The 72089-nt window shown below is 35.2% G+C and overlaps 1 pseudogene; it reads right to left on the bottom strand.

The window, feature by feature from the left end:
• Positions 1-34106: 34106 nt before the first annotated feature.
• Positions 34107-41253, bottom strand: LOC100052989 (polyadenylate-binding protein 4 pseudogene; annotated as a pseudogene).
• Between the last annotated feature and the right edge of the window lie 30836 nt (positions 41254-72089).

The following is a 72089-nucleotide window of genomic DNA, read 5'->3' as shown; positions in this document are numbered from 1 at the left end:
TAATCATAGGACCATAGAAAGCTTTCCTAGCACCAAACTCCACATTTTACCACCTATCAATAGGGCTGCAATATCATAATGGAGAAATACAACTGAAAGAATGTTCCATCTTAGATCTTATTTAAGAAGAAGACTCTGGGGAAATCCAAAGACAAAAAAGGAGAGAAAAACAAGGTAACCAGAGTAAATTTTAGCTTCTGACACCTACCAGTGCAGTAAACATTAAATATAGCTTAATTCTTGGCCACATCAACATAAAACCTCACATTAAAGGCTTGTTTTTCTCAGTTCCTTTTTGCTCACAACATCATGCATGGCTTTAAACAAAAAATTATAAGGCTCCACAAGTTTAAGAAACAGAGCAAGCATCAGAACCAGAATCAGATATGACAGGGAAGTTGAAATTATTTTGAACTAAATGAAAACAAAAATACAACTTAAAATTTGTAGGATGCAGCAAAAGTGCTGTTTACAGGGAATTTATAGCATTTATTGCATATATTAGAAAAAGATGAAGACCTAAAATCAATAATCTAAGCTTCTACATTAGGGAACTGAAAAAATAAGAGCAAATTAAATCCAAACTAAGTCAAAGAGGAGTAAAAATCCAAATATTAGAGCATAAATCAATGAAATTGAAAACAGGAAATCAATAGAAAAATCAACAAAAACCAAAAACTCTTTCTTAAAAAATATTAATGAAATTGGTAAACTTCTAGCTAGGTTTATTAAGAGAAACAGAGAGAAGACACAAAATACTAATATGTGAAATTTAAAAAGGGCCATAGAACTGATCTCATAGATATTAACAGGATAATAAAATATATTATGAACAGCTCTATGCTCACAAATTTGACAACCTAGATGAAATGAACCAATTCCTTGAAAGACACAATCCACTGAAACTCACACAATGAGAAATCGACATTTTCAATAGGCTTATTTCTATGAAAGAAATTGAATCGATAATTACTAATCTCCCAAAAAAGAAAGCACCAGGCTCAGATGGATTCAATGGTGGATTTTGCCAAACATTTAAGAAAGAAATTATACAATTCTTTATAATATCTTCCAGATAACAGAGCAGAGGTAATATTTGCTACCTTATTTCATGAGGCCAGCATCACCCTAATACCTGAGACATTACAGGCAAAAACATACTACAGACCTATATCTCCCATAAACATAGATGCAAAACTCATTCAGAAAATATTAGCAATTTGAATCTAACAATGTATGAAAAGGGTAAGACACTTCAGCCCAAGTGGCATTCTTTCCAGGGATGCAAGGGTGGTTCAAAATTGAAAAACAATAATGTAATCCATCCTACCAATAGGCTAAAGAAAAAAAATTATATGATCATATCAATAGATACAGAAAGAGCATTTGACAAAAACTAACGACCATTCATGATTGAAAAAAAAATCAGCCAAAAGGGGATAGAGGGGAGCTTCATCAATTGATAAAGAACATATACAAAATTCCTACAGCTGACATTATAGTTAATGTTGAGAAACTAGATTCATTCCCACTAAGGTCAGGAAGAAGACAAGGATGTTCCAGTCTCACTACTCCTATGCAACATTGTATTGGAAGTCCCAGCTAATGCAGTAAGACAAGTAATTGAATAAAAGGGATACAGACTGGGAAGGAAGAAATACATTTTTATTTTGGCAAAGGACGTGATTGTGTATGTAGAACATCCCAAAGAATCAACACATAAACTATTAAAACTAACAAGAGATTACAGCAAGGTTACAAACTACAAAGTTAATATACATAAGTCAATTGCTTTCTTACATTCCTGCATTGAACAAGTAGAATCTGAATGTAAAAAAGTACCATTTATATTAACACATAAGTATGTAACACCTAAGTATTAATCTAATGAAATATGTTTAAATCTATATGAGGAAAACTATAAGTTTCTGATGAAAGAAATCAAAGATCTAAACAAATGGAGAGTTATTCTATGCTTATGGATAGGAAGACTCAATGTTGCAAAGAAGTCAGTTTTCCCCAACTTAATCTATAGATTCAACACAATCCCAATCAAAATTTCAGTAAGTTATTTTGGGGATATTAGTAAACTGATTAATTTTTATTTGGAAAGGCAAATGACCAAGAATAATAAATATAATATTGAAGTTATCCTTCGATAGTTCCTATTCAACATCAGAGCATTGACACTATCTGACTTCCAGATTTACTACAAACCTTTGATAATAATGACACTGTGGTAATGACAAAATAATGGATAAATAGATTAACCAATGAAATGGAACAGAGAGCCCCAAAACAGACTCACACAAAAATAGTCAACAGACCATTGAAAAAGACAATTTAATGGAAAAAGGATCATCTTTTCCACAAATGATTCTGTAATACTGGATATCTACATATAAATAAATCAATCTAGGCACAGACCTTAAACTTTTCACATAAATTAACTCAAAATAGATCAATCAACTAAATGTAAAACGCAAAACTTTAAAACTCCTAGAAGATAGCATAGGAGAAAATCTAGATTTCCATGAGTTTGGTGATGACTTTTTAGACACAACACCAAAAGTACAGTCCATGAAAGAAATAATCAATAATTTGGACTTCATTAAAATTAAATTTAAAAAAAGATATGTGAATGACACTATTAAGAGAATGCAAAAACAAGCCGTAGACTGGGAGAAAGTATTTGCAAAACATGTATCTAACAAATGACTGATATTCTAAATAAACAATCAACTCTTAAAACTCAACAATAATGGGGAAAAAACCCAATTTACAAATGGGCAAAATAACTGAACAGATGTCTCACCAAAAAAGACATACAGATGGCTAATAAGTATATGAAAAACTTCCCAACATCATATACTATTAGGGAATTACAAATTAAAACAATAAGAAACTATGACTTCCTATTACAGTAGTTAAAATTCAAAACATTAAGAGAATCAAACCCTGGTGAGGAGGTGAAGGAACAGAAACTTTCATTCATTGCTTGTGGAAATTAAAACAGTTGTAGTCACTTTGGAAGACAGTTTGGCATTTTCTTAAAAAACTAAACGTTTTCTTACTATATGATCTAGCAGCCGTGCTCCTTGGTATTTACCAAAGTGAGTTGAAAACTTATGTCCACACAAAAACTTGCACATGAATGTTTATAGCAGACTTATTCACCAAGGTGTCCATCAATAAATGAATACATGTACATCATGCAAAGCAATGTTATTTACTAGTAAAGAGAAATGAACTATTGTACCATGAAAAGACCTGGAGAAACCTTAAATGCATATTGCTAAGTAAAAGAAGCCAATCTGAAGAGGCTATATACTATATTATTCCAAGTGCGTGACATTCTAGAGAAGGCAAAACTATGAACAGTAGAAAATCTGTGGTTTGCAGGGGTTCAGGGGCAGGAGGTAGAAATCAGTAGGTGAAGTGCAGAGGATTTACAGAGCATTGAAGTTATTCTCTATGATACTGTAATGGTGGATATATATCATTGTGCACTTATCAAAACCCATAGAATGCACAATACAATGATTGAACTCTAACGCAAACTATGGACTTCATTTATAACAAGGTATCAATGTGGCTCATCAATCACAACAAATCTACTACCGTAATGTTGAAATTAATGATATGTGAAACACTAGGAGGTGGGTAAGGTGGTATACAGGGAATTTTTGTAATCTCTGCTCAATTTTCCTGTGAATCTAAAATTGCTCTTTAAAAAAAAGTGTATTATTTTTTTTAATTTAAAAGTTAAAGGAAAAAACAAAGATAACATTACAATTACTTAAAGTTGCTATAAATTTTCCTAAGGGTACTGATAAAATAAAGAAAGATTTATTCCAAAACAAAGTTTTAAATCTCAGTTAGAACAATGAGAATCCGTAGCATTTGAGAAACTAGTTTTTCTCATCTCTCCTTAGCTAAGTGTGATAAAAGTTTTAATTCTCACTGATGCAACCAAGAACACAGTATTCTCTCTCCCACAGCTCCTGGCCTAGGGCTAAGTTTTCTCCCTGAGAGAAAAAAGGCCACCAGCATTTTCACCTTCCATCCCGGGTCCATTTGTATAAGCTCTACTGCAGACAAGAGTCACTGAGAAATCTAGGTCTCTCTTCCTGCACTCAGTTCCCACTAGTAAGATGGAATATTTGTACCAGCTGCAGAAGGCCAAGAATACTAGGCCACAATTGCCCCTGCCCCAGCTTACTTGTGGGGAAAAAGTTCCACATGGAGAGGCAAGTTGAGAAGACCAGAGGCTACCACACCAGCCCAGTGTCATGCTCATAAACAAGCGCTTTGCTCATAGGAAAACCAGCCTCCTATCCCCAACCTTAGGTCTGAAGCAGTAGAGGCAGGCCATAAGAACAGAGAGCTTAATAATTCTCCCCAAGAAAACTGACTTTCTTTGGAACAAAGCACAAGAAAATTTAAGCATAAGGGTGCTATTGAAAACAATAAAGATTTTGGGCTATAGACCAGCTGGTAGTTTAATAATAAAACCAGAGAAAGAGACAGCTACAAAGAGTCCTCCTGGAATAGAACAAGCCTCAGAGATGGAACCCAAAGACTAATCCTGCAAATGGTCTAATTTAATTTGGTGGAATGGTAGAGCAAGTTATAACCAAGGGCATTGTCAAAAACAATATACTGTAACTTAGCCATGACATCTAAGTGTGATACCAACCAAAGCAGAGCGCTTAACAAAGAGATAGGGAAAGAGAGTCAAAGAGAGCCCTGTAAAAACCAAGATCATCAAAAGGTGACTGTATACACAGGGCTTAAATTTCAATATAGCAACATCAGAGGCAGTACAGTTTGGGGTAAAATAGACTTTACTAAAATAGTCCAGCCAAGTACTAAAAAACAAAGAAAACAAGAGCAACAACAAGCCCCAGATTGAGTATGCGTGTCGGGGGGCAGGGATTGTCAATATCCATAGCTGCCATAATATATTTTCTAAAATGTCCAATATTCAACAAGAACAAAATTATAAGATATGCAAAGAAACAATGAAACATACACTTGGAGTGAGTGATGGGGAGGGGGGAAAGCAGGCAACAGAAACTGCCTTTGAGAGGATCCAGATATCATATTTAGCAGACAAAGATTTCAAAGCAGATATTATAAATATGTTCGAATAACTAAATATTACTGTTTAAAATATTACAGAAAGGGGTAATAATTTCTCATCAAATACAAATATCAATAGAGAGGTAGAAATTCTTTTTTAAAAAAGCACCAAATGGAAATTCTGGAATTAAAAATTACAATAACCAAAGAGAAAAATTCATAAGAGCTCAACAGTAGATTTGAGCTAACTGAATAAGAACCCATAAACTTTAAGAAGGATCAATAGATATTATTCGATTTGATGACAGAGAGAAGACACAATCAAAAAAGATAAAACAGAGACTCAGAGAATTGTGGACATCATTAATTATGTCATCAAACACATATGGGAATACCAGACGGTGAGAAGAGAGAAAAAGGAGAAAAGAAATATTCAAAGATGAAATGTCTGAAAACTTTCCAAATTTAAAACAGAAACTTTAAACGACACATGCATGAAGCTCAATGAACTGCAAATGGAATAAATGCAAAGATATCCACACTTAGATATGTTATGGTCAGAATGTTGAAAGATAAAGATCAAAAGAATTTAAAGAAATGAAAGCAAAATGGTTAGTCACATACAAGGAAAGCCAAATAAGATTAAATTCTTACATCTCAACAGAAACAATGGAGGCAAAAGATAGTGGGATGATGTATTCAAAGTACTAAAGGAAAAAAAAACTGTTAACCAAGAATATTATGTCCAGCAAAGCTATATTTCAAAAATAAAAGTGAAGTAAACCTATTGCCAGATAACAGAAAAACAGAACTTGTTGCTATAGACCCACCTTAAAACAAATGCCAAAGGAAATTCTGTGGCCTGAAGACAAGGGACACCAGATAGTATTTTGAGGATGCACAAAAGGCAAAGAGCCCCAGTAAATGTAACATGTAGGTCATTACAAAATATAGTATAATTATATATTTCTTCCCCTTATTCTATTTACTGATTTAAAAAGCAATTGCATGATGCAATGTACATATAATTGTATTGTTGGGTCTATAATATATAGAAAAGTAATACATTTGACAAAGCAGCACAAAGTAGATGAGTTGGAACAAAATCGTATTGAAGTAAGTAAATAACTAAAGAACGTAAGTTGAATCCACAGGAAGAAATGACTAGAACAAGAACTTGTAAATGGAAAAATAACATAACAAATACAATAAATGCATATTTAATCTTCTTTCTTCTCTCAGATTTTCAAAAATATAAAAATATATATTGCATATATAAAGTGACAATTATAACAATGTATTTTATAGTAATCTACATATACATATGTATAACAATAATAAAAAAGAGTAGGGAATGAAGCGATATAGGAATAAAGTCTCTATCTCTCACTTGAATTAGTTTAAAATAAATCTGAAGTCAATTTTGATAAGATATATATTGTAACCTCTAAGAGTAATAATTTAAAATATAATTAAATCAGAATTTAAAACAATTAAAAATCATTATATAAAGTAAAATATTGCATTCAAAAATATCTACTAAATTAAGAAAAAAGAGTAGAATGAAGAAATAAAAAATATACATATAGAAAACAAAAACAAAACAAAACAAAAAAAGCAGTTATGTATACATCTATATTAATAATAACATTAAATGTGAACAGTTAACCCAATCAAAAAGCAGAGATTGACAGACTAGCTAAAAAGAAATATGTTATCAATAAGAGACATACTTTAAATAAATAGGTTGAAAATAAAAGAATTTAAAATAATATACCACACAAACAACAAACATCATAAAGCTGAAGTGGTTTTATTGAGATCAGAGAAAATAGACTGTAAACAAATAAGTAGCAATAAGAGGGATATTTCATAATAATTAGAAAGTTAATCAGGAAGATATACCAATTACAAACATATGTGCACCAAACCAGAGCCCTGAAATACGTGATACAAAATGGATAGAACTGAGGGGAGACACAGACAACAGTATTACTTAGAATTTCTAATACTCCACTTTCAATAATGGATAAAACAACTAGGCAGAAGATTCATGAGAAATAAAAGACTTTAGCAGCACTATTTCCATGTTGACCTAATAAACAGACCATCCTAACAAATCACAGCAGAATACACACTCATTTGAAGTGCACATAGAACATTTTCCAGATAGGTTATATTCTAGTGCATAAAAGAAATCTCAATAGATTTAATATTGAAATCATACAAATTATGTTCTCCAGCCACAATGCAATTAAATTGGAAATCAATATGTGAAATTAACAAATATCTGTTACTTAAAAAAGCAAATCCTAAATAACCGATGGAATAAAGAAAAAAATCATAAGATGAAATAGAAAATACCTTGAGATGAATTTAAAAAACTGGTAGTACTAGTATTTTTTGTATTTTATGGCAATGAATGCAAGAAGAAAACATCTATAATTCTAAAGAAATATTAAACAATTTACGTTGGTTATGTACTCTTCACAACTGTGTGAAGATTTCTGAAGCCCTCTTATTTCTATTCTTCCCGCCTTGCTTTGATTGTCACTTCTTCTCAGGAATTGGTATTTGGCAGTGGTGTGAGAAAATACTACTTTCCCTCTGGTGATTTGGACAATGCCCCACTTTTGCACTTTTGCTGTTACTTTAAATCTCCATCAATTTAAATATTAGGAAACTTACCAAAGAGAATGTGAGTGAGTTGGAACAGAGAGGCATGCTGTTTTCATGTGTTATATCTACACTTTAATTTCTCAAAAGTCGGTGGTGGGATAATTGCCAAATAAAATTTGTTGGATATTCCGGTCTACTCTTCTTTGTCAATAAACGGGGCTTCTCATCTGTCTTAAATAAAGTTCAATGAGCAATGCATTTTCTCTGTGGCTTTATAATGCAAAATTACATTTAAATGAATGTCAGTATTCTTTATTTCCTGAGGCTAAAGAGTAAATAATAGGAATTCAAAGAATAAAAAAGAATCTGAAACAAGGATTTTTTAATCTAACGTTTTAGATTAAATGTTTTTAATCTAACATTTTAGGGCATGGCAAGTGCTATAAATTTATGTAGTAATCTTTGTTTGAATTCATAATTTTACCTCTCTAAACTCAAGCCCCACCAGAAATGAATTTTTAAATATATTTTTCAACTTTACTTGTTTCTAAAAAATGTTTACTGTGCATATACATATTGTTATACAAGAAGTAAGAATGTTGTAAGATGGATGACAGAGTAGTAGCTCAGTAGTTACTTGCTGAGTAAGTGGATTTAGGGTCTTATATTTATAAAACTTCATGAGATTAATATTTATAACAGGTTTTGCATTATCAATAGACTTCATTGACATATCACTATGCAGATTATTTATCATTCAATATCTATGTAAATGTCTATGCTGAACTTTTAAATAGTCTAATACTCATTCTCCTGCTAAATACTAAATCTCTGCAGAATTTCAAGAAGTCATTTGCTAGATCTTAGTCACATTTAGATGAATTTGTGTTAATAATAGCTTTTAGGATGCATTGAAAAAAAAACCTAGATCAATTTGACTATTTAACCTCAGTTATACTGGCTAGACATTATCATTTCTGTTACAGAGGAAATTTTAGAAAGAAATTGTAATTTATACTGTATTTTGCAAGTAATAAAATTAGTTTATGTTTGAGTTTCTTCAACCAGGACAAGTTCAAGTTCAAGACACTTCTCTTTCTCTGACGACCTTGTGATAAATAAATATTATATTTGATGGGATCAAAGTTATATAAGCAAGAATAACATATGAAAACAATGCCAAGCAAAAGATCTCAAACACTCACAAGTTTTCTATGGAAAGCATTTTTAAGATGGAGAAATGTAGGCACGATATATGTGTGTAATACGAAGCAGAGTGAAATAGCAGAATAATATTATCATTTTGGCTCTATTTCCCTGAAGATGAACCTAATCTAAGGGGGTTACCTCTAATAATGTGAAAAATAATTGTGAATGTTATCTCATAAATTGCCACAACTGTCGCCTAATGCACATTAATAAAGATCAGATTTGACTCTACATAATTATATATACGGAAAATAGCCCTTAGGAGGTATGATTAACTTCAAAGTATAGTACAACAAAAGGGGTGTTATAATAACAGTTGTGAACTAATTTAAATCATTACTTCTACCTTGAGAAGCTGGAAAAGATTTACATATAGGATATTCAAAGAGCAGTAGGATTTATACAACTTTAATAACCTTTGTAATTTTCCAAAGACATTTTTTATTTAGTTTCAAATAATATTCTTGCATTTCTTTTATCTATTTACGTATGGAATTAAAATTCCAAACACACACACACCTCTGTGTACATGTGTATGAAAGTCTCTTAAGTGTGTGAAAATACAACTTTATGAAAAATAACGTGTTCCAAAAAGTTAGTCCAAGGGGCTTAGCACATGGAATTCAATGACTGTGTCTCTCAAAACTTCTAACTGGCCATAGAATTTTACCAACAAATATAGTTATACGTACTATAATGGGAGACGAAATAACAACCTTAAAATTCAGTGTTGCATCCAGTGTTACTGATGGACATAGCTTAGAACCTAAAGAAGTAACCTGTAATTACTGCATTTCTTTATCTAATCTTTTAAAAAGAGCATTAAAGTAGCTCCTGAAAGTTAATTGTTCTCACATTGAAGACACTTGAGATAAGGTTTTCTGGGCACCAACCTGAAAAACATTTTTGTGATCTTAATTTAGTTACTCCTATGACTGTGGAAGCCATTGTTCTTGGGAGCGGGAGGGAGATAGTTATGGATAGATTGTGGATGTGCAAAGGAATTAAGAATTGCTGGACTGAGGATCTACAGAAGCGTTTTATAGAGTTCTCAGATCTGAGATGTTAACATCGTAGAGGCAATATTAACATCCGGGGGATGGGTGGTTTTCTGGGCTCACTATCTTTGGCTATTTACCCCTCAGTAATTTAATTTTATCATCTATGAGACAAAGACTTTGAATTCATCATCTCTTGTGTACTTCTTTTTTTTTACTGAGATATAATTAACTAACATATTAGTTTCATATGTATAACATAATGATTCTATATTTGTATACACTACAAAATGATCACCACAATAAAGTCTAGTTACCATGTCACCATACCTAGTTACAAAAATTTCTTCGTGTGATGAGACTTTTTAAGATTTACTGTTTTAGTAACTTGAAATATGTCATACAGTATTATTAACTATAGTCCCATGCTGTACATTACATCCACAAAATATTTATTTTATAACTGAGAGTTTGTACCTTTTGACCCCTCTCACCCATTTTGACCTTTCCCCACTTCCCCTCCCCTCTGGCAACCACCAAACTATTCTCTGTATCTATGAGCTTGGGGTTATTGTGCTGTTTTTTAGATTCCACTTATAAGTAAAATCGTAAGGTATTTGTCTTTCTCTGTCTGACTTATTTCACTTACTATAATGCCCTCAACGTACATCCATGTTGTCACTAGGGCAATATTCCATTCTTTTTTATGGATGAGTAGTATTCCATTGCATATTTATACACCATATATTCTTTAGCCATTCATCCATCAATGGACACTGAGATTGTTTCCATATCTTGGCTGTTGTAAATAATGCTGCAACCAACATAAGAGTGCATATATCTTTTCAAATTAGTGTTTTTGTTTTCTTTGGATAAATACCTAGAAGTGTAATTGCTGGGTCATATAGTAGTTCTATTTATAATTTTCTGAGGAATCTCCATACTGTTCTCCATTGTGACTGCACCAATTTACATTCCCACCAACAGTGCACAAGGGTTCCCTTTTCTTCTCATCCTCACCGGCACTTGTTATTTCTTGTCTTTTTTGATAGTCATTGTAACAGGTGTGAGGTGATATCTCATTGTGGTTTGATTTGCATTATCCTGATGATTAGCGATGTTGAGCATCTTTTCTTGTGTCTATTAGTCATCTGTACGTCTTCTTTTGGAAAATGTCTATTAAGGTCCTCTGCCCATTTTTCAATCTGATTTTTTTTTTTTTTTGCTATTGAGTTGTATGAGTTCTTTATATATTTTGAATATTAACTCCTTATTGAATATATGATTTTCAAATATTTTCTCCCATTTCATAAGTTACCTTTCATTTTGCTGAAGATTTTCTTTGCTGTACAGAAGCTTTTTAGTTTGATCTAGTCCTACTTGTTTATTTTTGTTTTTGTTGCCTGTGCTTTTGGAGTGAGATCCAAAAAAATCATTGCTGTGATTGATGTCAAGGAGCTTCCTGCCCATGTTTTCTTCTAGGAGTTTTATGGTTTCAGGTCTTACATTCAAGTCTGTAATCTACTTTGAGTTAATTTTTGTTTATGATGTAAGATAGTAGTCTAGTTTCATTCTTTTTCGTATGGCTATCCAGTTTTCTCAACACCATATATCAAAGTGACTGTCCTTTCTCCTTTGTCATAAATTAACTGGCCATGTAGGTATGGGATTATTTCTGGGCTTTCTATTGTTTCATTGATCTATGTGCCTGTTTTTATTCCAATACCATGCTGTTTTGATCACGATAGCTTTGTACTATAGTTTGAAGTCAGGGAGCATGATGCCTCTAGTTTTATTATTCTTTCTCAATATTGCTTTGGCTATTCGGAGCCTTTTGTGGTTTTATTCCTATTTTAGGATTGTTTGTTCTATTTATGTAAAAGTGTCATTGAAATTTTAATAGAGATTGCATTGAATCTGTACATTGTTTTGGGTAATATGGACATTTTAACAATATTAATTCTTCTAGTCTATGAGCATGGAATATCTTTCCATTATTTGTGTCTTCTTAAATTTCTTTCATCAATGTATTATACTTTTCAATAAGTTGGTCTTTTGTCTTTTTGATTAAATCTATTTCTAGGTATTTTATTTTTTGATGCTGTTGTAAATGGACTTGATTTTTAAATTTCTCTTTCTAATAGTTCATTTTTAGTGTATAGAGATGGAACAAACTTTTGCATATTGATTTTCTATCCTGCAACTTTACTGAATCCATTTGTTAGTTTTAACTGTTTTTTGGTAAAGTCTTTGGGGTTTTCCATACATAAAATCATGTCATCAGCAAATAGTGACAGTTTTACTTCTTCCTTTCCAATTTGGATGCCTTTGATAAATTTACTTTTCTTGCCTAGTTGCTCTTGCTGGAATGTCTTATACTATGTTGAATTAAAATGGCAAGAGTGGGCATTCTTGACTTGTTCCTGAACTTAGAGGAAAAAGTTTCAGCTTTTCACTGTTGAGCATGATGTTATCTGTGGGTTTGTCATATGTGGCCTTTATTATGTTGAGGTATGTTCCATCTATACTCATTTTGCCGAGAATTTTTATTGTAAGTGGATGTTGAATTTTGTCAAATGTTTTTTCTGCATCTATTGAGATGGTCATATGAATTTTTTTATCCTTCATTTTGTTATGTGATGTATCATGTCCTTCGATTTGTGGGTGTTAAACCATCCTTGCATCCCAGGAATAAATCCCACTTGATCATGTCATGTAAACCTTTCATCAAGTTCTTGAAGTTGATTTGCTAAGATTTTGTTGAAGATTGTTTCAGCTATGTTCATCAGGGTTATTGGCCTTTAATTTTCTTTTCTTGTGGAATCCTTGTCTGGTTTTGGTGTCAGGGTAATGTTGGCCTTATAAAATGGATTTGGAAGTGTTCCCTCCTCTTCCATTTTTTGGGAAAAGTGTGAAAAGGATTGATGTTAATTCTTAGAATTTTTGGAAGAATTCAACAGGGAAATCATTTGCTTCTGAGCTTTTGTTTGTTTGGAGGTTTTGATTACTGATTCAATCCCCTGACTAGCAATCACTCTATTCAGGTATTTAATTTCTTCATGGTTCTGTCTTGGAAGATTGTGTGTTTCTAGAAATGCATCTATTTCTTCTGAGTTGTCCAATTTCTTGATGTATAATTCTTCATAGTAGTCTCTTATGATCCTCTATAGTTTTGTGGTATCAGTTGTAGTGTCTTTTTCATTTCTGATTTTATTTGAGCCCTCTTTCTTATTTTCTTGGTGACTCTAAATGTTTGTCACTTTTGTTTATCTTTTCAAAGAACCAGCTCACAGCTTCATTGATCTTTTCTATTGTTATTTTAGTCTCTATTTCATTTATTTCTGCTCTGATCTTTGTTATTTCCTTCCTTCCACTAACTTTGGTCTTGTTCCTCTTCGTCTAGTTTCTTGAAGTATAAAGTTAGATTGTTTACTTGAGATTTTCTGGTTTCTTGAGGTAGGTCTGTATCACTATGAACTTTGTCTTAGAATAGTTTTTGATGCATTTCATAAATTTTGGTACATTGTGTTACTGCTTTCATTTGTTTCAAGGTATTTTCTTATTTCTTCTTTGATTTCCCTATTGACCAGTTGGTTCCTCAGTAGCATGTTGTTTAATCTCCACATATTTGTAACTATTCCATTTTTATTTTTGTAATTTATTTCCAGTTTCACACCATTCTGATCAGAAAAGATGCTTAACATGATTTGAACCTTCTTAAATTTAGTAAGCCTCATTTTGTGGCCCAACATATGATCCATCATGGAGAATACTCCATCCACACTTGAGAAGAATGTGTATTCTGCTGCTTTGGGATGGAATGTTCTATATATATCTAGTAAGCCCATGTAGTCTAATGTGTCAGTTAAGACTGATGTTTCTTTATTGATTTCATGTCTGGATGATCTATCCATTAATATAAGTGGGGTATTAAACTCTCCTAATAATATTGTATTGCTATCTCTCCACTTAGTTCTGTTAATATTTGCCTTATTTATTTAGGCACTTCTATCTTGGGTGCATAAATATTTACAAACTTTGTGTCCTCTTCATGGATTGACTACTTTATCATTATGCAATGCCCTTCTTTGTCTTTTATTACAGTCTTTGTTTTAAAATCTATTTTGGCTGGTATAAATATAGCTTTCTTTGGTTTTCCTTTGCATAGAATATCTTTTCTATCCCTTTACTTCCAATCTGTATGAGTTCTCATATCTGAAGTGAGTCCCTTGTAAGCAACATATAATTGTGTATTTTTTTAACCACTCAGCCATTCTACGTCTTTTGATTGGAGAATTTACTCCATTTAATTTTAAACTAATTACTGATAGGTACGTATTTACTGTCATTTTGTTAATTGTTTTCTGGCTGTTTTGAATTTCATCTCTGTTCTTTCTTCTTCTCATGCTCTCTTCTTTTAATTAGTGTCCTTTCCTTTTAGCTTAGGGAAGTCTCTTTAACATTTCTAGTAAGGCTGTTTTAGTGTTCATAAACTCCTTTAGCTTTTGCTTGTCTGGAAAATTCTTTGTTGCTCCTTTAATTCTAAATCATAACTTTGCCAGGTTGAGTATTCTGGTTGGAAGTTGTTTTTTTTGTCCCCCTTTCAGCCCTCTGAATATATTGCACCATTCCCTTCTGGCTTGCAAAGTTTCTGCTGAAAAATCTGCTGATAGTCTTATGGCATTTCCCCTTGTATGTAGCAAGTTGTTTTTCTCTCACTGCTTTTAAGATTCTTTTTATCCTTAAAGTTGGACATTTTAATTATTCTGTCTTCGTGTAGATCTCCTTGGGTTCATCTTATTTGGAACTTTCTGGGCTTCCTGGATCTGGATGTCTGTTTCTTTCCTCAGATTAGGGAAGTTTTCAGCCATTATTTCTTCAAATAATTTTTCTGCCCCTTTCTCTCTCACTTCTTTTTCTGGGACCCTTATAATGTGAATGCTATTCTGCTTGGTATTGTCCTATAAGTCCCTTAAGCTATCTTCATTTTTTTTTTCCTTTTTGCTGCTCTGAATGGCTGAGTTCCATAGCCTTGTCTTCAAGTTGACTGATCCTTTCTTCTGCTTCATCGACTTTGCTTTTGAGCCCCTCTAGTATATTTTTCAGTTTAGTAAGTGTATTCTTCAGCTCTGTGACTTCTGTTTGATACTTTATTATATTTTGCATATCTCTGTTGAAGTTCTCATTGTTCCATCTACTCTTCTCCCATGTTCCATGAGCATCTTTATAACCATTACTTTGAACTCTTTATCAGGTAAATCACTTGTCTTCATTTCATTCAGGTTTTTTTCCTGAGGTTTTTATCTTGTTTTCTCGTTTGGAACATATTCATCTTTTTCTTCATTTTGCTTGAATCTCTGTTTGTTTCAATGTATTAGGTGAGACTGCTACCTCTCTTAGCCTTCAAGGAGGGGCCTTCTGTAGGAGATGAATCTTATTTTTCAGTCTTGCACTAGCTCAAGACCTGTCAGTGTTCCAAAGGAAGGATCTTAGTTAGCATCTAGTCTTAGTCTGTTTGGAAGCCAGACTCTCAGGCAGAATCTTTTAAAGCATGCAAATATATGCAATCCTGTGGGATTGCAATCATAAACACTGCTGGCCTTCAGACCAAGTGATCTGGAGATGTCCCCTGTACAACAGTTGCATAAATCAGGGCTCCAGACTACTAAATAAACTTCTTTCTGGGAGGTACCAGCAAGCTGTAGTGAGGCAGAGGAAGAGCACAAGTACAATGTCTCCCAGCCTACATTCCCTGAGACCACCTTCATGTGGTAACCTGAAGCTTGTCCCTCAGGCTGAAGCTGAGGAAAGTAAATAGGCCTCTTTTCCAGAAAGACTAGGAGTGTATTTCATTCAGCTTCCTGTGCAGGCCCTGACAAGAATTGTGTCTCTGACTGTTACAGATCCATGGAACTTAGGAATGCAAGCCCCCTTGGCCTCCAGAGCCAGGCATTCAGGGGTGTCCTCTGGGCTGCCACCACAGAAACTGGAGCACCAAAGGTGAAAAAAAAAAAGAGAGAGAGAGAGACACCAGATAGAGTGAAAGCTCTCCTTCAGGAGATACAGACACTGTGCAGCATGGAATTGGGGGATCTCAAGGATGGTGTCCACCTGCCAGTTTTATCAAGGCAAAGGGAATGCACATGAATAGTGCATGCCCACCAGCTTTAATGAGGCAGAAGGAGAGTGCAGGGACTGTATTTCCTCAGCTTTAGTAAGGTAAAAGGAGAGTACAAAAATGGTGCCTATCAGTGTCTCTGTCCCCAGCGAGAATCCCATCAGGTCTCTACCTCTCCAAGGGATGCTTTAAGATTAACAAATAATTATCCTTCATATATAGCCAGGGTGCTTTTCAAACTGCTATTTCTGTGCTGGGTCCTGAGATTAATGGGTCTGCATACAATATCTTTAAGAGCAGTTTCTCAGTTTGCTACTATCCTTTGGGTCTCGTGGATGTAAGGCCCATTGGTTCCCAAAGACAAATGTTCTGGGAGCTCATCTCTCACGTGCAGGTTCTAAGAGTTGGTGTGTCTGATGTAGGGTACAAACTCTTTGCTCATCAGGGAGAAGCTCTGGATTTGTGAGATCCCTCCTGATTATGGGTCAACACACTAGGGGTGAAGATTTTTGTGAGACCAGGTCTCAACCTGTTCAACCCACCTTGACATGACCCTTTTATCACTTGATGTGAAGGAGCTGTCCAGCTAATTTTCAGGTCTTTCTCATAGGGAAATTTTCCATGTGTAGCTGTTGATTTGGTGTGTCTGTGGGAGGAGGTGAGGTCATGATCTATGCATGTTGCCATCTTAGACTGCCTTCTCAGGTTTGTCTTGTCTCTCCTATATTTCTAAGACGTAATATTCTAATCTTTTATATGAGGAGAATCAAGCCCAGAAGTCAAAAGAGTTTTTTCTAATAAAGAATTAATTTGAGCAAAACTATTTTTGAAACAGTACATGGGAAAACGGTATTCACATATCAGATATACTTGCCCAGGTTAAAACAGAATATTTGTTATAGGTGAGAAAAAGCTTTCCTCTACCCCCTTAGCTTCTGTCGCTGTCCTAAGAATTAAACTGAAATAAGATAAATAAACAGGAAAATAGCATATAAATTTATTTATGAGTTTTACATAGACATGGGCATTTTCAGAAGGAAAATGAAGACCTGAAAACGCTGTCAGCCCCAAATGCTTATATATCTTTTTAAACAAAGAATGACAAATTGTGGAGAGGTGACAAGACAAAGGCGCTGGGCCTAAAAGCAGTAAATTGAGGGACAGTGATTAGGAAATATTTAGGGAAAATTAATGGAAGATAAGGATTACTTTAGTAAGTCTGTATCTGTAGGTCCATTTCAGCAACAACTCTCAGTCTCTGATGATAAGAATTTTCTCCTCTTCCTGGTGCAGGGAAGGCATCTATCTTATGAGAAATTTTATGACCCGCTTTTGGGTAGAAATGGGGAGGTCAGAGAACCCTTTCTCATCTTCTTTTTCCCAAGTGTCTTCAGCTCAAAATAATCAATATGCCAAAGTGGAATATTTTAGGATGACATTTTCTGAAACTCTTCATTGCCTAAATGAATGTCTCCAGCACAATCTAGTCTAAATGAAAAACACATAGATTGCCAGGAATCGTAACTCTTACTTTAACTATTAAAATATTCAAATTTTGAAATTGAACTCAAATCTAGTGTACATGAAATAAAAGCATTAGGTCTCATCCACTGTGAAGAATACTTCTTTGATAATGTGAGACTGCTTTTGCTATATTTCTGGGAATTTAGTACTTCATTATTATATGAATTATTTTATGAGAAATTTGTCCTCTACTCGTGGTGTATAAATTTCTTTGTAATGAGATTGAACAATGTTACATTGTTCAATTAAGGATTCTAATTTTTAGAAAATAATATTAAATGTCACCATCAAGCATTAGCTCTTTTATTGTTTATGACAGATCAGTAAGAGGATTATTGATTGCATTTGCTTATAATAAAAACAAAAAGAATACTACTTTGGGTGTTAGATGAAGAAAGATGAGTCACTCATACCAGTAATTAATCCACAAAATTTGTATTGAGGAAGTTTTCCCTGTCATAATTATGCAAGAGAAAATATGTACATTTTAAAACCAGAATCCACTCATTTTTATATTTCTTCTCATCTAAATTTCATCTTCCAAGGTAGCATGTTTTAAAAAAAGTATTTTAATTGCAAGTCTTATTTGTTTATTTGTTATTTGTTTATGTGTTTGATATAGAGAACTAGTATAGAAAATGCACCTTTTCTGAAATTGTTCAATAAGACAAGAATGAAATGTCATGAGAGCAATTCTTTCTAGTCGTGCAACTGAAAAATAGTTCCTTGAGTTCCACAGTGGCCACATTTTTGCTTCAGTCATAAAATACATCTGGAGTTAAGTCTACTACAAGTACTTATGTTATGTGTACTTTACAACTTCACTTTCAAAGACAGTGAGGAAATGTATTACTTGTGAATTAGTAAGCAATTCATAAGTTGATAAATGGTATGACTTTGTAAGTAGTGTAACAGAAAGCTCTTCCACATAGAAGTACAAATTTGAGAAGTCAAAGGAAGCAATGTTAGAGCAAGCCAGTAGCTAATATTTTTTATTAATTTCCTATGGTTGATCTTATTTGAAAGGAGTTTTACATACTTTAGAATAGAAGAGACTATTCAAACAAATCTAATGACATTTGAGTCATAGGTTACAAATAAGAACAATTTTATATAAAATGCTTTGAACATTTAACTCATTTAGCTAATGAAATGTGATATGTATTCATTTCAGGCAATATTTTTTCTTTAAAAGTATTAATGAAGAATCCTTTTAAGATATATCTCTTGAACCAACTATACATTATTGTAGTCCTGACTTTATCTTTCTCTTTGATCTACTTTGATTTTTTTGATGTAGCATCACATTTAATTCATAGCTGTGTTGGTAAAATGAGCCCAGTGCCTAAAATAAAAATTGCGTTATTAAGCTGGGTACAGTGGCTAAACTTAAAATAAGCTGAACAAGTAACATCTGAATATTAACAAGTTTCAATAACTCGAAGGCCTTTTGTTAATTTTTAAACCCGATTTAACCAAAACTATTGCTCCATTTTAAATATCTTTGCAACTTATGCTATAATTTACACGCACATGTTTACTTCTGCACAATAATATTTGAAAGAAAACTAAAATAGTCCATCGGAGTGAGTAGAGAGATATTATTATTATTATTATTTTTTTTTTTTTTTTAAGATTTTATTTTTTCCTTTTTCTCCCCAAAGCCCCCCGGTACATAGTTGTGTATTCTTCGTTGTGGGTTCCTCTAGTTGTGGCATGTGGGACGCTGCCTCAGCGTGGTCTGACGAGCAGTGCCATGTCCGCGCCCAGGATTCGAACCGACGAAACACTGGGCCGCCTGCAGCGGAGCGCGCGAACTTAACCACTCGGCCACGGGGCCAGCCCCGAGAGATATTATTTTGAAACACCACTTGTTTTCAAATAATCTCTATGTTGTTGCTTTTAATAAAAAATAGTCACATTTTTTTCAATAAAGTTTATATTATCTATACCTCTAATTTACAAAAATTATAAATCAGTTTATTCATAATTTAAGGATTTAAGACAAAATGATTTTTTTAATGTTGATCTGTACCATAATTCTGAATCTGCACCAAATAACAAAAGCCTGATCTTATTGGTAGAAACATATTTTACATTATACTATATAAATCAAAATATAGTAAAAGACGCTATTTGGCTTCCAACTGTACAAAATGCCTTTGGCTTGAATTCTAGGAAGTAAACTTTCATTGTCCTAAATAATTAAGACATGCCTATAAACATAAGCCATGCCCATATACATAGCAGACACAGCAGCAGGCCTGTTGTCATTAGTTTTCCCTAGAGAATTCTTCTTTAAAAAGTGTGAGATGTGCAGTTCTTTTAATTATATTCCCCTTTTATTATACAGGAGTCTTACTGATGAGATGGTGAGGTGTGTAAGGAGGGCAAGACCTTTGGTTAGATCTCAGCCTTTTAAAGAGCCTGCGCCCCTGGACTGGGAACTTCACAAGTGCTTCTCAGCTTTTTCCCGGCTTAGGTGAAATAGAACTTCTAGATGAAGCTGGAATTTGGTGTTTTTCTTACCCTATGTGGAAGCCAGAAGGAGCTGGAATTGGGTATTTCCCTTCCTCCAGGTCGATTACGCTGTGATAAAACCTCAGCAGACTAGGCTCTGCTAGAATAAATTCTCCTGAGGGCAGACCTTGTCAAGGAGGAGAGAATGCTGCGGGTGGGTTTCACAATGGTTCCTTTTCTCTTCCCCTTGCTGGAACCTGGTAGAGCTCCAAGAGGTAGAACTCACTGAAGTCTGTACCACCCTCACCCGTAACTGGGTTCCATGAGTTTTTCTCTCTCAGACTTTCTACTCTGAGGCTCCAGAGGTTCTGAATTATAGTTCAGGTTTTCTTACTGTGGCACTGGCTCCCAGAAAGCTTTCTGCTCTTGGGCTTCTGCTTGTGTAAGTTGTGATTCTGTGCATCAACCTGTTTGTCTCTCCAATTTTGGGGTCAGTGGTTTGCTCTGTGATCTCAATTCTCTTACATAAAAGATGAATTATTGATATTCAGTTTGGTGACCTTTTTTTTTCTGTCATATTGTGAGGATGACAGTGACAAGTGCCAAGCTCCTTACATACTGGTCTGGAAACCAGACTTCTCCGCCTCCAATTTCTTTTGTATGTGTGAAGCAAGATCAGCCCTGAGTAATCTGTTACCAATCTTCCCTTTTTGCTTGAGAAAGATTGTCCTTGAGCCAACATCTGTGCCAATCTTCCCCTATTTTGTATGTTCCCCTATTTTGATGCTGCCACAGCATGGCTTAGTGAGCAGTGTGTAGGTCCACCCCCAGGATTTGAACCCACAAACCCTGGGCTACCGAAGTGGAGCACACGAACCTAACCACTATGCAACTAGGCTGGTTCCTGGTTTTTAATTTTTAAGGAAGTTTTTTTTTTATATTTCTGCTTTATTGAAGTATAATTAAGATATAAAATTATAAGACACTTAAAATGTACATCATGGTGATTTGATAAACATATACCTTGTGAAAGAATTTCTCTTCGTCTAGTTAATTAACACATCAATCACCTTTTAAAGTCTATTCTCTTAGCATATTTCCATTATACAATGCAGTACTATCAGCTATAGTCATCATGTTTTACATTAGATCTTCAGACCTTATTCATCTTATAGCTGAAAGCTGGTACCCTTTTACCAACCTCTTCTCATTTTCTCCACCCTACAGCCCCTTGAAACTACTTTCTACTCTCTTTCTATGAGTTTGACCGTTTTTTCTTTTTAGATTTCACATATAACTGATACCACGCAGTATTTGTCTTTTTTCTGTCTGGCTTATACTACTTAGCATAATACCCTCAAGGTTCATTCATGTTTTCATAAATGTCACTTAGGTTGTTTCCATGTCTTGGCTATTGTAAAAAATGCTGCAATAAACATGGGAGTACCTATAATCTCTTTGATGCCCTGTTTTCATTTCCTTTGGATATATACCCAGAAGTGGGATTATGGATCATATGATAGTTCTATTTTTAACTTTTTGAGGAAACTCCATAGTGGTTGCATCAATTTACATTCCTACCAACAGTGCACAAGTGTTACCTTTTCTCCAAATACTTGCCAGCACTTGTTTTCTCTTGTCTTTTTGGTGATGACTGGGCTAACAGATGTGAGGCGATAATTCATTGTGGTTTTTACTTGCATTTCCTTGATGATTAGTGATGTTAAATGACTTTTCATGTACTTTTTAGCCATCTGTATGTCTTCTAGGAAAAATATCTAATCAGTTCCTCTGTCAACATTTTAATCATATTGTTTGTTTTTCTGCTATTGACTTGTATGTGTTCTTTATATAATTTGGATATTAACCCTTTTTCAGATATATTATTTGAAAATCTTTTCTCCCATTTCACAGGTTGACTTTTAATTTTGTTGATGGTTTCTTTCACTTACTTTTATATAGACAGACCCACTTGTTTATTTTTGCTTGTGTTGCCTTTGCTTTTGGTGTTAAATCCAAAAAGTCATGAACCAGACCGATGTCAAGGATCTTACCCTTTACATTTTCTTCAAGGATTTTTATGGTTTCAGGTCCTATGTGCAAATTGTTAATCCATTTTGAGTTAATTTTTGTGCATTGTGTAAGATAGTGGTCCATTTTCATTCTTTTGCATGTGGCTATCCTGTTTTCCCAACACAATTTATAGAAGAGACTATCTTTGCACTATTGTATATTCTTGGCATTTTTTAATCATAAATTAATTGACCATCTATGTGTGAGTTTATTTCTGGGCTCTTGATTCCGTTCCATTAGTCTATTTGTCTCTCTCTCTCTCTTTTTTTTTTTTTTTTTTTTTGCTGAGGAAGATTCACCCTGAGCTAACATCTGTGCCAATCTTCCTCTATTTTGTACGTAGGTCACTGCCACAGCATGGCTGATAAGTGGTATATGTCTGTGCCTGGGAACTGAACCTGGGCTGACAAAGCAGAGCTCATTGAACTTAACCACTAGGCCATGGGTTTGGCCCCATTGTTTGTCTCTTTTTATGCTAGTACCATGGAGGGTACCATACTGTTTTGATTACTATAGTTTTCTAATGGAATTTGAAATCAGAGAGCATGATGCCTCCAGCTTTGTTCTTTCTTAAGATTGTTTTGGTTATTTTGGGTATTTTCTGATTCCATACATATTTTAGGATTGTTTGTTCTACTTCTTTGAAAAATGCCTTTGGAATTTTGATAGGCATTGCACTGAATCTGTAGATTGCTTTGGGAACTATGGACATTTTAATAAAATTAATTCTTACAATCTGTGAATATGGAAAATCTTTTCATTTATTTCTATCCTCTTTGATTTCTTTCATCAACATCTTATAGTTTTCAGCGTACAGGAATTTCACCTTTTTGGTTAAATTAATTCCCAGATTTTTAGTCTTTTTGTTTTGATGCAGTTGTAACTTTTTTGTCTTTTTAATACCATATTATTATTATCTTATTATTAATACTATCTTATTATTATCTTGTCTTTTTAATATCATCTTATGAATTTTTGGTAGATAGCAACAACATTTTTCCCCCTCTTTTTTTCTCTGATATCTTTCTATCCTAATCTGGGTTTTGCTGTCTCAGGTTACCAATTTCTCTAAGTTTCTGTTGATCCTTTGTTATCCACTCATGTAGAAGATGACATAATAGAAATACTCTGTAAATGGGAGAAAGTTTGCGAAGAAGTAAGCTTTACTTTTGAATAACAGAATAAAGAGCTGCCCATATTGAAAGCACTAAAAGTGTCCTAATTTTCTCCAGGATGATGATTTCCTAATTCTTGCCAGGTAATTCAATCATTGTTTTTGGAGAAATTACCTCCTTCTTTTACCCACGTGTTATGCCCCTGGTTGTTGCACATTTGACTATGGGTGTGCTGAGTGTCTTGGATAACTGGGAATTCCAAGTATTGAGTATTAACAAATTCCTCTGCTTCTAACCCATTTCTTATCCTTGTCCTTCATTGTACCTTCAGTCTCCAAACTCCAAATCTAATAGCTATACAAGGTTGTGCCCAGGAAATTTGGCTATAGCACCTTCCACCCTTAGTGTCTCAGTAAACAATACATGTTTTTGCATTTAATTTTCATCTACCAGAAAGTTGTTCTCTGAATTCTCCTTCATCCCTTAGTTTCATTCTCTACATATGGAATTATAACTGTGTTAGTCCTGTCCTACAATTTTAAAGTGAGGTTTTGGTAGTTATTGCCTAGTCTTTTATCTGTTTTTAAGTGAAATAGTGAGAATAATAATAATGTAAAAATTAATATTCATCACAAGCATATGCATGACTAATATATATTGAGTTCTTACTTATGACAAGCCCTTTACTGTAAAATTTACAAAGTTCATCTTGTTTAGTCCTTAAAACAATTCCATGAGGTTAACATCTCCTTTTATGGGTGAAGAGGTTCATGCTTAGAAACAGTGTAATTGTGTTAAAGAGTCTCCCAAGGTGGCCACCATCATGTCTCCCCTTCATCCTCTTTGTAGATGTGTCAAGAGGTGACTCTTCTTCTTTGTTTGTAAGTTAGCCTTGAGACTTACTTCAACCAACAGACTTTGGCAGAAGTGGTGCTGTGCCAGGTCCAGCCTTAGACTTTAAGAGTTCTGGAACCTTCTACCTTTGTGCTTTGTGAGGAAGCCAGCCACCATGGTCTAAATAAGTTGAGGTTGGCATACTGAATGGTGAGATATCATGTGAGAGAGAACAGAGAAAGAGAGAGAGAATTTCAAAAGACCGCTGAGGCACCTCACATGTAAGTGAAGGCAATTTGGATTTTCACCAGCTAAATGCAGCCACATAAATGACCACATCCAATGACTCAAGGACCCAAACATTGCCCATCTGAGCCCTGCCCAAATTCCTGATCTACAAAGTTGTAAGAAAAATAAATTGTCGTTATTTTGATCCACTAAGTTTGAGGAGGGTTGTTATACAGATATAGGTAACCAAAATCTTAACCAAAGCTCACATATCTAGTTTATGCAAAATTGAAATTCATCCACAAGTATATCTCAATCCAGAACCTGAGCTGTTAACCAGCACTCTAATTTACCTTATATTATTTCAACCTGAGGGCATAGTGGATGGATTAACACCTTTGTTAATTCATTTTATTTCATAATAAATAAAACATGAGCAGAATATAAGAGAACACATTTGCCGTTGAGTAGAATATCCCACAAACTGGCTAAAACCCAGACAAATATATAAAAAGTAAATAGAATCACTAGTGATAGCAAGAAAACAAATGAAGAAAGAACAGACTCACATGAAGTTGAATGTCTTTTAATTAAGGCAAAAACCTAGATTCTTATCATCTTCTCTTTCTGTTTTAAAGATCCTTCCCAAGTTACATAACTAATATTTCTCTCATAAAATGCTTCTCCATTATCTATCTCAAAGAGTCTGCAGCCTTCCTACATCTCTGTGAGAAGTGGTGAGGAGAGGGATTCAGCACCATTTCCCTTGCTCCAACCAACTTCTGAACATTCCATTTGGCTTTTCTCTCACCTATAAGCCCAAAGATTTTCTAACATGACTTTGCTTTGTTCATACATAAAAACGTACTCAACTTGGTTCTATTAACGAAATACTGTTGCAAAGACAATGACAAAATCATCCCATTAATTTTCATTAGATACATAATGTGTTAACTATTTTGAAAAACTTTCATACCTAGGGGCTGGCCCCGTGGCTGAGTGGTTAAGTTTGTGTGCTCTGCTGCAGGTGGCCCAGTGTTTCGTGGGTTCGAATCCAGGGCGCGGACATGGCACTGCTCATCAAACCATGCTGAGCCAGCGTCCCACATGCCACAACTAGAAGGACCCACAACAAAGAATATACAACTATGAAACGGCGGGGGGCTTTGGGGAGAAAAAGGAAAAAAAATAAAATCTTTAAAAAATAAAAAAATAAAAAATAAAAAAACTTTCATACCTATACTGTCATGAACAACAAACAATTCTTTAGAGCAAGACAAAGTTGAAATAAAAGAAGAATTGCATGGAGTTCCTTAAAGCAATCCTGTAATGCAGGACTGATAAGTACCTTCCTCATTTTGTAGAAAATGACATGGAAGGAGAGGGACAAAGAACTCTAACCAGCTGGTCAGCTGGTCAGCCCGGAGCTGTACCAGCATCTAGGCTTCAGGACGCCTATTCCTTTTTCTACTTCGACATATGGTGCTGTGTAAAATGTAGGCTATGCCTTCCTCAGCACCTCACTGCCAGTCTTTGTTGACATTTTTCTGATGATTTAGTACATAAATTGAATGGAAACACTTGATTCTGATAATCAGTTCCTTATTGACAATAAATACGTGAAGTCATTTATTCCACAGATACTTATTTTCTTGGGAGCAAAGGGATGATAAAAATATTTTCTAACCTCCATAAGGTTTCTAGATAGTGGATGGAAAAATAGACATGTAAGTCAGGATGGTGACAAGCATACGATTTATATTCAAAGTAAGATGAAAGCACTGAAAGGAGATTAATTTTACTGAATACTAAATGTGGCTGACTTTTAAATTTTAGAACATCTGAATGCATGAATATGTTTCTTCAGCCAAATAGAACCTCAAAAGCTGATTTTAAAGAGCACAGAATGTGTATTCCTGGGATTCCTAAAATTGGAATTTTGTTTTACTATACATGACAACTGAAAGCAGAACTTATAACATCTATGAAGCATTGTAGTGTCATTTAGTTTTGGGAATTTGTTCTAATGTGAAAATTGTACTTGACAATTTTCCTTCTTTCTTATAAAGAATTTTTGTGAGCTGTATTGTACTGCAAAGGTGACCATTGTCAAAGTCCGAGGGTAGTCAGAGCAGAGACCTATCATAAAGATTGTGAAGTACTACCCTGCCCAATATTTTTCTTAACCTGAGATTGAGAGTGGTTACTTGTCTAGACTGCATATGTGTATGTCTTTTTAGTCCAAATTATAGAAAAGTAGGTATAAATCTCACCAAATAAACACAAAAACAAATGTCTTATTTTCTTTTCAAAAGCCATTAAATTCAAATGTGAAACAAGATTTAGTACTGGTTATTTTTAGATCACTAGCAAACACAAGATTATCAATTTGGTCAATAAGATCTGAACGATTACAACAAAAACAAAACCAAGGAAAATGGCAAAAATTGAAATAGAATGGGTACTGAAATAGCATTTGCAAAGGATTGAAATCCTGCTTTGAAATGCTGTTTGCAAACACTCCTGGTGCTGTGTTGAGGGACTATCTGTCTGTATGTAGTTCACCGAGAAAGGCTGTTTGGCATAGAGGAATGAGCATGAAATCAACAGACTTGGGCTTTCTTCTTCACCCTGACAGAAACTTACTTTGAGGCAATTTTTCTAGAATTAAATTTATGCCATATAAAATTAGACAATAGACTTCATCATGTCCAAAAAACATTCTACTAGATAAAAAAATAACTGAGATATAATAGTTACACCCTTGGAGTAAGAAGACCTGGACTGAAATTCTGTACCAGCTGATTTACTAGCTCATCATGAATGAGAAATTTAAAATGTCTAATCTTTGTTTTTCAAGCTTTCAGTTGTGGATAATGATACCTAAATTCTCATGTTGCCTAACTCAAAGATAGAAAATACTTTTAAGAAGACCTTTTAAGGATTCATTAGGGGCTTAATACAAGTTTATTGATTGTTCATGAATCCATTTATCTTATGATGTCATTGATTCCTATTGCACATTTTTTTCTATTAGATGAGTCCACTTTGACTTGCTCATATTTCTTAGTCATATGATTCACAAGACATGAGGACCGGGATGCCCTAACAAAGCATCAAGGCCCATTCACATCCCTTTAAGAAAGAGCATATTAGAAAATCCAGACTGATATTTTGCCTCTATTTAGAAAGAGTATCATAGCTGAGACTATTATAACTGCATTAAAAACTAAATAAACATCATCTGAGTAAAGATTCTTTATGTGGCATTTAAACCAAATTTAACACAAAAATTTGAATTTGAATCTGATTAAATGGTAGTAAACATTAGCATCTAGTTATGAGACTTCCTTTCAAGGTACCTTTACTCTTAATAAAATAATTTCATTTGAATGTGAGATTTGAATATGGATATAGTCTTGTATAAGGGCTAAAAACTAGATTGTTTCCTAAGACTTGTTAATGGTAAGAAATTAAAAAGAAGAAAAAGAGATTCCTGTGTTGTAGTAATAGGCACAAGGTGTGCTGCAGTAGAATAATCTACAAATAATGATATTACTCACCTTTATCATACTTCCATGCATTTTTGCTCACCTCATTAATTGTATCTTACAAACGATAAATATAGTGTCTCTATAATCTCAATTCCATTTCTTATACACAAAGCTCATGATAAAATGTGAACAAAGGGTGTTATGACCTATTGGGAAATGAATAAGAGAAATTAAGAAAGAAAACTAACATGCCAGGCCCAAGATAAGAACTGTATTTCCTCTCCAGGTAATAGATGGTTCCATTATTTTAGCAAGCTTCTTAATAGTCTCACTTTTACTATTAACAAGTCAGCTAAGTTTCTTATAAAAATATGCTATATTAAAAGAAAATGTATACTGAGAATTACATTCCTTGTAGGAAAAAATATTATAAATGATAAACGTTTATTTGAGGGTCAGAAAAGTAAAATATGTGGAAAGCCCATTAGATTGATAATCCTTTGCACTAAATGGATTTTTCTTTAAAATATGAACAATTATCTCTTATGTCAATTAAGAATAAGAAAAATAAAAGGTTTTATTTTACTTTACTTATTCCTTCTTCAATGCTCTTCCTTTTTTTATGAAGATCCAAATATTTGACCAAACTATTTTTCTTCTCTCTAAAGAACTATTAACATTTCTGGCAATGCAGGTCTACTGGCAACAAATTCCCTCAATTTATATTTTTCAGAGAAAGTCCTGGTTTCCCCTTCACTTTTGAAGGATTACTTCACCTGGTATAGAATTCTACGTTGGTAGTTCCTCTTGTTCAGAGACTTTCTCCTCAGCCATGTCACAACTATTATTAAGCCTATCAAAGATATTCTTCACTTCTGCTGCAGTTTCTTTTTTAATGCCTAGCAATTTTCTTTGGTCTTTCTTAGGATTTCCATGTCTGTGCTTACGTTGTATATCTGTTCTTGCATGCTGTCTACTTATCCATTTTGAACTTGTAGCATATTAATCATAGTTGCTTTAAAATCATGATCTGTTAATTCCAACATCCATGCCATGTCTGGATCTAGTGCTTGCTTTGTCTCTTCAAATCGTGTTTTTGTATTTTGGTATGCCTTATAATTTTTTCTTGATAGTCAGATATGTTGTACTAGGTGAAAGAAACTGCTATAAGTAGGCCTTTAATAATGTGGGGGTGAGGTGTGAGGGGAGGGGAAGTGTTCTATAGTCTTATGATTAGGTTTGTGTTTTAGTGAGCCCGTGCTCTGACTGTGAACTTCACAAGTGTGTCTCATTTTTTTCTCCCCTCCTAGGTGGGATAAGATGACTAGAGTGGGCTGGAGTTGATATTTACCTTCCTCCAGGTCAGTTAGTCTCTGCAATACCCCAGTAGGTTGGGTTCTGTTTTACAAGTTTGCCCTGAAGGCAGGCCTTGTTAAGAACAGAGTGCTGTCTGGTGTCTTTCAAAATGGTTCCTTTTCCCCTCCCACTTCTGGAAGTCCAGAGGGACTTTCTCTGACATTTACTGTTGCCACCTAGTCAAGCTCCTAGAGGTAAATCTTACAATATTGTGGAAGCTGTCTCCCTATGACTAGGTCTCCCTAGAGTTTTTCTCAAAGTTATCTGAACTGAGCCATCAGTAATTAGTCAGCTACAGCTCACGTTTTTCTACCCAACACTGGTTCCTGTGATGGTTTCTCTGAGTCTCTGTTCTGGGAAGCTGCAACTCCCTGTATTAACCTATTTGTCTCAACCATTATGGGGACAGTGGTTTGCCCTGTGTCCTTCCCTCTCTCATGGATCCAAGAAAAGTTGATTTTTCAGTCTGCAGGCAGACTAATATTGATATTGAGGATATATCAATAGAATCCTCAGAAAGTGAAAAGCAGTTACAACAAAGACTGAGCACAAAACAAAACAATATCTAAGTACTGGGGGCCAACTACAAAGGTGTAACAGAGAGATAATTAGAAAACCTGAAGGAACAGACAGAAACCAACAAAAGAAACATTTAAAACAATAATGACTGAGAAGTTCCCCAAATCGTTTACTTGTTGTTAGGATGGAGTGGTGATTTCCAAGATCCTTACATGCAGAACAGAAACCAGAAGTCTGGTTTGTCTTTTCATTATTTTAAAAATGTCATTCAAAAAGCAGAAGTTTTAAATTTTGATGAACCCAGTTCATGATTTTTTTCTTTTTTTGATGTGCCATTAGTGTCATATCTAAGGAATCTTTGCCTAATTTGAGGTCAAAAATATTTTCTCATGTTTTATTTTTCCAGAAATTCAATATTTTTTTATTTTACATTTAAGTTTATGGATCAAAGTGTTTTGTTGATTTTTTTTGTTTTGCTTTGCTTTTTTGCATGTGGATATACAATTGCTACAGTGAGATATATAGATATATAAATGTATGTATGTGTGTGTGTGTATATATCTTTTTTGATAATTTATCTTTCTCCACTGAGAAACAACTCCACTGAGTTGTCTTCAACTTTTTTTGAACATATATGTTAACCATATATGTATGGATATATTAAAGACTTTATTCTGTTACATTGCTATATTTTTCTATCTTGATGCCAATGCCACAATTTTTTAATTTTAAAATAAGCTGTGAGGTAGGTAATGTTAGCCCCCTTCTTCATTTTCTTCAAAGTAGTTTAGAGTATTCTAGGTTATTTTCATTTCCATATGACTGACAGAATCTGCTTCTCAATTACAGAAAAAGTCTGCTAGGATTTGATTGGAATTGCATTGAATCTATAGATCAATTTGTAAAGGTTTGAATTATTAACAATGTTTAGTTTTCCAACCCATGAAATAGGTTCCTTTCTATTAATTTATTTTATTTTATTTTTTTAAGATTTTATTTTTCCTACCAAAGCTCCTCAGTACATAGTTGTATATTTTTAGTTGTGGGTCCTTGTGATTGTGGCATGTGGAATGCTGCCTCAGCATGGCTTGACAAGCAGTGCCATGTCCGCGCCCAGGATTCAAACTGGTGAAACCCTGGGCTGCTGAAGCAGAGCGCGCAAACTTAACCGCTTGGCCACCGGGCCGGCCGCAATTAACTTAGATTTTAATTTATCTCAGCAATGTTTCATAGTTTTAATATAGGTCCTGTATATCTTTTATCAAATTTTTCCCTATTTAATATCCTTAAGTATTTCATGTTATTCGAAAGCCATTTTTTCTTTAATTTTAATGTTCAATTCTTTGTTGTTAGTATATGTAAATACAAATGATTTTCATAGTGTTATTATATCCTGCAACTTTGCTAAACTTATTTATTAGTTCTAAAAGAATTTTGATAGATTCCATGAGATTTTCCATTGGCAATCATGTAATCTGCAAATAAAGACAGTTTCACTTCCTTTCCAATCTAGATGTATTTTCCCCACTTGTTTCACTGCACAGGTTAGAACCACCAATATAATGCTGTTTCCAAATAGTGAACAAAGATATCCTTTTCTTGTTCATGATTCAAAGGGCAAAGCATTCAATCTTTTATGATTAAGTTTACTGTTAGTTCTTGTTCTCTACCTCTCCCCTCCACCTCTCAGGTTGAGAAATTTTCCTTTTATTCCTAGTATGACAAGACTTTTCATCAGCAGTGGATGTTTGGTTTTGTCAAGTGAATTTTCTGCTTCTGTGAACATCATTCAGCACCCCTTTACTAATTTGTTAGTATGCTGAATTATATGGATTGATGCCTGCCAGGCATTCCTGGGGTAAATCTCAACTTGTTCATGATGTTTGTTCATACCTGTTTGATATGTTGTTGAATTTGCTTTCCTAAAACTTGGTTTAGAATTTTCACACATCTTAATAAGGGATATGGGTGTTTGGTTTTCTTTTCTTGCAGTGAGTTTATTGGATTTTGCTATGAGAATATCTTGGTCTCATAGAATGAGTTGGAAAGTATTCCCTCTTCTTCAATTTTCTGTAAGATTTTATATAGAATAATTACTATTTTTTCTTCTTTATTGATAGAAGTCACTAGTAAAGACATATAGACTTGGAATTAGTTTGTGCACTACTGTTAGGACTACATAGATTATGCATAGATTATGCATTTCTTCCTGGCCGTTTGTGTATTTCGAAGAACTTGTCCATTTCATTGAATTTGTTGAGTCTATTGGCATGAAGTTATTCACAATATTCTCTTTTTTGCTTAACATCCATAGAATAGTCACCAATGTCATCACTTTTATTCCTAATATTAGTAATTTGTGTCACCTCTCCTTTTTTCCAGATCTCATCCTGCTAGAGTCTTGTCAAATATTTTATATTCTCAAAGAATCAGCTTTTGGGTGTACTGATTTTCTTGATTTCTTTCTTAGTATCTATTTCATTGACTTCTACTGTGATTTTTAATATGTCTTTTCTGTTCCTTATTTTGGGTTTTATTTTCCTTTTTTTTCTAGTGGCCTAACATGGCAGTTGGGGTCACTGATTTTAGAGGTTTCTTCTTTTTTTTAACGATTGGCACCTGAGCTAACATCTGTTGCCAATCTTCTCTTTGTTTCTACTTTCTCTCAAACAGCCCCCCTCCATGCATATTTGTATGTCCTAGTTGTAGGTCCTTCTAGTTGTGCCACATGGGATGCCACCTCAGCATGTCCTGATGAGTGGTGCTAGGTGCGCACCCAGAATGTGAACCGGTGAAAGCCTGGAGCAGGTGAACTTAACCACTCGGCCATGGGGCTGGCCCTCTTCTATTTAGAGTAGATGTTTACTGCTATATATTTCCCTCTAAGTACTGTTTTCAGCATCCCACACACTTTGACAGGTTGCTTTCCCATTTTCACTAAGCTGAAAATACAGTTTTTCCAGATATTTGCTATTTTTCACATATCTTTCCATTATTGATTTCTAATTTAATTCTATTTTATAGAATTTGGAGAAAATACTCAGTATGACTTGGTTCCTTTTTAAATTTATTGAGACTTCTTTTATGGTTCAGAATATGGTTTACATACATAGATGTTTTCAATGTATTGTAAGAAGATGTTTTGTTTACTTTTTTGTTTACTACTTATCGCCTCTTTGTTCCAGTTTTTATTTTTCCTTTTCTGCCTTCTTTCAGACTAATTATTTTTTTAAGATTCCATTTCATTTCTTCTGTTGGTTTATTAGTTATAACGTGTTATTTTAATGTGCTTTAAAATGTCTTTAGCTTATCACCGTCTATCTTCAAGTGATATCATAGTACTTTACATTAAAATAATACTCTTCTATTTCTCCATTCCCATACTTTGGGCTGTTGTTGTCATACAGTTTATTTTAAATATGTTAAAACCTCAGTATTTATCTTTTAAAAATAATCAAATAAGAAGCAATTGTATACTGACCCAGATAATTGCCTTTCCTGGAGTTCCTTCTTCACACGTGTAATGTGATATTTCCACCTGATATCATCTTCCTCTGCCTGAAGAATTTCCTTCACCATGTCTGTCTAGTGAAGAACTGTTGTAGATGAATTCTTTCCACTTTTGTATGTCTGAAAAAGTCTTTATTTCACTGTTATTCTTGAAACATATTTTCTCTGGGAAACTCTAAATTGAAAGTTTCCCTGCTTTTCATCAGTTTTAAAGCTGTTCCAAAGTCTTCTAACTTGCAATTTTTTAGATGAGAAATCTGCTGTCATCCTTATTTGTGCACTGTCATCTTTATCTTTGTTCTACTGTATGTAATTTATCTTTGTTCATTGGATCTTGATAAAAATTTCTGTTTATTATTGGTTTTGAACAATTTAATTATGACTTGAGATAGTTTTCTTCATATATATTATACTATGGCTGCATTGAGCTTCTTGGACCTGTGAAGTTTATAGTTTTAATAAAATTAGAAAATTTCAGGCTATTATATCTTAAAATATGTTTTTCCATCTCTCAGTCTCTCACTATATATATATTAGATTGGTTGAAATTGTGTCTCATGTTAATGATGCTGTGTTAATTATGTTTATTTTTTCTATGTGTTAATTTGATAATTGTTATTGTTTGTCTGTAAATTCATTAATTTCACCTTCTGCATGTATAATCTGCTGTTAATCCATCCAGAAACATTGTAATTTTACCTTTGGAAGCTTGATTTGGGTCTTTTTATAACTTCCGTGTCTCTACTTAAAATTTTGAACATATGCAATAGTTGTAATAACTAATTTAATGTCCCTGTCTAGTAATTCTAACATCCTGTCAATTGTGGATGAATTGTGACTTGAGGTCTCCTACCTTACTACCAGCCTGGATTAAGCCTCGTCTGTGCTAACCAGTAGATGTGTAATATGAAAGTCTTCTCTGAGCCTGTGAAACTCCTGGCACAAAGTAGCCACCAACTTCAGGCTAGAACTGAGTTAAGATGGCATTGGCAGGGAATGCTCTTATTCCAGCCACCTGCTGCATACACTGGTTGCTTAGGTGAACCTTCTTCTCTTCCTTCCTCTAGGCTAGCACAATACACAGTGGCTTGGAGCCCACCATGTATCTATTTTTCTCAGCAAGTGCTTTGGTTACCTGTTCAGGAGATGAGAAATAGATGAAGCCAAACCCTTTGCTTCTCCCATCCTCCTGCATTACCTTTGGTCATTGATCCAAAAGAGGAAAACTCTTTCCATAATTTCTCATCATCAGTGGTGTCATCGAAGTTCTTAATGTAGAGATTCATGCTGATAGCCACAATTTTCCCTTGTTTCAGCTCTTCAAATTTCCGTTTTAACGCAGCCTGATGTTCCACTTTGTTCTGTGCATGACACACAAAAGTGGTTTTCCCACTGATTTCCTTTCCATTCATCCCTTCCAGAGCCTTATTGTCATCCTGTTGTTTTTTGTAACTCACAAAGACAAAGCCTTTGGATTTCCCACTGGGATCTCTGATCCCTTTGACACTTAGGCTCTTACAAAACTGGTTGAACAGCTCTTTCAGACTCTCACCATCTAGCTCTTCCCCAAAGTTTTTGATATATTGCCATATTCCCTGACTTTGGCTCCAAGCTTGGATTCCTGCTGTTTTCTCCTTTGGAGACTGGAATCTGCTCACAAACATTTTGCAGTCATTGAGGAGCATGCCATTTATCTTCCTGATGCCCTGACAGCAGCCTCTTAGGTCTCAAAGAGGATGAAGGAATAACCCGTAGAGCTGTTCTCATCATACACCATCTTGCAGGGCAGAATGATTCCAAAAGCAGAAAAAGTATCATAAGTACTTTATTATCTATAGATTTGTCCAGGTTAATTTTTTTTTTAATTGAGCTAATGACAGGTTACAATATTGTGAAATTTCAGTTGTACATTATTGTCTCTCAGTCGTGTTGTAGGTGCACTCCTTCACCTTTGTGCCCACCCCACACCCCACCTTTCCCCTGGTAGCCACTAATCTGTTCTCTTTGTCCAGATGTTTAAATTCCTCATATGAGTGGAGTCATACAGAGATTGTCCTTCTCTATCTGGCTTATTTCACTTAACACAGTTCCCTCAAGGTCCATCCGTGGTGTTGCAAATGGGATGATTTTGTTCTTTTTTATGGTTGAGTAGTATTCCATTGTATATATATATATATACAACATCTTCTTTATCCAATCATCAGTTGATGGGAACTTAGGTTGCTTCCACCTCTTGGCTATTGTAAATAATGCTGCAATGAACATAGGGGTGCCCATGAACTTTTAGAATTGCTGACTTCAAGCTCTTTGGATAGATATCCAGTAGTGGGATAGCTTCGTTGTATGGTAGTTCTATTTTTAATTTTCTGAGGAATCTCCATACTTCTTTCCATAATGGCTGCACCAGTTTGCATTCCCAACAGCAGTGTATGAGCGTTCCTTTTTCTCCGCAACCTCTCCAACATTTGTTACTATTTGTTTTAGTTATTTTTGTCATTCTAATGGGTATAAGGTGATATCTTAGTGTAGTTTTGATTTGCATTTCCCTGATGATCAGCGATGATGAACATCTTTTCATGTGCCTATTGGCCATCCATATATCTTCTTTGGAGAAATGTCTGTTCATGTCTCCTGCCCATTTTTTTATCGGGTTGTTTGATTTTTTGTTGTTGAGTTCTGTGAGTTCTTTATATATTATGGATATTAAGCCTTTGTCGGATGCATGACTTGCAAATAATTTTTCCCAGTTAGTGGGCTGTTTTTTTGTTTCAATCCTATTTTCCTTTGCCTTGAAGAAGCTCTTTAGTCTGATGAAGTCCCATTTGTTTATTCTTTCGATTGTTTCCCTTCTCTGAGAAGACATGGTGTCTGAAAATATCCTTTTAATACTGATGTCAAAGAGTGTACTGCCTACATATTCTTCTAGAAGCCTTGTGGTTTCAGGTCTCACTTTAGGTCTTTGATCCATTTTGAGTTTATTTTGGTGAATGGTGAAAAAGACTGGTCAATTTTCATTTTTTTACATGTGGCTTTCCTGTTTTCCCAGCACCATTTGTTGAAAGGACTTTCTTTTCTCCATTGTATGCCCTCAGCTGCTTTGTTGAAGACTAGCTGTCCATAGATGTGTGGTTTTATTCCCAGACTTTCAACTCCGTTCCATTGATCTGTGCACCTGTTTTTGTACCAGTACCATACAGGTTTGATTTCTGTAGCTTTGTAGTGTATTTTAAAGTCAGGGATTGTGATGCCTCCAGCTGTGTTCTTTTTTCTTCTCAGGATTGCTTTAGCAATTCGGGGTCTTTTGTTGCCCCATAAGAATTTTAGGATTCTTTGTTCTATGTCTGTAAAGAATGTCATTGGGATTCTGATTGGGATTGTGTTGAATCTGTAGATTGCTTTAGGTAGCATGGACATTTTAACTATGTTTATTCTTCCAATCCATGTACATGGAATGTCTTTCCATCTCTTTATGTCATCATCCATTTCTTTCAGAAAAGCCTTGTAATTTTCATTATATAAGTCTTTCACTTCCTTAGTTAAATTCAACCCAAGGTATTTTATTCTTTTTGTTGTGATTGTGAATGGTATTGTGTTCTTGAGTTCTTTTTCTGTTAGTTCATTATTAGAGTATAGAAATCCTATGGATTTATCTAAATTGATTTTATACCCTGCAACTGCTGTAGTTGTTCATTACTTCTAAAAGTTTTCCAATGGATTCTTTGGAGTTTTCTCTATATAAGATCATGTCATCTGCAAACAGCTAGAGTTTCACTTCTTCCCTCCCTACTTGGATTCCTTTTGTTCCTTTATCTTGCTTGATTGCTCTGGCCAGGACCTCCAGTATTATGTTAAATAAGAATGGTGATAGAGACCATCCTTGTCTTGTTCCTGTTTTCCGTGGGATGGCGCTCAGTTTTTGCCCATTGAGTATGATGTTGGCTGTGGGTTTGTCATACATGGCTTTTATTATGATGAGGTAGCTCCCTTCTATGCCCATTTTGTTCAGAGTTTTTATCATAAATGACTGTTGGATCTTGTCAAATGCTTTCTCTGCATCTATTGAGATAATCATGTGGTTTTTATTGCTCAGTTTGTTGATGTGGTGTATCACGTTGATTGATTTGCAAATGTTGAACCATCCCTGTGTCCCTGGTATGAATCCTACTTGATCATGATGAATGATCCTTTTCATGAATTGCTGAATTCGGGTTGCCAAAATTTTGTCGAGAATTTTTGGATCTACCTTCATCAGCAATATTGGCCTGTAGTTCTCATTTTCAGTGCTGTCCTTGTCAGGCTTTGGTATCAGCGTGCTTTTGGCCTCGTAGAATGTGTTAGGTAGTGTTCCATCCTCCATAATTTTTTGGAACAGCTTGAAAAAGATAGGTATTAAATCCTCTCTGAAAGTTTGATAGAATTCCCCAGGAAAGCCATCTGGTCCTGGGGTTTTATTCTTTGGGATGCTTTTGATTGCTGTTTCAATCTCTTTGCTTGCAATTTGTCTATTCAAATTGTCTGCTTCTTCTTGGCTAAGCTTTGGGAGATTGTAGGAGTCCAAGAATTTATGTATTTCCTCTAGATTATCCATTTTGCTGGTACATAGTTTTTCATAATATTCTCTTATAATCCATTGTATTTCTGCAGAGTCTGTTGTTATTTCTCCTCTTTCATTTCTGATTTTGTTTATTTGAGCTTTCTCCCTTTTTTTCTTTGTTAGTCTGGCTAGGGGTTTGTCAATTTTATTTGTCTTCTCAAAGAACAAGCTCTTTGTTTCATTGATCCTTTCTACTGCCTTTTTTGTTTCAATAGCATTTATTTTTGCTCTGATTTTTATTATTTCTCTCCTTCTGCTGACTTTGGGCTTTGTTTGTTCTTCTTTCTCTAATTCAGTTAGGTGTAGTTTAAGATTGCTTATTTGGGATTTTTATTGTTTGTTAAGATGTGCCTGTATTGCGATGAATTTTCCTCTTAATTCAGCTTTTGCTGTATCCCATATGAGTTGGTATAGCATGTTGTCATTTCATTTGTCTCCAGGTAGTTTTTGATTTCTTCTTTAATTTCTTCAATGATCTATTTCTTGTTCAATAGCATATTGTTTAGTCTCCATATCCTTTTGCATTTCTCAGCTTTTTTCTTGTAATTAATTTCTAGCTCTATAGCATTATGATTGGAAAAATGCTTGTTATTATTTCAATTTTTTTTAAAATTTGCAGAGGCTTGCCGTGTTTCCCAACATATGGTCTATCCTTGAGAATGTTCCATGCATGCTTGAGAAGAATGTGTATTCTGTTGTTTTTGGATGAAGTGTTCTATATATGTCTATTAAGTCCAACTGTTTGAACTTTTCATTTAGCTCCACTATTTCTTGGTTGATTTTCTGTTTGGATGATCTGTCCATTGATGTGAGTGGGGTATTGAGGTTCCCTACTATTATTGTGGGTTTTTTTGATATCGTCTTTTAGGTTTGTTAATAGTTGCCTTATGAACTTTGGTGCTCCTGTGTTAGGTGCATAGATATTTATAAGCGTTATTTCTTCTTGAGGAAGTGTCCCTTGATCGTTGTATATTGGCCCTCTATGTCTCTCTTCATCTGCCTTATATTGAAGTCTGTTTTGTCTGATATAAATATTGTGACACCTACTTTCTTTTGTTTGCTATTAGCTTGGAGTATTGCCTTCCACCCCTTCACTCTGAGCCTGTGTTTGTCCTTGGAGCTGAGTTGTGTTTCCTGGAGGCAACAAATTGTTGGATATTGTTCTTTAATCCATTTTTCCACTCTGTGTCTTTTTATTAGAGAGTTCAATCCATTTACATTGAGTGTGAGTATTGGTGCATGAGGGCTTAATGCTGTCATTCTGTTGCTCGTTCCCCAGTTTTCCTGTGTTTCCTTTGTTCTTGTCCTCTGTTTTAGCCTACCCATTGACTTCTGCAGTTTCTTATGCTGGATTTCTTAGATTTTTCCTTATTTGTGTTTTGTGTCTCTGTTCTGTTTTTTAATTTAGTGGCTAACCTGAAATCTGTATTCAAAATCTTGTGTATAACATAGTCCATTTTCTGGTGGTCTCTTATTTACTTAGCCTAGACTGTTTCAGTCCCTTTCCTCCTTCCCTCCTAAATTATTATTTTCATCTCTTATTCCAACTTGTGTTGTGAGTTTGTGGTTAGAATGATAAGATTGTCTTTGCTTTGGTGATTTACTTCCCTTTATCCTAATGCTATAGTTGAATATTTGCTATCCTATTCCGATTCTATCTATTTGTCTCCCTACTCTCTGTTTTGTGACCCTTTTCTCCTTTTTTTTCTTTTTTCAAGTATGAGAGCCTTCTTAAGGATTTCTTGTAGTGGAGGTCTTGTGACTGTGAAGTCCCTTAGCTTTTGTTTGTCTGCAAAAGATTTAATTTCTCCCTCATATCTGAAGGATATTTTTGCTGGATAGAGTTTCTTGACTGACGATTTTTATCCTTTAAAGTTTTGAATATGTCATTCCAATCTCTCCTTGCTTGTAAGGTTTCCGTAGAGAATTCCACTGAAAGTCTGATAGGGGTTCCTTTATAGGTTATTTTCTTCTGCCTTGCTGCCCTGAATATTCTTTCTTTGTCATTCATTTTTGCCATTTTTACTACTATATTCCTTGCAGTAGGTCTTATTACATTGACAAATCTAGGAGATCTGAAAGCTTCCTCCACACACATTTCTCTCTCAATCCCTAGATTTGGGAAGTTCTCTTCTATTATTTCGTTGAGCACACTTTCTGCTCCGTTTTCCTTTTCCACGTCCTCAGGATTTCCAATTATTCTTAAGGTTCATTTTCTCATTGAGTCAGCTATTTCTCAGAGATTTCCTTCAGTTTTTTAAATTCTTATTTCTCTTTCTTCCTCTGTCTGGAGCCATTCAGCCTGTCTATCTTTGATTATGCTAATTTGCTCCTCTATGGTGTCTACACGGGCATTCAGGGAATCCGTATTCTGTTTTATCTGATCCATTGCATTTTTCATCTCTAGTATTTCTGATTGATTCTTCTTTATAGTTTCAATCTTTTTTGTGAAGTAACTCTGGAACTCATTGACTCATTTCTCTATATTTCCCTTTACCTCATTGAGTATTTTTATGATAGCTATTTTGAACTCATTTTCACTTAGTTTACCTATATTCAAATCCTCAGGACATACTTCTGTGTTTTTATTGTTTTCCTTGTGGACTGGAGCTTTTATAAATTGCTTGATGGTAGAGGAGCATTTTTTGCACATGATGCTATTATTTGGTTGCAGTTACAGCCTGTCGCCACTAGATTGGGGTTAAGAGCCGCACGTTCTGAGCCCGCCACCTTCAGCTGCAATGGCGGCGCTCAGCGCAGGTTGGGGGAGGGGGAGCACTTTCTCTTGTGTGCCTACCTGGATTCAGATCAGCTCTCACTCTCTGGTCTCCCAGGGCCCTGGCTTGCTGGGGTTCCCCCACGGGAAAGCTTTCCCCCATTAGAGGGTTTCCACCGCACAGGTGGTGGGAGTCCTGGACAATCCCCAGATGCGTGGCCCCTTCCCTGCTCCTTCCCTCACCTGCAGCAGTGATCCCAGTCTCTAGGGGAGGGAGTGAAGTTCTCTCTTACCCTGTTCCAGCTCCTCCAAGGGCAGCTTCAGCCTCTCTGCCGTCTGTCATTTGGCTGCTGTGAGTCTCTGATGATTCCTGTTATTAGAATTTTTTTTTTTTTTGCTTGGAAAGTAGTTGCTCTTTTTGGTTGTAATTTGGAGGGGAGAGAGTCTTGGGTGAGCTCACGCTGCCATGTTGCTGACATCACTCCTGTCCAGGTTCTTGATGAAGAAATTTCCCACACCCAAATTTCTCAGAGGATCCTTCTGAGATTACATGACACAGAGTGGCTTTCCCTTAATCACATCAAAGTTTATGGTGTCTAAGTCTTGCTCCACATCAGCAGGCTGAGGGAAATTGACATAGCCATAACTCAGGGAGTGCAGGTAGTCATATCATGGCACACCTGGATGCACAGCACAAGCCCCACAGCACTGAACTTTTCATACTGCACGCCCAGTGATGTCTGAGGACAGGCCATCCATGTTCAGGGAGGTGATAGCGTAGCTGCTGGCTGCAGCGTTCATTCATGTCCCCAGGCCCTACCACCTAGAGACTTGCCAGGAGGACGTCTTGTAGGAATCATACAGGTCAAAAGGGGCGCTCTTCTCAGAGCCAGCCTGGTGGCATAGCAGTTAAGTTCCCACACTCTGCTTCAGTTGGATCCCCAGTGCAGACCTATGTGGTGCTTATTAAGCCATGCTGCGGTAGGCGTCCCAAATATAAAACAGAGGAAAATGGCCACACACCTTAGCTCATGGCTAATCTTCCTCAGAAAAGAAGAAAAGGATGGGGGCTCTTCTCAGAGCTGAGGCTCACACCTTGGCCCACAGGTGGCAAAGAGTGAAGATAAGAGGATTCGTCACAGGCTCAAAGAGATAGAGGACCAGAAAAAGGAGTTCAGGACAGCTTGTGGGAGACAGCGACACAGCAGACAAAAGGCTCTTAAAAGCAATGTGGCCCTTCCTGGGAGTTTGTAATTTTCAGTTGTCCTGGTTTGCAGCTCAAAAAAGAAAATTACAGTTGAGAATCCCCTCCAAACGCTAAAATTTATTCTAGAGGCTGCCAAATGATGCCCACGGCAGCATCCAGGAAATGCATTTCTCTACAAATATAGGCATCTGGCATCTGGCGGTTTAAGACTACAGCAGCCAGGGGAAGAGGGAAACAAAATATTTCCTATTGCAGACTATGCAAGCCCCGGGAAGGCTGAGCATGCAGCTACCCACCACGCTGGGGCCAGCACAGGGCATTTCAGACACATGGTGCACCCCAGCACACTGGGGGAAGGGTCTCTCTCTCTCTTTCTCTTTCTCTTGGGATTTTCTTTTCCCCGATTTTAAAGCATTTTCATTTTTTCTCTCTCTCTTTTTCTTCTTCAGGCTGCTGTGCCCAAAGTAACAGGGGATGCCATGACCTGGGGTGGAGAGATTATTTGATCTTTTTTATATCTGAATTTTAAGATCTTTTAGGTGAGACCATAACTATGTTTGAGCTCAAATCTAACCTTTTCCTACAACTAAAGAAAGATCCTTCTGTGCGCTCTACCCAAGGCCCCAGAAATGATGAGGTTTTGCATCTGCCTGGTGGGAAGAGTGTTGCCCCTGGCTCTATGAGCACTTAGTGTTGTTCTCTCCAATCCTTTCATGAGATTCTGTAGCATTCTGAACTTCCCTCACACACATGCAATGATCAGTGCTTTGCTCAGTAGCAAGGCTGGCTCTCTGCAGGTTTCTCAAGTTCTTGCTCTGTGCATCTTTCTCCTCTTTAATAATAGGTCCTCTAGTTAATGCTGTTTTAGTTTACTCACAATCTAAGCTCCATTTCCTCAACTCAGGAAGTTTTTTCAGGTTTACATTCTTCATCCTTTCCTGTATCCTGATGTGGAATCTTGCATGAAGCAGTATGCTTGGACCACAGCAACACTCATTTCATCTGTTTTCCATTTCTGGGGGTTCATCATCCTTCATAGTCTGATGTTCAGTGCCTTGAAATGTTTCATGGCTTTATCTTTTCTTTTCTTTTTTTTTTTTTTTTTGGTTGTTTTAAAGTTTGGGGTAAATCCAGCCCTTGTGCATTTCATTTTCTGGCTTTCATGGATCGGTATAAATAGCCAGCTCTAATTCCTTCTGCTTTTTTGATATTTATGTCACTTTTGGGTTTGCTTTTACTGGCTGCTTTACTTCTTCTGTTCTCTTTGTACATTAGTCATTGTGTATAATAATAATGCTACACGTCAAAATCAACCAGGTGACAGGATGATCATTGTGATCAAATTGACCTGGGACCTAAACGGTTGAGCTGGGGAGTGTGAGACCTATCCTGTGTTAATTACAGCCTTGTCCTCCATGCTGGAAGTTTTCACTTACCCACTGAAGGAATATGGGCTGTCTCTCTCTACCTTTTCATTCAAGACACCCATTTCTTGCACTACCCATTACTTGGTGCAAGTCTTTTTGAGTAATTTGACAAGTGACAAACAGCTGAATGCTTGGGACTTAACAAAAATCCCAGTCTGTTACAATAGCTTATATGGCCCTTGAAGTCTCAATTAGTTTTTCCTCCATGAAGAACACCTCCGTGAAAAACACTCCGTGTGGAGTGTTTTTGTCTATGATAAGCCAGTGTTCTTCTTGTCTGTTCTTATACTTGGCATATGCCTCAAGATGGAAAACAGTCATTGATTCCTGCTCAGCTAGAAAGATCTCTTCACTTTCTGAAATTTAGTTTCTTTATATTCTTTTGAATCCCCAGATCTCTGAAGTCTTTGAAAACATATATGTATGTAATAATTTTTTAAAGTTACCTGTTTTTTCCAGTTGTCCTCTAGGGGTAAACTTGGAGCCATGGCCTTCTACTTCCTAATCAAAAGCAGAATTCCAGGTCTTACTGTTTCATGATAATGAATGCACTAACTTCTTGAATCTTTGTAAGTTATCTTCTGTTTGCTCTTGATTTCCTTAGGAATTGGAGCAGTTTGACATAAGTTTGTAATTTTTTTGCTAATATTTAGCAATGCTTATTTACCAACTCAGCTTTTTGTTTAAAATTTTCTGCTCATCTGTTCTATGAAAGCAATTATTCAAAAGACCTAACAAAATATTGGCAGTACATGCTGCATTTCTTATGGGTATGGGGTGCTTTCCTCCTCCTGGTTCCTTGCGAGCTGTTTGGGGGCTCTGCTATTACTGGATGACAAAGACTCCTTTCAGTACCTTATAGTCTGGATAAATGCCTCTCTTGCTGTCTGTTCTGTACAGTAGAGGTAAGAAATGCAGTGAAAAAAATGTATTTCCCCAGTTAGTCATCCTCAGGCTGCCCCAGGCCCCCTCACTTAACCTGTATCCACCGATTTTGAGATTGCCGTCTCCTATAGTTTATCCTGGAACTACTAGCTCTGCAGCATTTCTTTGATTATGTGAGCTTTAGGATGTGATTTTCTCAGACAATGCAATATTGTTTTGTTAAACAAAATTATTTTAAAAAGTTTCTCTTGGTAGCTCTTTCTCTTCTTACTCAATACTATTATTATTATAAATTTGTTTCCTTCAAATACACATCATTTTTAAGGATTTGAGGTGTAAGGGAAGATGTGTACCTGTGTTCTGTGTGTCACGTTAACCTGATGTCTGAGAATGTATTAATATATATTAAATACAGATTACTTGTATTTCTGTGTATATGTGTGTATTAGTGTTCACACATATTGTATGTACATAGGTCCATGTATAATTATTTATAAGAATATAAACCACATCTATTATATCTATGGTCTACAAGCTAGACAGATTCTCACTATGGCATACTGTTACATAGGTAAATGTTAAACACAAGTGCACATATGTCAAGAAAAAAATCCACTTAGGTTATATTTGTAGTGTTCATATGATCACTTAAAGGAGAAAAAAGTTACTGAATTAACAACTTGCCACTGAAACCAAAAGTAAAATCAGTTTATTTGTATTCTGAATGATATTTTGACTAGGTTAGCAAATGTTTTTATACTGTGCACATACAACAAAGACAGTTTTTATTATTTCAAAAAATCTAAACTAGAAATCCATTAGAATGCTCTTTATTATTTGTCATTTTGCTTTACTTATTGATATTATATAAGTAACAGACATATTTAATCAAATGTTATAAAGAAATTTCTTAAATCACTTAGACTTTCCCAATCCACTTGAAGTTGTCTAAATTTAAATATATTACTTTCATATGGTTTTTAAATACCTCTTTATACATAGTTTTTTTCATATTACTTACATGTTATTATACCATTTCATTATCATTTGAGGCCTATTATATAGTCAGCATTTGTAATGATATCATAGTATTCTACTGAATATGTGTACCACCATTTATGTATTGGACACATCTCATATTTTGTAATTACAAAAAAATGAAGTGACTCTGTTATACTTTTGAGTCATTTGTTCTCACATATTTACTAAGTTTTTATTCTTCGTCGAGCTCTGTGATAAGCACTGCGTAAGGTGGTGGAAGGACAGAAGCCATCAGTACCCTCGTGAAATTTACACTTTACAGGAGAGATAGAAAATCAAAAATAGTGAAAAAATAAGTTATAAGTGTTGAAGAATGAGTGTTAGGTGAACAGAAAGAAGGTGGAGAGAAAAAGAGAATGGTGATATTTGGGGCAGCTGAAAAAAGCAACTATTATTTATCACTATCAAGCCATGAAAAGACAAGGAGGAACCTTAAATGCATCTGAGAAGGTTGCACCCTGCATGACTCTTACTATATGACAAACTGGAAAAGGCAAAAGTATGGAGACAGTAAAAAAAATCAGTGGTTGCAGGGGGATGTGGCAGCAGAGAGAGATCAATAAACAGTACACAGAGGCTTTTTAGAATAGAGAAACTAGTGAAAGTACTCCATGTGATATTATAGTGATGGATGCATGTCATTATATATGTGTCCAAACCAAGAAAATGGACAATGCCGAGAGCGAATTGTAATGAACTTTGAGTGTACACTTTAGGGATTATGATATGTCAATGTAGGTTCATCATTGGCAAAAAAATAAAATGTACCATTATGGTGAGTGATGTTCATAATTGGGGAGGCTACGGATGTGTGAGAGCAAGGTGTATGTGGGAAATCTCTATGCCTTCTTCTCAATTTGATTGTAAACCTAATCAGCTTGAAAAAAAATTAAGTGTTTTTAAGAAAGAGCTATGAAATGAGAACTAGAGGCGGGATGGAGCTTACAGTAAACTGAAAATAAATGCAGTACAGTTATGAGTGTAAGGGGCAGGGGGCTAAGTGACAGCTGTGGATGGACAGATGGACAAAATCAAAGTCATCTTAGGGAAAGTGAGACAATTTCCTGAGGATGAATTTTTCACAGTTTAATTATTATCAAAAGTAATGAGGGGGCTGGCCCAGTGGTGTGGTGGTTCAGTTCACACGCTCCACTTCAGAGTCCCGAGGTTTGTGGGTTTCAATCCTGGGCATGGACCTACACACTGCTCATTAAGCTGTATCTGGCAGCACCCCACGTGCAAAATGGAGGAAGACTGGCATGAATATTATCTCAGGGCAATCTTTCTCACCAAAAAAAGAAAAAGAAGTAATGACTACTCTTTCTCTTTCTTATAGCCATATGTATGGGAATTAAATGTACTCATTTAAAAAATGCAAATCAATTATGTAAAATATCAGTTTATTTGATACCTATTTAATTCTCAATGACAAGTGATGCTTCTTGTGTTATATGTAATAAAAATAATGAATTGGAATCCATTTACTCTGTTCCATTTTGTTCATTTTTATGTTTAAGGCATGCCACATTGATCTTCTTCATTTAACAAACTAATATTCACATGACAGTAACTACAGTAGCATTTTCCTAGTCAAATTATATTTTCATCACATAAATGATAATTATTCAGTAATTTTCCTTGGTAAATGTATTTTTAGACCCACAATAGGACAGGCATTATGTTAGGTGCTCACAATGATCCAAAGATCCTTGTCTCTTTCTTTCATGGGGTTTACAGTTCGTGGGAGAGACAGTCATGCAAGAGGCACTTCGATGAATATACAGTCACATTCCTAAAAATCACTATCAAGTAGGACTACAAAGTGCTATAATTTTGTAGTATAATGGGAAAATATCAGTGGTAAAATACAGAATTCTTCCATGAGGACATGGTGATGAGCTTTCATAGGAGGAGTAGAGCTACCTGGGGAAAGAGGGGGGAAGAAATAACAGAAAATCACAGCAGGTGGGAGAGAAGTGAGAAGGACAGAAGATGCCAATAAATGTGGCTGATGGAAGAAAGAACACAATGATGGGTGAGGCAAAACCTAGCATTACCCATACTGGTTGGATTTTATTCCAAGAGCAGCACACAGATAGCAAATATTTTAAGAGGGTGGTGGTAGATAACGTATAATCGAATAAGTGACATTGTTAGATATGCATTTGAAAATGTAATTCCTCTAGTTATAGTAAGTGAGGCTGAGGGGGTAAGAGTTGATATAAAGAGGTCAGTTTAGAAGATATTGCAGAGTCGAGACGAGAGATGATGGCCACCTGGGAGAAGACGTAGTGGTACAATGGAGAAAAAGAGATGCACTTGAGACAGAAGAATTTAGGATGAAAAAATCACCAGATTTGGTGATTTAGATTAAAGAATGCCATATATGTATATATATATATATAGAGAGAGAGAGATGTTTTTCAAATCTTTCTCATCATTTTAATGTCATTATTTAATAATTTCTGCGCCTTTCTGATACTACCTTTTATAAGCATTTGATATTTTTATACAATAAATATAACTTCTGAAGTACTTGAGGATCTAAAGTTATTGAGATGATAGTTTCATTTTTTCTTTCTGCTGTCCCTCATTCATTGTAGCTTATTTCCTTGTACACTAGATTTTGCTTGTGTCTTTATATGTGCTCAGTCTTACTTTGCATGCCCTGCATTCCTAAATCGGCCATGCTTTCTTCAGAGAGAATGCATACGCCTTCTTATAGGAAGCAAGGGTCACTGTCAAAATTAGATCAATTCGGTACCCCTCAAGATTCCTAGATTTAATAGTCCAGATTTGTTTTTCTCATAAGGCAACTTAGTTTTATAAAAAGGTCCATTTTTCTCACCTGGCCGCTAGTGAAAATCTTAATTGCTAGATCACAGTGCTCCTATTGGTGATTACTTCCACATAATCCTTTTCATTCTCTGTGGTTAACAGTCACTGATACTTGTTATCAGACAACAATTTTGCAGAAGAAGTTGATGAAAGGGTCCATTTTTTTTCATCCCAATTCAAGGCCTTCCTTTATCTCTCTATAAAAAGATCCTCAGACTAGCATCATCATCTGATGAACTTTATGAGTCCACTGAAGTTTATGAGTTTTTTGAGCTGTTAAAAGTATTTGTAAGGGTTGGTATTTTATTATTTTGTTCTTACTTAGATATCATTCAAACACAAAAAACAAAATTTACCAATTTTCAATAGAATACTTCTATTTTGCAATTATTATATGGAGTCATTGGACCCTTTTATAAATCTCAGATACACTAGGGGGTCTTAGTGATGTTATTTTTCTATATCCTATATGCTGTTTTGCTAAATTTGCTATTTTACTTTCTAATCATGTTAGATATTCATCGCTGCACAGCAATTATTCCTAACTAGATTAAAATATATTGAAATAATAAGGAAACAAAAGAATTATAGAATCCTCAAACAGGTGTGGCATATTGCAGTTGTGGACTAAATCCAGCCCGCCTCCTGACCTCATAAATAAAGATTTACGGGATCATTTCCAAGCACATACATTATGTATTTGTCTATATCTGCTCTCATGCTACAAAGGCAGAGTTGAGATGAGAGAACATAGACTGTATAGCCCACAAAACTGAAATATTTACTATGTGGCCTTTTACAGCAAAAATTTGCCTATGCCTGGTTTAAAGGATGATACAAGAGTACAAGAAACTGTCACTACTTCATTATCATTCAGTTTTATTATTGTGTTGCACAGAGTTTTGCGTTTTCAAAAATGTATAGAAGACTACGGGAGACACCATCTTTACAGAGTGTTTTTTAACTTTATTGAACACAGCTAAGAATGAATTTTTCATTCTTCACCAATCATGGCAAAGAGAGAAAAAATGGCATAGAAACACATTACAATTATTAGAAAAATCAAAAGATGTAAGCAGATAGCAGCACTTGAGACTGTAATGATGATGGTGAATTTGACTACATAAATGAAATATCAGATAAACTTTCAGATGACAGTTTTCTAAATGAATTTTCTCAAACTTAGGTATTTATGTATAGACAATGTATATCTAAGTAAAAAAGGAAATACAATGTTCATATCAATTTCATCATTCAACAGCATGGATTTCATCATGCAGTAGTTTGTGACAAGACTCTGGCCCATCTTTGTTAGAATGTCAGAGAAATTTTTCAGTCTTCATTATGTTCATGTGCCGAAATTTACTTGATACTCCTGAGAAGTGGACAAATTATGAAGGCAAGTGAATAAATGAAGGTGATTGGAAGGAAATAAATGATATATATATATATAAAAATTATTGGATAGATCATTCTAAATGATTCTTATAAACAAAAAATGAAAGAAAAAGCAGTAATATAGCAAAGAAGATGGTCATCTTCTCTGCAAGATAATTATAAGCCATAAAAGGTTTCAAAAATTATTCAAGTATATTTTGATGGTACAAGTGCAAGAAGAATCACTTGTAATGATAAGCTGGAATTGACATATTTGGAATCAGTATTAGTATTCACATGATGGATTTCCAGATCAATGCATGACAATTAATGAGCAGTTACTTGCATTCAGAAGACACTGCTCATTTGGAGTACATATAAATTTAAAACCAGGGAAATAGGAAATAAATTTTGGTTTGCTATGGTTAATTTTTATTATAGTATTTAATAAGTTGCTTTTCTTATTTCTTTATTCTTACTCATATGAAATTATTAAAATGACTTGAAGTACAAAGAATTAAAATGAGTCCATTGGACTCAGAGGGTAAACGGTAATGCTTTTATTTCCAGTTATATTGATGGTTAATTTCCGGTTACTGGATTTACTTGAGATTTTTATGTGATTTATTCATTTGCCCTACATTGTAAATGTACTGACAAATGATGGGCATCTTTTTAATATGTTTACCAAAAGACAAATCCAAAGAGAAAGTTCTTGGAGCATATCACTGAAATGAAAATTGTCTCTTGGTCAGAGGTTGTCACATGTTTGGGAGAGTGCACGTAAAAGGGGGGAATTACCCTTTAGTGAGACTTGCAGAATCACCTTTACCTTCTTTACTCTCCCACAGTAGTATGCTAAACTTCCTCCATCTTATCTTTTCCTTTTATCCTTCATCCTATTTCTCTAAATCACAATTCAGTGTTAATGAGTAATTAATACCAATAAGAGTGGGGAATATCCCCCAAGTGTGATGGGACATAAAATGGTTGTGAACCACTGTTTCTAGTTAACCACATTCTCATTGAGCTCAGTGAGCCTAAAAAACAGCTTTGATAGGCCACATGCTTTGAGTTCACAAATTGAAGAGTTGTTCCCAACAACACTAGTTCAACCTTAATGGCTCTTACAGAAGGCCTGACAACAATTAAATGTACTTTAGAAAACAAACATTTTTATATCCATTATGAAAAGATTCATGGTATTTGAGTATAAGATGCAAAATATTGAGCCCCCCTGATTTGGGAGTATATGAGACTTTAACGTCTATTCTCTACTATGTATTCAGTCATAATGGTGTATTTTCACTGGGTTCCTGAGTTTCCAATTTAGTCTTTTATCTTTGTTCCAGGATTGTTCTTTAATTCTCTCTCAAAAGTTTAATTTTTAATTCCTGACTTTATTTTAGTGCTGGGAAACAATTTATGTGTAATGAATTTATTAAAATCTCATGAACTATAATTTACCATAAATTATATTATACAAACTAATAAGATATAGCATATATTTTATTTGATTCCTGTAGGATAGAATAGATAAAATGTAGGAAAAAAAATAGTGAATGTGATTGAAGCTTAGAAATTATCAGAATTGATGGAGCATGCATTCTGAGCCACATAAAGACTAATTCTTTCATTGACAGTGTTGTCTGACTGCATGTATAACACCAAACACAAAAAGAATGAATAAAACAACTAGAGAAAAATGGTTACCTGAAAAGCAGCAGAATTCTCAATGGCAATAATAGAAGTTAGAAAATACTGGAATGCTGTCTAAAATATTTTGTCTCCTGAGTAATCTATAATCAGTTGATTATTATTCAGGAATGATTAAGAAATAAAACACTGAAATGTAAATATTTGTAATAAAGAGTCTGCCTCCATTTTTGCTGTTTGGCCACTGACATATTTTCTCCCTGGCCAATATCTAGACAGGCTGATGAGAAAAACCCATGCACAAGCACCTACTCCTTTGACGCCAACAGGAAATTTAAATCTCCTGCACAAGAACTTTTCCTCAGTCCAACCTCTAGCAACTATAGAAGTTCAAACTACTCTTTCTACTTTGACCAAGCCAACCTGGAGAGACTGGCACCCACAGAGTTCTTCCAGGGAGCCTCTTTTGTGAAAGATCTTTGCAAAATAACTTGTAAAAGATGTACCTCAGGTTTCAGTTACCAGAAGGAAAATGTTTAAAGTATGTTATAGTTCATAAGGAGCATAGAGATAGTGATTATTTTGGGACTTTTCTAAGGAAAGTACTCACATTAGTCATTCAGGGATAGCCCTTAAAAGAACAAAAACAGAACATTGAACTCCCACACTTGTACAGGAAAATGAGAATGAAGGAAATGCTAATAGAATTCAGAAAAGGAGTAAAAAACAAAGGAGCAGCATGATATATAGGGAACTCAAAATATAAAAAGAGAATATCTCAACAACAAAAATACTAACAGAATTAAAAAATGGGCAAAAGATCTGAACAAAGATTTCTCCAAAGAAGATATACAGATGACCAACAGGTACATGAAAAGATGTTCAACATCATTAACTATCACGGAAATGAAAGTCAAAACTACAATGAGATATCACCTCACTCCCATCAGAATGACTATATTTAGAAAGTCAGGAAATAATAAATGTTGGAAAGGATACAGAGAGAAAGGAAATCTCATACATTACTGGTGTGAGTGCCAACTGGTGCAGCCACTGTGGAAAACAGTATGGAGATTCCTCAAGAAATTAAGCATAGATCTACCATACGATCCAGCTATTCTACTGCTGGGTAGTTTTCCAAAGGACATGAAAATATGAATGCATAAAAATACATGCACCTCTATGTTCATTCCAGCATTATTCACAATAGCCAAAACTTGGAAACAACCTACATGCCTTTTAAAGGACGAATGGATAAAGATGTGGTATACATACACAATGGAATTCTACTCAGCCATAAGAAATGATGAAATCTGGCCATTTGTGACAACATGGATGAATATTGAGGTTATTATGCTAAGTGAAATAAGTCAAAGAGAGAAACTCAAATACCATATGATCTCACTCATAAGTAGAAGATAAAAACAATGACAAATAAACACATCGAAACAGAGATTGGATTGGTAGTTACCAGAAGGGAAGTGAGGAGGGAGGAGGGCAAAAGCAGTGATTAGGCACGTGTGTGTGGTGATGGATGGTAGTTAGTCTTTGGGTGATGAACATGATGTTATCCACACAGAAATCAAAATATATAACAACATACATCTGAAATTTATATAATGTTATAAACCAATGTTACCACAATAAAAAAAATAAAATTTAAAAAAACTAATAAATTTTAAAAAATTAAAAATAGACAGGGAAAATATCCAAGTACAACATATAGTAAATATTGCTATTTGTTAACCCAATACCCATAACAAGAGAATCAGTATTTTTTCTCCGCAGGGGCAATATACCCATTGTAAAATTCCCACTGTCTGAAATTTTTTTTATCTACTGGTGGTGATAAGTCCAGTGCTGAAAAAGGTAAATGAGAAATACAGCTTCTGGATATCTCTAGTTCTATAGAAAAGTATATAGCCCTCACAGGCATGTAATTTTTTTCTTTCCCCCATTCCCATCCCTACCACCATTTTCTCATTGCCTAATGCAGAAGTGATGCCTGCAGATAAAGCAAGTATTTTGCATCTGTGAAGATGAGAGTCACATATTAAGAAAGGTGAATGGGGAACCCCAAGTGTCTTTCCCTTCATGACTTACTCAAGCAGCTATACCAGCCCTGGAATGCCTATCTGATATTCTTATTACATAGGAAATCCCAATGCGTCATTTGATTAAGCCACTCTAAACAGTTTTCTGTTGTATGCAGTCAAAGACAAGACAAACTGATAAAATGTCATCTATATTGATGAAATCATATTAAATACACTTTTTTAAAAAAGAGAAATAATAGAATTTGACTATTAAACCAAAAAACCAACCAACAAAAGAAACCAAACTGAAACAAAATTCATCTGTATTCTGATTAAAATAAAGAGACCTAAAAACTTAAGGAGGAAAAAAAATTGCTAAAAATAAATGTGTGAAAAATTTTACCAAACCAAGTATTCTGGACATTTTCCACTTAGATCTGCTCTCTACTATTTTCCACCTGGCTCTGTGCCCTAAAAGGCTGACCTAAATGGACTTAATTATCAGCTTCTATTGCTTTCTGGCTTCCAGTTGGATTTGCTCAATGGGATATATGAGGAGATAGGGAATGAAGGGTGGAAGGAAAGGGGTCAAAATATCTATTATCCATGGTACTCCACTGCTGAATTGCTCCATTTAGCTGTGTCCCTCAGTGGAAGATTACCATTTCTATTGGGTGTTTCCCTCATAAAGATCTCAATATTCACTATTTCTAGTAGCTGAGCACTTCCCTTGTCTCCCTCAGTCTAGGTGGACACTGGTCCCAAACAGACCTAGTCAGTACAAGCAAACTACAGGGGCAGGTGGCTCAGACTCTCCATGGTTGCTGCTTCTAATTCTTCATCCACTTTCTCTCAATTCACACTTATAGCTAATGGGGAACTCTAGTTAATGAAGGAGAAAAACACATGGGTCTGATTGAGAGATAATTCACATCACGTGCCGACATGGATGGTCACTGAATTATATCCATATCCAATAGTGACCCCAAAAGATATGAAGAAAGGAAATCATACCAATTGACAAGACTTATCAACTTTTATAGAAAGGAGTGATGGCTTCAGGCTTGGAGATTATATATATATATTTCTTTTTTTTGAAGAAGAAGATCAGCCCTGAGCTAACATCTGCTGCCAATCCTCTTTTTGCTGAGGAAGACTGGCCCTGAGCTAACATCTGTGCTCATCTTCCTCTACTTTATATGTGGGACGCCTGCCACAGCATGGCTTGTCAAGCAGTTGGTAGGTCTGCACACAGGATCCAAACCTGCAGACCCCCAGCTGCTTAAGTGGAATGTGCAAACTTAACTGCTGCACCACCAGGTTGGCCCCTGGATATATATTGATGTATGGCTAGTGATTAACAAATTGGAAAGCTAAATATTGAAATATTGGTGATAAGAAGGACTAAAAGATATGTGGATGGACCTCTTGGAACTAGCACAGAGTGTGAAGACGTTAACATTTTGTATCATTTCCCATGCGAAGACATCCACACTACAGGAAGCTCCCAAATATCAGATGGGTAAGATGACCCAGACACTCCAATGCTTGCTCAAAAGACCCATGGACAAAATGACACTTTGCACTACTTTTACACAATAGGCATATCTTGTTTGGGCTTGATATTATGTACATTCCCTCCCAGAGCTGCTGTCTCCTTGGAAGGCTTGACTGAGAGAGATTCACTAGAAATTCATTCATGTGGTTGATGGCTGGGTTGGTTCTCACTTGGTCAGTTGGCTGGAAGACTCTCTCAGTTATTTGACTCATGGATCTTATTACAGCACATCTTACAATGTGAAAGCTAGCTTCATCAGAGAGAACAAGCAAGATAGCAATACGGAGTGAGCAACACTGAAGCCATAGTCTTTTTGAAAACCTAATCTTGAAAGTGACATCCTATCACTTTGCCATAGTCCATTCATTAAAATTGAGTCATGAGGTCTAGCCTACATTCAAGGCAAGGGGAATCAAAGGAGTGTGCCTATCAGTAGTTGGGGCTCATTGGGAGCCATCTTAGAGACTGCCTAAGTTAGTGATGTACAATTTATTGTGTATAACTTTATTTTTCTGATCGTTGACCACAAAACCTGGAAGTTCACCTTATTTGGAACACATGGCTTCCCCCCATGACCCTTTCCACACATAGACTTTGACTGGATCAAAAGTTGTATAAGGGGTGATCGGTTAATTGCCAAAGACACATTCATTTGTAAAACTCTATTTATTACATTTAACATATTAGTCTAAGAAGAAAAATTCGTACTTTACAAAAATTGCTGCATAAATGGTAAAGTAATATCTTAAAATATAAAAATGTAAACGTAAAATTTTCTGTGGATATTTTACCCAGAGAATATAGAATGTAATAAGAAAGTAAAATATTCAGAAGTTTCTGGGGAGTTAGTAGAAAATGGACTAAGAAAAATAATAGTTAATATTGACTGAGTGTGAACCAAGTGCAAGTCAGTGCTTTAAATACACTAGTTGTATTAACTCTCTTAATCTTTAAAACAATCCCAGGGGCTGGTTACTATCATTCTGATTTTAGAATAAGGACACAAGCTGAGAAGGATTAAGTTCAGTTTCCGTAGCCAGAAAATAGGAAAGCTAGAATTTGAACCTGCATATTTGGAGAACAAGAGCTTGAAACTAAATTTGGAAACCATTCAATGTGGCTGTCAGTTAACCACCTTCTCTCTCTCCCACACCCCCTCAATGAAAGGTTTCACTGTCCTTCATTAATTTTGTGTGTGTGTGTCCCAATTATAGGCCTTAGCTTTATCTCTGTCAAACTCAAGTTTGCTAGACAAACTCTACTGGTCCATCTTTTCATCGCTAATGATCTAGAGTCAGTCATTGAACACATTCACCATTGTGGCCTCCTTCCCACCATGAGGTGATACTGAGTACAAACCTAGGACTGTTCATAAGCTTCCCTAATATGTATTTTCTATGAGACTGACTGTGTTAGGCTGCTAGCATTGCCATAATGAAATATCACAGACTGGGTAACTTAAAGTGCAGAAATTTATTTTCTCATAACTTAGAGGCTAAAAGTCCTTGATCCAGGTGTCCGCAGGAAAGATTAAGTTCTTGATGCATAGATGTCTGTCTTCTCCCTGTGCATGAGTGTCTGCATCCTAATCTCCTCTTTTTGTGAGGACAGCAGTCTTATTGGATTGGGTCATCCTAATCTTAATGACTTCATTTCACCTTAATCACCTCTTTAAAGACCCTGTCTTGAAATACAGTCTCATACTGAGCTATTGAGGGTTAGGACTTCAATAGATACCCTATGACTTCATATGGATTTTGAGGAGACACAACTCAATCCATAATACTGACTGAACAGAAGGAAAAGGGTAGCAGAAAATATTAACAGGAAGGAAATATAACTTTAAAGCTGTTTGAGCTTTTGTTTTAAAGCTTTCTAATTGCACAATGGTAAGTTTAACTTGATGCTAATGAAGATTCACTCAAATAATTCTACGAAATAATGATGCATTACACATTGAATAGAGCACTGTAATATTCTCTTAAATTCCAGGTCATTATGTAATTTGTTATGAGAAACAAAAAGCCATGTTAGGAACTGTAGAAATAGTACATATTGATGATTTTTTAGTTTGTTGCTTCTGGAATTGATAGAATGTTGGTGAGAATTTAGCTCCATGTTTTAAATCAAAAACAAAACACAGCAAAGTGGGAAAAATACAGTTCTATTGCTATAGGACAAAACGTTGCAGTCATAATCAACAGGATATTACTGTAGCCATAAAGAAATCATTAAAATAACATTAACAGTTATTATACTCACATTATAAATGTTGATAGCATAGTCCTTTCTCAGGTGATTTCTAAATATAAGATTTCGACAGTGAATGACACAAAAAGTCTTCAATGTGTTGTTTATATTATATCACCCCTTGTTCAGTGAAAGAGGTGGAATTTCTGGTATTCCAAAAATCAGGTGGACTTTTAGTTTGCTTAGATAATTGATATTTATTACTCACTTGCTCAAAAGAGTTTTTTATTAATTTTCCTCATTTTTCTCACTCTTTCATGCACATATCTTTTACCTATTTCCTATTTTGTGCTTCGTAAAAAGGGCCCAGGTTCATTATGAAGAGTTGAAGAGTGGTGGAAAAGGTTAAATTGTGTAAGGATGATAGAGTTATAGCCTCAGGAATAATTCTTGAATGCCTCATACAGACCTTACATTCTTATTGAAATCCTCACAAACCACAACTGCTTTAACATGTTGAAACGGTAAATGTTGAAAAATATTAACTCAAAGGCAAACATACACACATACAGATATATACATGTACATCCACACAAGCATAGAAATTTCTTTAAAGAAATATGTTCTGCTTGTGAAACTGACTTCATTTATTTTTGTTTTTTTATTTGAGATAATTGTCAATTCACATACAGTTGTAAAAATAATAGAGATATCATATACTCTTCACCAAGTTCCCCCAAATGGTAACATCTTGCATACCCATAATAGCATAATACCAGAACCAGGAAATTGACATTAGTGCAATCTACCAATATGGTGAGATTTTACCATTTTTACTTGTACTCTGTGTGTTTGTGTGTGTGCATGTGAACACATACATGTAGATCTATGTGACCACCACACAGTATTCTGAATAGTGAAGATTCCTAACAGTTCCATCATGAAGACTCCCTGTGCCACACTAATAGAGCCACTCCCCCGTCCCCTTCCATACCCCTGGAAATCACTAACTGATTTTTCATCTCTATAATTCTGCCATTGTGAGAAGGCTAGGTAGATGAAATCACACATTATTGAACTTTTTGAGATTGATATCTTTCATCAGTAATATACCCTCGAGATCCACACAATGTGTTGCATGTGTCAGTATTTTGGATTTTTTATTGCTGCCTAGTATCCATGGCATTGACACACCATAATTTATCCAATCATTCACTTGCTGATGGACATTTGAGTTGTTTCCTGTTTTTGACTATTATAATTAAAGCTGCTATGAGCATTCATGTACTGTTTTTATTTCTCTTGGATACATACCCAGAAGTCCAATGTATAAATATTCCAGTCAATCATTCTTTCCTTTGAAGGTAGATATCTTGTTGCTGACAGTCTGTTATTGCATTTTGTTCTATGAACATTTTTGAAATAGTTTTTCCAGTGAACTGTCTCACAATTTTTATGTATCATCAATTATTGGGACATAGTGATAAAATCCCTCCCTCTCTATTGTTACAGATTTGTCAGTATCTTCCTGTGGGCCTGTTATTATGCAAATCACATATTTTAAGGCTCTGGTCTTCATTGGGTACAAGGGGAAAATCACATCTTCTTGATTAGTTGATTCTTTGGTCCCTATGTAGTGGCCACCTTTATCCTTGGTAATGCTTTCTTTTTCTTTAAGGTTTATTTTTTTATGATATTGATGTGGCTTTACAACTTTATTTAGTTGCTATAGGCCTGGTTTATTGTCATTTTCATTTTCTTCTTTGTAACTGGGTTATGTCATATTTTTAAAAAGCTAATTTGGCAATATATAATTTTTACATTACTAGTTAATTCCTATATTCATAATGATATATATATATATCATAATATATTTGGGTTGATTTCTGCCTTTTCTTTTTTTTCTTTGTATATGTGATTTTTTTTCTTTCTTCTTTTATTGGGGTGATATTGGCTTATAGCTTACAACATTGTGTAAATTTCAGGTACTCAGCACTGTATTTCAGTTTCTGCATAAGTGCATCGTGTTCACAACCAACAGTCCAGTTTTTATCTATCACCATACATATGTGCCTCTTTATCCTTTTCACCCTCTCCCTCCCCCTTCTCCTCTGGTAACCTCTAATCTATTCTCCCTTTGTATGTTTTATTGATTTTCCACATGAGTGAAATCATACAGTATTTGTCTTTCTTTGTCTGACTTATTTTGCTCAGCATAATACCCTCAAGTTCCATCCATGTGTTGCAAATGGCACAGTTTTGTCTTTTTTATGGCTAAATAGTCTCCATTGTATATATATATAGATACATAACACCTCTTCTTTATCCATTCATTTGTTGATGCGCACTTAAATTGCATACAACTCTTGCCTACTGTGAATAATGCTGTGATGAACATAGGGGTACATGTATCTTTTTGAATTGTTGATTTCCTGTTCTTTGGATAAATACCCAGTAGTGGAACAGCTGGATCATATGGTATTTCTATTTGTAGTTTTTTGAGAAATCTCCATATTGTTTTCCATAGTGGCTGCACCAGTTTGCATTCCCAACAGCAGTGTATGAGAGTTCCCTTTTCTCTGCATCCTCTGCAACACTTGTTATGTCTTGCCTTGTTAGTTATAGCCATTCTGACAGCTATGAGGTGATAGCTAATTGTAGTTTTGATTTGCATTTCCCTAATAATTAGTGAGGCTGAACATCTCTTCTTATACCTGTTGGCTATCAGTATATCTTCTTTGGAAAAAACGTCTGTTCATATCCTCTGCCAATTTTTTGATTGGGTTGTTCATTTTTTGTTGTTGAATTATATGAATTCTTTTTATATTTTGGAAATTAACCCCTTGTCACATATATGATTTGCAAATATTTTCTCTCAGTTGGTGGGTTGTCTTTTCATTTTGTTGATGGTTTCCTTTCCCTTGCAGAAGTTTTTAGTCTGATGCAATCCTCTTTGTTTCTTTTTCCTTTTGTTTCACTTGCCTGAGTAGACATGGTATTCAAACAGATACTGTTATGGTATTAAAAAAGATACTATCAAAGTGTGTACTGCTTATATTTTCTTCAAGGAGTTTATGGTCTCAGGTCTTACATTCAAGTCTTTAATCCATTTTGAGTTAATTTTTGTGTATGGTGTAAGAAAATGGTCTACTTTGTTCTTTTGCTCACAGCTGTCCACCTTTCCCAACACCAATTTTTGGAGAGACTTTCCTCTCACCATTGTATGCTCTTGGCTCCTTTGTTGACAATTAGCTGTCCATAGACATGTGGTTTTATTTCTAGGCTTTCAATTCTATTCCATTGATCTATGTGTTTGTCTTTCTGGAAGTACCATGCTGTTTTTATGACTATAGCTTTGTAGTATAATTTGAATTCAGGGACCGTGATACCTCCAAATCTGTTCTTTCTTCTCAGGATTTTTCGGGCTAGTTGGGGTCTATTTTTGTTCTATATAAATTTTAGGAATCCTGGTTCTATTTCCATGAATAATGTCATTGCTATTCTGATAGAGATTGCATTGAATCTGTAGATTGCTTTAGGTAATAGGGACATTTTAACTATATTTATTCTTTCAATCCATGAGCATGGAATATCTTTCCATTTGTGTATGTCTTCTTCAATTTCTTTGAACTATGTCTTATACTTTTCAGTGTATAGGTCTTCCACTTCCTTGGTTAAACTTATTCCTATGTATTTTATTCTTTTGTCACAGTTGTGTATAAGATAGTATTCTTGATTTCTTTTTCCGCTAGTTTGTTATTAGTGCATAGAAATGCAACTGATTTTTGTGCTAGTTTTCTATCTGAAACTTTCCTGTTTTTAATGACTACTTCTAATAGTTTTTTTGGAGGATTCTTTATGGTTTTCTATATATAGAATCATGTCATCCACAAATAGTGACAGTTTTACTTCTTTCTTCCCTAATTGGATCTGTTTTATTTCTTTTTCTTGTCTAATTGCTCTAGCTAAAATTCCAGGACTATGTTGAATGAGAGTGGTGAGAGTGGATATCTGTGTCTTGTTCCTGTTGTCAGAGGAATAGCTTTCAGTTTTCCACCATTGAGTATGATGTTGGCTGTGGGTCTGTCATATATGGCCTTTATTATGTTGAGGTACTTTCCTTCAATACCCACTTTATTTAATGTTTTCATCATAAATGGTTGTTGGATCTTCTAAAATGCTTTCTCTGCATCTATTGAGATTATCATGTTTTTTTTTTTTTATTTTGCATACATAGTGTATCACATTGATTGATTTCCAGGTGTTGAACCATCCCAGCATCCCTGGAATAAATACCACTTGATCATGATGTATAATCCTTTTAATATATTGTTGCATTCGATTTCTAATATTTTGTTGAAGATTTTTGCATCTATGTTCATCAGCAATATTGGCCCACAGTTTTCATTTTTTGTGTTGTCCTTATCTGGTTTTGTATCAGGATAATGTTGGCTCCAAAGAATGACTTAGAAAGCATGCCATCCTCTTCAATATCTTGGAATAGTTTGAGGAGGATAGGTAATAAATCTTCTTCGCATGTTTGATAGAATTCAATAGAGAAGCCATCTGGTCCTGGACTCTTGGTTTTTGACTGCTATTTCAATCTCTTTACTTGTGATTGATCTACTCAGATTCTCTATTTCTGTCCTATCTGTTGTAATTTCTCCTCTTTCATTTCTGATTTTATTTATTTAACTCTGTTCTCTTTTTTACTTAGTGAGTCTGGCTAAGATTTTATCGACTTTATTTATCTTCTGAAAGAACCAGTTCTTAGTTTCATTGATCCTTTCTAATGTCTTTTTAGTCTCTCTTCATTTATTTCTATTCGAATTTTTATTATTTCTCTCCTACTGACTTCAGACTTTCTTTATTCTTTTTCTAGTTATTTTATGTGTAGTTTGCTATTACTTATTTGAGACTTCCCTTGTTTGTCAAGGTAGGCCTGTATTGCTACAAATTTCCCTCTTAGTACTGCTTTTGTTGCATTGCATAAGAGTTTGTATGCTGTGTTTTCATTTTTATTTGTCTCCAGGTATTTTTTTATTTCTCCTTTGATTTTTTCGTTGTTCCAATGGTTGTTTTGTAACATGTTGTTCAATCTTCACATATTTGTGACTTTCCCAACTTTTTTCTTATAGTTGGTTTCTAGTTTTATAGCATTGTGGTTAGAAAAGATGCTTGCTATGATTTCAATCTTCTTAAATGTATTGAGGCTTGCTTTGTTTCTCAACATATGATAGATCTTTGAGAATGATCCATGTGTATTAGAGAAGAATGTGTATTCCACTGTTTGTAGATAGAATGTTCTATATATAACTATTAAGTCCATCTGGTCTAGTGTTTCATTTAAGTCCACTGTTTCCTTGTTGACTTTTTCTCTGGATGATCTATCTGTTGTCGTTAAGTGAGGTGTTAAGGTCTTCTTCTATTATTATGTTACTGTTAATTACTCCCTTTAGTTCTGTTAATAGTTGCTTTATATACTTTGGTGCTCCTGTGTTAGGTGCATGTATATTAATAAAGTTTTTTTGGTGGAATTGCTAATGTCTTTTTGGTGGAATGTCCCTTTTATTATTATATAATGACTATTTTATTCTCTTGTTATCTTTTTTATCTTGAAGTTTGGTTTATCTAAGTACAGCTATACCTGCTTTCTTTTGATTGCCATTTTCTTGGACTATCATCTTCCATTCCTTCATTCTGAGCCTATGTTTATCACTAGAGTTGAGATGTGTTTTCTGGAGGCAACATATTGTTGGGTCTTGTTTTATAATGCATCTACCCACTCTGTGTCTTTTGATTGGAGAATTCAATCCATTTACATTTAGGATGATTATTGATATACGAGAGCTTAGTTCTTCCATTTTATCTTTTTTTTTTCTGGTTGCGATTTGTTTTTACTGTTTCTTTTTTCCTTGCATTTCAGTCTGCCATTTCAGTTTGGTGGTTTTATGTGATTTCTTTTTTCTATTTTTCTCTTCATTTAAGCTTTGTGACTCTGCTCTGAAATTTTTGTGGTTAGCATGAGCTTTTATAAAAGATCTCATAGAGGAGATATTCCTTTTACTGATAGTCACTTATCTCCATCAGCTTACATAGTTTCCATTCCTTTCCTCTTCCTCCTCTATATTTTTGTTGTCATAAATTCTTCTTTTTTCTGCTGTGAGTTTATGAGCTAATTGTATTGGTGATATTTATTTTTGATGTTTTATTTTCCTTTATCTTTTATGTTATAATTAAGTGTTTACTAGCCTATTCTGATAAAGACCTGCAATTTTCTGATTCCATCTGTCTATTTATCTCTTTGCTCAAGGTTTGGTAAACCTTTGCCTTTTAGTTTCAGATGACAGGCCTCCTTTCAACATTTTTTGTAAAACAGGCCTAGTGGCAAGAAACTCCCTCAGCTTTTGTTTGTCTGGGAAAACTTTTATTTCTCTGTCATATCTGAAGGACAATTTCACTGAATATAGTACTTTTGGCTGACAGTTTTTTGCTTTTTGGAGTTTTTTTTTTTTCCCCAGGAAGATTAGCCCTGAGCTAACATCTGCCACCAATCCTCCTTTTTTTGCTGAGGAAAACTGGCCCCGATGTAACCACCATGCTTATCTTTCTCTACTTTATATATGGGATGCCTGCCACAGCATGGCTTGACAATTGGTGCGTAGGTCCACACCCAGGCTCTGAACCAGTGAACCCTGGGCTGCTGAAGCAGAATATGTGAACTTCACTGCTGCCCCACTGGACTGGCCCCCTTTTGGCTGATAGTTTTTATCTTTCAGTATTTGAATGTATCATTCCACTCTCTCCTAGCCTGTAGGGTTTCTGCTGAGAAATCTGCTGAAAACCTGATGGAGGTTCCTTTGTAGGTTGTTTTCTTTCCTCTTGCTGCCCTTAATATTGTTTCTTTGCCATTGGCTTTTGACAGTTTTAATATTATAAGCCTTGAACAAAGTCTTTTTGCATTGAGGCAACTAGGAGTTCTATTAGCTTCATGTATTTGCATATCCAGTTCCTTCTACTGGTTTAGGAAGTTATCAATTATTATTTCTTTGAATAAGCTCTCTGTTCCCTTCTCCCTCTCTCCTCCTTCAAGGATACCTATGATCCCTCTATTACTTTTCCTAATTGAGTCATATATTTCTTGAAGAATTTCTTCATTTTTTTTAAGGTCTTAATTCCCTCTCCTCCTCCACCTGACTTATTTCTAAGGTCTATCTTCAAGATTACTAATTCTCTCCTCCATATGATCTGCTCTATTTTTTATGCTTTCTACATTATTTTTCACCTCATTTATTGTGTTCTTCCTCTCCAGAATTGCTGTTTGGCTTTTCTTTTTGGAGTTTCAATTTCTTTGGTGAAGTACTCCTCCTGTTCATTAATTTTATCCCTGAGCTCATTGAACTGTCTGTCTATGTTTTCTTGTAACTTGTTGAGTTTCTTTATGACAGCTATTTTAAATCCTCAGTCAGGTTGTCATCTCCAGTGACTTCAGTGTTGGTTTCTGGAAAGCTGCCCTTCTCTTTTGGTTCTACCATGTTACTGTAGTTCTTCATGGTATTTGATGAATTGATCCTCTGCTGGTGCATTTGTGGTGGTAACCACCTTTTTTATTTGGGTACAGCTTTGGTCACTTTGATTCTGTACTGCTTCCAGTTGTATTTGAGAGCCTACACTTTCCTCTCTCCACTGCTTCCTCCAGGGGCATCATCAGTGCCCTTCTTGGGTCACTTGTGCCTCTAGGGTTGCTCATGCCTTCACTTTATTCTCAAGCATCACCACCTGGGTCACCAGGCTGCAAGCACTTCCACTGCTTCCAGGGCTGCATGGGTCTTGTCTTCCTCCACTGGCTCTCTGTGGGCTCTCCATGGGCTTGAATGCTGCTGTCCTATGCACCATCTGCACTGATTTTCCTGGGTTGTGTACTGTGTTCACATGTGTCTCTGTCACTGCCAGAGGCCTCAGGACCTGGGGAATTTTGCACAGTCCCTGCTGCTGGTGGAGCAGGTGTTTGGAATGCCACCACTTGGGGCTGGGTCACTGATTCTGAGGCAGTTACTGAAGGTTATGGTTGCAGGTTCCACATGCCACCATTAGGGGGATACAGGGGCTAAGAAAGGCAAGGATTTTGTTGCTTACTGTCAGCCTTTGGTCTCTAATGCTAGCCAGTGTGTTTTTGAAACTCAGGTCATAGTGCCCCTCCCTAGCTGGGAAAATCTGATTTTTGTATACTATCCCCACTTTTGGAAGGACATAGGTGCTGCCAGGGGAGAGAGAGAGGGCATACATGTTTGATCTTCTAGTAGACGGGCAAGGAGCAGTCCAATCGTCTCTCTCTGTCCCTGCTAGGACTGCTTGCAGGTGGGCACACAGGCTAACTCTTCTGGAAGATGGACCAGCCCACTGGTAGTGAGCTGGCCCAACCCCTCTGTCACCACAGACTGCTCAAGTAAGCCATGCCTGTTTTCTTTCAGGTATGTGGGCCAGTATGTGTATCTGTTCTCTGGATTACTTCTTCAGGGGGAAGGAGCTGCTCCCCTAGCTCCACTACCTCCTGTGGTCCAGTCCACCCATCTTCAGCTTTATAGATGCCTGGATCTCTTATACATTCTGTTGTGTGCTGTGTAGGGAATCCTCTACTGGTCTCTGGATGTACAAATTGTTGTAACTTAGAGGAGAGAGACAAAGGGAATGACTCACTCCACTATGTTATTAATGTTACCTCTCTTTACCTTCTTGTTTAGAAAATTTCTATCTAGGTTTCTCTCTGTCTCTCCTTTCTGGAATTTCTTTTGATTCATTTCCCACTCTGAAATTTTCCTTACTCACAGGCTTTACAGCTGGAATTCTGATGTCTATTGTTTCTTCAGACTTTCATGGTATCTTATTTATTTTTACTTTTGTTTTTCTTACTTTGAATCCATATTTTGGTGGAGTATTTTGAATTCTCGAGTCTTGGGTTGAAATTATCTTCCTTGGGATAAAATTAGCAGTTTTTTCTGCCAGGTACCTAGAGGCATATAGACCAGAGTCTAGTTTTAAATAAATTCTGCTGAGGTTTTCAGAAACAGAGAAAGTTTGAATTGAGGCTCCAAACTCATGGGAAGCCTGGATTTTGATTACAAATTCTCAGGGGAATATTTTTATGTTCTTTCTACCAGCAGCAGGTGACAACCATGAACATTTCCCTGAAACTCTTAGCAGCAGAGAAAGCCTTTTTAAATTTATGAATTTATTCAACAAGAATTTATTGAGCATCTGTTATCAGCCTCTTAAAATCTATCAAGGACTATTCTAAGCGCTTTTACGCATCAGTAAACAAAACAGAAATTTCCCTGCCTCTGTGAAATTTTATGTCTTATTTCAGAGAGAGAAAATGAAGTATAAAATAATAAGTAAATAAATAAATTACATAGTATGATATAACATGATAAGTGCTAGTGAAGAAACAAAAATGGAAAGCAAGGTATGAGGAGTATAAAAGCAGTGTTTATCTTTATCTTCACTTTCCCACATATTTTTTCTACCAATATTAATACTGACTCTTCTCTTTTGTTTTGAACTGCACGATATTGTTTTACAGCTACAACAATGAATCACTTAAGATACTTCATGGTGTCACAAATATAATAATTGTCATTTTAAAATGAAGGAAATCTTGAGTAAAACCTTGTTATTCAAAGTACAGTTCTTGGACTAGGAGTGTCACTTGGAAGCTCATTAGAAATGCAGAATTTCAGGCTCCACTTCAGGCCTACTGAATCAATGATGCATATGCATGCCAACTTTGGGTAAAGGTTAGAGACAATCTAGAGTAGCTTGATGACACTGGACAAATTTCTTAAACTCTCTGAGTTTTATCATCTTTCAAATGGGGTGTGGCTGACAGAGAACACTTCAATATTAAAAAATAAAATTTGTGTAATAAACTTACCATAGTGCATGACACATTTAAATATTCAATACAAAATGGCATTTTTAAAATATAATTTTCAAATTTAAGCCAATTTATTCATAGCTTCTCCTAGTGGAACATTCATGTGGAAACTGTGGCAGAAAAAATACATGTGAGTGAGTATGCCGTTTAGTATTCCAAGTATAGTGAAAATTAATGTTCTGTTTGATTATTTTAGTTTTTGATTTTTAATGACTAACTCAGGTGCTAATTATCACAATTTTATTTACCTAAAAACCTAACAGCTGTAGGAAATTGCATGATAATATTTATGAAATGCTATTTTCTATAAATATTTAAAACTGATAAGGCCATTTATAAGTTAAAAATATAAATTTTATACTTTCCTCAGTAATATAAAAATATGAATAACTATGAAGCATAAATTTATTTTTATATTTAACACTTTCCTAAAAATAACAGAAATATGGCATGGTAATATTGTTTTGATTAAGAAATAACCTATCTTAATGTTTCTTTAACTGTGTTCCAAGGAACACAACTGTAACTCAGATATACTAGAATTTACTATGAGTCATAAAAGGTAGGAGGGTAGACCTGGGAGGGTGGTTTTCATGCTTAAAAGTTTTGTAAATGCCATGAAATACTGTCCCACTTAAAATTTCATTATGAACATTAATATATTCAAATTTTTAAGCAGGTGCTTGGTAAAAAAAGAAAGCCATTGGAATGTTTTATTTAATTCACAATTTCTCCAAAATTTTTGATAAACACCTAAATAATGGTTTCTCAGAACAACTATCTACAACTCAATGGACTAGTATTCCAAAATACATAGCCTGACAAATGTCCACACAGCTTATAGTTTAGAGTAGAAACACACAATATTGTCCCTCAGATACGTTTTGTTTGGCTTATGTAAAACTTTTTCAAAAATGTCAATTAAATGCCAAATTTTAAAATTTTGGAGGTTGCCTATGAAAATATATATTTCCAGATTACCTAGGAATAGGTGTATAACTGTCTTCCCCACTGCATCAGCATTATTCATTTATGTTCCTTGTCTGACCCTGTAGTCGTTTGAATTTGTGAACCTTGTCCTCATTAGTGAAAAAAGATTGAAGTAGGAAGCTGGTATCTATCAAATATTTAGGACATTACCAAAAGTTATATCTATGGAAAGATAATAGTTGAGGTCAGAAGAAATCTAATGGTTTATTTGGAAAGAACATCATTCATTCATTCAACACATATTTATTGATAATTTACTGTATACCATGTATTATGGCAGCCAGAAAAAGGACTGATTTCTGCTCTCTTGGGGCTTATGCTGTAATGGTGGAGGGTACAAATACTAATAAAATTTAAATTTAATGCAATTGTTGACACGGTTGGTCTTAAATCTACAATCTTGATATTTCTCTTCTATTTTTCGCCTTTCATCTTTTTCTGCCTTCTTTTTTTTTTTTGAAAATCTTATTTTTTCTTTTTCTCCTCAAAGCCCCCAGTACATAGTTGTGTATTTTTAGTTGTGGGCCCTTCCAGTTGTGGCATGTGGGATGCCACCTCAGCATAACCTGATGAGCAGTGCCATGTTCGCGCCTAGGATCCAAACCGGCAAAACCCTGGGCCCCCGAAGAAGAGCACACAAATTTAACCACTTGGCCACGGGGCTGGCCCCTCTGCTTTCTTTTTTATTATTGGATATTTACTATGATTCCACTTTGACCTCATTGAATTACTTATTACATAAATTAATGATTTTTTTGGTTTGTTTTTAGAAATTACTTTAAGGTTGATGGTATACATATTTATTTTATCATAATCAAGTATAAAATATATTGTAACAACTCATGTATACTGTAAGAACCTTAGAGAAATATGCTTCTATTTCTTTCCTCCGGTGCTTAAGGCTACTACTGTCACGTATTTAACTTCAGAAATGTTATAAACCCCAAAATATATAGTTACTAATATTGATTAACCGCTGTTTTTCTGCTAAGGCATTTAAAATATTAAGAACAAACACATTCTATACATTTACCCATGTAGTCATCATCTGCTGCTCTTCATTCCTTGTTGTAGATCCAGATTTCTACTTGGTATCATTGTCCTTCTCTCTGAACGACTTCCATCAACTTATTTTGTATGGAAATCTGTGGTGAGAATTTTTTTCAGCTTTTATATATCTTATCAAGTCTTTAGTTTACCGTCATTTTGAAAGAATCTTTACTAGATATAAAAGTCTACATTAAAATGTTTTCTCTTAGTCCTTTAATGGTGTTGCTCCACTATTTTTTCACTTGCATTATTTCTTAGAAGTATACTGTCATTCATACCTTTGTTTCTGTGTGTAACATCACTTTTCTCTGGCTGGGTTTGAGCTATTTGTTTATAATGTGCCTTGGCATAACTTCCTTTAAGTTTCTTGTGCTTGGGATTCTTGATGTTCTTGGACATGTGATTCTATGGTTTTTTGTCAAATTTTGAAAATTTCAGCCATTATTTCCTCGGTTATTTTTGTTACTCCCCTAGACCTTTGAGAACTCCGCTTCCACGTATGTTCAGCTACTTGAATTTGTCTCACCCCTCATTGATAGTCTGTTCAGTTTTTTAATATATTTGTGTGTCTGTGTATGTAAGGAAGATTCACCCTGAACTAACATCCGTTGCCAATCTTCCTCTTTTTTTTTTTTTTTGGCTTGAGGAAGATTAGCCCTGAGCTAACATCTGTTCCAATCTTCCTCTAATTTATAAGTAGGATACCTCCATAGCCTGGCTGATGGGTGGAGATGGTCTACACCTGGGATCTAAACACGCGAAAGTGGGCCACCAAAGCAGAGCGCTCAGAGCTTTAACCACTCAGCCATGGGGCTGGCCCCATTTTTTAAGTATTTTTAGCCTCATTCTTTTTCATTCTGAATAATATATATTGTCATGTGTTTATTTTCACTGATTTTTTTTCTTCTGCAGTGTCTTAGGTATTGTTTATTACATCCACTGCATTTTCCATCTGTCATTGTGATTTTAATTTCTAGAAATTCAATTTGGCTCTTTAATTTTTTATATATCTTCTATGTCTACACTTAATATGCCCAATCCTTCCTCTAGCTTCTTGAACATATGGAATATAGTTATGATAACTATTTTAATGTTCTTATTTAATAAATTATTATCTGTGTCATTTCCAAATTGTTTTTTTTTTAATTTTCTCCTTGTAGAACATTCTATTTTATGACATCTTTGAAGGCCTAGGAATTTCTGTTTAGGTGCCAGGTATTGTAAATATTATCTTCTTGGATGCTGTATGTATTTCTACTCTTATAAATGTTTACCTTTGATCTGGGAAGGAGTTAAGTTATTTAGACATTTTTCATTGTATCATATCTTGCTTTGAAATTTTGTTATGGCAGAGCAGTGCTTAGTCTAGGGCTCAATTTTCCCTACTGCTGATGCAAAATGCTTCTAAATTCTCTTACCAATGTCCTGTGAATTATATGATTTTTCCACTCTGCCTGGTAGGAATTCCCTTACCACAGATGATTCTTACACATATATGCTGAACAGCTGAGTCAGCTGAAGACTCAGATTGCCATCTTTGTAGGTCTCCAGATTGCTCTCTCTGTTCAGCTGTTCTCTCTCCATTACTCTTCTCTGAAAATTCTAACCTTGTTGGTCTCCTCAAAATCTCAACTTGATTTCCCAAACTGAGGCTCCTCCTAGGTTTCCTCTCCCTGCTCTCTAGCCTGGAATCTCTCTCCAGGCTGTAAACTGGGGAGAGAGTGGAGTTCACCTCAATTCATTTCCATCTCTTTGGATCACTCTTCTTCATTGCCTAATATCCAGTGTCTTAAAAGTCATTATTTTATGTATTTGTATAGGTTTTTATTTTTTTCATACAGAAGAATAAGTTCAGTCCATCTTTGTTCCAAATTTACACTCATATACATAAAACTAAAACTGTGAAAGGTGCTACGAAGGTAAGATACATGGTTCTAGGAGATGCTTAACAAGGAAGTGAACTTCACATAGGGAGTAAGGAAGAACTTCTTTGAGGAAATCACACTTGAGTTGGTAGGTGAAAGAGTACTTGTTACTTGGTTAACAGACATGGGAAGTGTGTCTTGGCATAAAGAAAGGCACATGTCCAGAAGAAGTATGACCAAAATGAGTCTAGGTTTCTTGAAAACTAGTAAAGAGAAGCTATGAGGTACAAAATGAGACTAAAGAGATTATCAGTATTCTGGTCTACAGGACCTTAGAAGTTGTATTAAACAGTTTTTGTTGTTGTTGCTTGGTTTTGTTCTTTTGAATTTTGTGTGCCAAGAGTAAATGCAGGTCTATTCTAATAGTACAGATAAGAGTTGATGAATATAATAATAAAAATAAAATATGCACACTTTAAAATCACGTTTTCCATATTCTGAATTCTCATTCCAATTTCCCTCAAAATTTTGCCAGTTTTCTTAGAGGAGAAGGAAATTTTATCATCGTACTTCTCCAGAAGGAAATCTCATTTCTGTCCCAGTGATTCTTTGGCTGCACCATGGAATTTAACATGAGAGCTTTAAAATAGAGGGATACCTGAGTCCCAAACACAGAAAGTCTTAAATAATTTTTCAAGGTGGAACATGGATATCAGAATTTTCAAAAGATCCTCAGATGATTCTAATGTTCAGCTGAAGTTGAGAACTACTGCCTGTATACCCTTCATTCATCACTCCTCAAGGAAGCAGGAGGGATTCATTGCAAATAGGAATCCATTTGTGATATTTTGGGTTATATTGTACAAAGAATGAGTCTGTCATCCTCATCTGAACTCCTCAATTTAATAAAAAATGAAGTAGAGCAGGCTCTGACTCTGTCAGGGAAGGCATAAGTTTTCTAATTGTTTTGTCTGCATTTGGGTAGGGATGTCCAATTCAAGGTAGAGGAATTAGGAAGCCCAATTGGTCTCATATCTCATTGTCTTCCTCCAATCTAGTTTGCTTGGCAATAAAGCTACTATTTTGATATTTATCTGCCTAGATTTTCATGCTACTTCATCCTATGTCTAACTTTCACAGTTTAAAACAATGAGGGGGAGAGAAGTAGCATGATTAACTATGACTTCAAATTCCACCCCCACTCAGTAGTAGATACACTTCAGAGTTCCAGATACTATGGTGAATACAAACACACATTTCCAGCTTTCATTGAGTCTATTTTCTAAAGGTGGAGAGACATGACACTCAATAAAATGCATACATAATCAAGGTAATGTCTGATATTAATAAGGACTTGAAGGAAATAATCCATGGTAGCAGGACAGAAAGGGCAGGGGGATGGAGATAGGTGCTATTATAGATAGGTTGGTGGTCAGAGAGGACCTCTCCAGAAGTAACTAGTGAAGCTGGAATCATGGGAAAGTTTCAGGCAAATTAAAATATGGGGAAAATTTCTCCAAACAGAGGGAAAAGCAAGTGCAAATGCTGCGAGTTAGGAGCAAGCTTAGCGTGGAATCTGTAAA

Source organism: Equus caballus, chromosome 9, assembly GCF_041296265.1.
Source record: "Equus caballus isolate H_3958 breed thoroughbred chromosome 9, TB-T2T, whole genome shotgun sequence".
Classification (NCBI taxonomy): Eukaryota; Metazoa; Chordata; class Mammalia; order Perissodactyla; family Equidae; genus Equus; species Equus caballus.
This window is presented reverse-complemented; position numbering and strand designations above follow the sequence as displayed.